Below are 71,934 nucleotides of genomic sequence, written 5' to 3' on the forward strand. Positions count from 1 at the left end.
ACTTTAAATCAGTCACATAAAAAGTTAGATGGGTCTAATTTGAATCCAAATAGTTATAGTGATTATCTCTAATTGGGACAGTTGTGGCCTAATGGTTAGAGACACAGGTTCGAGTCTCAGTACCGGCAGGAAATGTAGGGAGTGAATGAACTGTGCTCTCTTCCATTCTCATTACCCCTGAGCAAGGCACCTTACCCGCCGCAGCGAAATGGCTGCCCACAGCTCTGGAAGTGTGTTCACGGTGTGTGTGTGTGTGTGTGTGTGTGTGTTCAATACTCACTGCTGTGTGTGGATGGGTGAAATTCATAGCACAAATTCTGAGTATGGGACACCATACTACACGTCACTAAGTCAGACTAGTCCTTAAGACACAGTCTTTAGTTAGCGGCTGTGTTTATGCAACTGGCCCCAGATCGAAAAGTGAATTTAGCAAATCATTTGATTCAATTGTATTCAAATATACAATGTATTATTTTTATTATTATTATAAGCTATTATTTTTACCATTGGCCGATTGTTTAAAAACAGACGATGATCAGGGCCAATTTCATACTGTCAATCAAAAGGGTGCAGAAAAACGTGTGAGACTGCAACTCACACTGTGAAGAAAATCTCTCTTCTGTTGAATTTAGGGCAAGTTAACAAGACAATAACACAGTAACAGTTAGAAAATAACAGGTATCGGCAGCGGCAGATATCGTTCTGAATATTCGTCTATTGGCTGAGAAATGATGTATCGAGAGAGAGAGATGTACACTACCATTAAAATGTGATAAATGGACAGTACCATTAAAATGTTCTTTTATAATTTAATAATTTTATTCAGCTAGGATACATAAAATGTGTAATTATTGCAAACTTTTATTTCAAATAATTCAAAGTTATTTTAAAATGTGCAAATTTTTCACAATATTACTGTTTTTTTTTTTTACTGTATTGTTTTTCTAAAAGAGTTTGCACAGCAATACAATAGAAGAACCTTTCTAGTGAACAGGTCTTAGTTCTTGGTGTGAAGAACCTTTTTTTATATCAGAACCTTTTTTTATATCAGAACCTTTTTCCAGTATAAAGAACCTTTTGTGGAATGAAACCATAAATGCCAATAAAGAACCTTTATTTTTGAAAGAGTGTAATAGACTTAATAGAACAAATCTTACCGACTCCAAACTTTTGACTGGTAATGTATATAGTTTGGAAGCAACTTTTGCCTGGAAAACTTACTAGAACAGTTTTTTGACAGTGAAAAGAGTGGATGAGCAATGAAGTGTGTGTCTATGCATGGCATCTGCAGTGTCGCCTATGCTAGTGTCTAATCACCACTGACATCAGCTGGAGTTTATTTTTACCCAATCCCATTGGCAGATTGTATTTTGACTTGATAATTTGAGGATTTTTACAAGCAAATCTTTGGTTTACCTACAAGAACTTTGGCTGGCTCTACCGATGTCAAATAAATATCCTAAAGGAGTGTTCAGTGAAATTCCTAGATTTTCCTGTAGTGTGGTGACCCTGATTAGATCTTTATTTAGGGCAAACTCTGACTATAGCGTACCCCAAAGCCTTGATAAACGTTTTATGGGCAAACTGTTTGAAATGACTTTCTCTCAAATGCTTTGGGGCACTAAAGGAGTTGATATTAATCAGCATTAACTGATTAATTCTGTGCAACAGTGGTTTGATGTCTTAGGGCATTAAAGGTACGGTATCTTTGCTGAAGAACTGAGGTCAAAGGATCAATAATGTGACGCTGAGTGATGCTTTATGGGAAACTGATTAATGGGCAGCAATTGTGCTGATCTCACCTTGGATTAAAGCAGACATGCACTCTGGGAGACAGGGACACAAGTGCAAAAAATACTATGAAGCTAAATCATATACAATGCAGGACATATTTTAGGGTTAAATATATATATATATTTTTGTATGATGATTTCAATATGCATGTTGCTCTTTTCATAGCTAATACCTTCATGGACTAAATTTATATGTCCTAGTTAAAGGCTGTCTTTTATTTTTGAAATGGGCAATCTTGTAGATTTTAACATTCTGATTATTTCTTTTTACCTAAAAATAACTTGCTGAAGATTGAAGGAAGTGTTGAATGACGTCTGCATGTTATTCTCTCGTTTAAAGATGGAGACTAAAGGAAAGTGGCTGTTTTAATGTGGAGCGTACACTCTTAAAAATAAACGCTCCAAAAGGGAGTTATCGCATCGATGCAATAGACCTTATGCAGAGCGGCGCCGTGACAGGAATGAAAGTGAGGCTGTGAGGGACAGTATTACCATGTTTTCTATGGCATCCACTGTAAAAAGCAGTATAAAGCTCCTATCATCTATATTTTTCCACAGCTCATGCTGTCTGGAGTTTTTTGTCTACTGAAATTTCTCGGAAAGATATTTTTGCAGTGTTTCGTCAGCAGAACAATCCAAAACACATTAAATAACAGTTCAACCCACAGAAGAGATGTAAGTCTATCCCTCACAGCCTCTCTTTCATTCCCGTTAAAAATCAAAGATGGTGCTGCTGTAAATGTCTATAAAATAACCATTTTTTGGTTCCCCTAAGAGCCTTTCAGTGAACAGTTCTTATGTACATATATACATTTTAATAATCCAAAGAACCTTTTTCCACTATAAAGAACCTTTAGTGCAATAGAAAGGTTCCATGGATGTTAAAGGTTCTTCATGAAACCATTGATACCAATAAAGAACCTTTATTTTGAGTGTGTTTTGTGTATTGAGTGTATTTTGTCTGTTGGAGTGTAAAGAAATGCATCATGTACATCTGTGGTGCTGCTTTCCAGAGGGGAAGGAGCCCTTCAGGCACACAACAAAGGAGATCTTCGGGCTGGGTGATAAAATAGACATGCTGAAAGAGATTGATGCGTATGGGGGTGTAGTCTTTGACTCACAGGGACGACTCTCTTCTCTCCTATTGTTTTTCTTTCTTCTGGTCTCCCCCTCCCACTCACCCCTTTTTTGTTCTTCCTCTTATTTCACACCAACATAGATATAACTGTTTTACTGGTCAGTTTCTTAAATCCAACAACTTTATTCATGTTGTGCATCTGTACCATCACACACTTCATCACCAAGAGACTGACTTTTTCAAGCAGTACATGAACAAAGTGGTGTGAAGAGTCAGTTAAAGCAACCAAAGATGGACACGACCAATATGCATTAATACATAAACAAATTAGGGAAATGTGCATATACAATATAAAGACTATTGCATTTTTTAATCATTTGACATGTTCTTTGAAAAAAGTCATCTCTTATTCTGATTTTATTGACAGGATTTAAAGAGGGTGCTGTCCTTTCCTCCATATCCAGGGGATTATCTGCACCCAGTGGTGTACGCCTGCACTGCAGTGATGTTGCTCTGCCTGCTGATTTCTATCATGACATACATTGTTCACCACAGGTATGTACTATAATTAAGCTGCACCAGTGACATAAATGATTAAATAAAGCATGGATCTGAAAAAAATAACGGTTAGTTCATTAGAGTTGAGCATGCACTGATAAAGAAATTGTGACTGATATTATATCTTATACACGACAGTTCAAAAGTATGGGGTCAGTAAGATTTTTTTAATGGTTTTTGAAAGAAGTCTCTTATGCTCACCAAATACAAACTGTAAGTTACCGTACTGTGACCCTGGATCACCAAACCAGTCACAAGTAGCACGGGTATATTTGTGGCAACAGCCAACAATACATTGTACGGGTCAAAATTATCAACCCCAAATTATTATTTTTTTGCTTTTATGCCAAAAATCATTAGGCTATTAGGTAAAGATCATGTTCCATTAAGATATTTAGTAAATTTCCTACCTTAAATATATAAAACATTTATTTTTGTGAGTGAATGCAGCGCAATCGCAACACAAGTGGACAACTTTAAAGGCGATTTTCTCAATGTTTAGATTTTTTTTGCACCCTCAGATTCCAGATTTTAAAATAGTTGTATCTCGGACATTTTGTCCTATCCTAACAAACCATACATCAATGGAAAGCTTATTTGTTCGGCTTTCTGGTGATGTATAAATCTCAATTTCAGAAAATTGACCCATGTGACTGGTTTTGTGTTCCAGGGTCACAGGTGAAAACTGTAAAAGGTTTAATTGATTATTCTTATTTTTGTTATCAGTAATATACATTAGTGTGTTTTGTTACATTTTATGTCATTTAGTTAATGTTCATTGCATTATTTTAGTAAAAGTAGAGACAGTGAGACTAGAAATAATATAAAAAGAAAATGAGTCAAAACTGAGAATTGACTGAGAAGAATTGACTGTTTTATTGCTCAGAGGTTGCTCTTTCTTTCTTTCTTTCTTTCTTTCTTTCTTTCTTTCTTTCTTTCTTTCTTTCTTTCTTTCTTTCTTTCTTTCTTTCTTTCTTTCTTCTCTTTTTTTGATTACATTGGGGTTTTTCACTTTTAATGGACAGGACAGTAGCCAGGAAAGAATGGGAGAGGCAAGAAGGCAACAGCAGCAGGAAAGTACCTTTAGCTGGAAGGCAAATATTAGCACAGTGTGTGATGTTGTTGAGCTCTCTTCTGAGACATTGGAGGAGACAAATGTGAGAGATCCAGAGTCTCTAGCTTAACAGAAAAATCGAGCACAATGTGTGATGTTTTTTTTAGATCTCTTCTAAAACTTTAAAGGAGACCATTGTGAGAGTGTTAGAGTTTTTGTGAGAAGCAGGAGACCTCAAAAGTAACCTCATTTCTGTTTAGGAGAAACATTTGAGATGTTAAACAAATCTCATTTTTGATTAATAAATTATATGATTGATTTTGATTTGATAAATTAGTTTGAAATGAATCCACATTTAAATAAACGCTGGCCAATAAATATCTAAAGGACTACTGATACTGATAAATAAAGATGACTAATATTAGCCAAATGACAATACATTAATAATATATTTTTTGGTCTAGTGTCTTTCTGCAGCCAGAATTCAGTGATGTTTACTAGTGAAATGTTACATTTTACATGGTGCCATTTTGTATTGTCTTTCCTCCACTGAAAACATACAGCAGCTATTTGGAGCAACAGTACTAACACTGGAAGGTCACAGTAGGGATTGTTTTTGGGACAGACTGCCACGATAGTGCTGTGATCCTGAGTCAGACCGCCAATATTTATAGTATCATCACCCCTGACTGTCACAGTTATTTCCAGTGAGTAATGCTTGCTCTGTGGAGAGGGGGCCACTTCTAACCTTAGAGGGTCGGTGCCAAATTTAGTGAGCCACTCTACTTTGAGACACTTTGCAGACGGGGTCAAAAAGATTCTTTAGTCATAGCATTGTGCTTCAAAGGCAGTTACTTGTTCCCTTCAGTGGTAAGCTGTTGATGTATTACTCATGGCACAACTGTCTCTTCATCTGACATGTGAGTGTGTGTGTCTCTGCAGCATAATCCGAATCAGCAGGAAAGGATGGCACATGCTCCTCAACTTCCTCTTCCACACTGCCGTGACGTTTGGGGTGTTTGCAGGAGGCATCAACCAGATCAAGTACCCTGTGATTTGTCAAGTGGTAAGTCTCCCAGTTCTCTACCCTGTTATTTTGGCCTGAGCGAACCACATTATTCATGCCCTGTGTCTGTGGCTCTCAGCTCAGAGTCACTGTAGCATATGGCCTCTTTGACTCCTGAATTAGCATGGTCGCCATTTACTAAGGCACAGAGGGCTTTGTTTGGCAGGGCTGCTCAGTGGTGAGAGGCTAATGCACTGGGGCTCTCTACGATTGCCATAGCCTTTCAAAGTGTAGCACTTATTCCTTCATCAGAGACATTTTCCAGCCTGGATCAGTGAGTTAGATTAATTTGATTATGTTTATAGCTGTATGCTTATTAAACATATTTTACTTAATGACAGCAGTTGATTCACTGTCAGTAAAGCTCTAGGTTTAAAAGCATCAGATTTATAACTGGACGCATAATGAACATGCATTAGACATGCGGCCCCGTACACAGTATATCTACAGCAGGGCAGTGATGTCTGTCAAATTCTTCCTCTTTCACATTAATCAAGAATTAAAAGAAACATGTTATTTGTAAAATATATCAAATAAAAACATGACAATATCAGGGTTGTGAATTGAATTTGAATTGGAATGACAGGATGATAAATTTATTGAATTGCAGGGAAGTGTTTTGCTGCTTACCCGTTACCCGCTATTTCAAGCTGTAAGATGAAAAAAACATCCGTTTAAGAGTTTTGGAAGAATTGTTCTTCGTATTGAGTACACTTGTCTGGTTTCTTGAAGCATTCATGCTAGATCATCCCATTCACATTGCTTATGAATCAGTTGCATAATCTAAATATTTAGTTTAATATTACATAATATTTCATGTAATTATGTGACTAACATTTGTTCTAACATTTATTTACATTTTCCTAGATGTAAACAAAAAAGTGAATATCACATTTATTTTTTATACATTTACACAATTTATTGAAAAAACACGACTGATACTCACAGCACATACTAATTTACATCCAGTAACCCATATAAACGTCGTGTGTATCATATATGAACGGATGGGTAGGAAGATTTCTTTTATGCAGAAAGTGCAGTGGACCAAAGCGGACAACAGCATGACCTCACTGTCTGAGGAGGATTACCTCAAACTCCCCCTCAGTGCATCCTTCCTCACACACCAAGGCGGCTACACACACACTTCTGCTTCAGTTTTCTGTGCCAGTCTGCACTCTATGAGTGAGCTTTCAATGTTTAATGTTTCATCTTGTTCGTTGACAGGTTGGCATTATCTTGCACTACTCCTCCCTCTCTAGCATGCTATGGCTGCTCTTCACTGCCAGAAATATCTGCAAGGAGGTGTCCAAGGCTCCGCCCATACCTCAGGACAGGGACAATCCCACAAAAGCACGCCCTAAAGCCACCATTTTCAGGTACACGGCATGAATGTCCATGAATTCACTAAAGATTGAGAATTCTAATTCAGAACTGGGTTTATTTTTCAAAAAAAATTCAGGAGTACTGATCTCTCATGTTTTCCTCATGTCACTTTTGATTTTATTCCTTTCTGCATAAAAGTATTAATTTCGTAAAAAAAATCTTGCGACCCCAATATTCTGAACAGTAGTGTTCTTTAGTAGTAGTTCTTATAATAATTGAATGCAATTTTTCTGTGATTTGATAATGTTCAGTCAAAATAAAAATAAAAATAATTTCATAATTAATAATGATCTTAAACTAGATGAGTAATTTTGTGAACAAAACTTTGATGTTGGCTTGAGGAAGCCTGAATAAAAAGTTAGTAGTAGAGATTTCTAGAGTCTATAGATCTATAGAGTATAGATATAGTATAGAGTATAGATTTAGAATATATTATATACAATAGATAGATAGATAGATAGATAGATAGATAGATAGATAGATAGATATATAGATATATAGATAGATAGATACTTTACAACTGCCATCCCTAGACAAGTATCATTTTGATCAGATAATGAAAATCTGTTTTCTGTCTTTTTTAACCACATTTTCTCCTCTTTGACCTCTTTGTAAGGTTTTATATGGTCAGTGGTGGGGTACCCCTAATCATAGTGGGCGTTACGGCTGCTGTTAGCTTGGATAACTACGGTAGCAGAGATGGCGCCCCTTAGTAAGTATCACATTTACTGGCAGTGCCTAATTAGCTGTCAATTGTAATATGTTTACTCCATTTTTACCAAGCCAGTAAGAAATCACCAAATGCCACTGATTCCGGGAGATGTGTCTTAATTAATGCTATAAATTAGCATGAGGTCTGTAATTAGATGTAGAGTGGTACCAACACTGTCAGTTGAATTGTTGTCTCTATCTGTGCTGCAGCTGTTGGATGGCCTGGAAGCCCAGTCTGGGCGGCTTCTACGGACCCACTGCCTTCTTGGTCTTGGTAATGTGCATCTACTTTCTGATCACATTCGTGCAGCTAAAGCGGCACCCGGAGCGCAAGTACGAGCTCAAGGCCATGACCGAAGAACAGCAGCGTCTAGCCGTGGCTGAAATCGGACACTGCCACGCCGTCAGTGGAGAGCCAGGTGAGCACGGTGAGCACACAGGCTGCACAGCCATCACAGCGTCTATGTTGGCCAACGAGCACTCTTTCAAAGCTCAGCTGAGGGCCACCGCCTTTACGCTCTTCCTCTTCCTGGCCACCTGGGCTTTTGGCGCCCTGGCTGTATCACAGGGTCATTTTCTAGACATGATCTTTAGCTGCCTGTACGGAGCATTTTCAGTCACATTGGGGCTTTTTCTGCTGATACAACACTGTGCCAAACGTGACGACGTGTGGCACCGGTGGTGGGCCTGTTGCCCCAACAAACCAAAGGTGGAGGTCAATGGGGAAGCGGCAGGGAACGCCGTCCCCGCCTCCCAAAGTCACAGCCATACCCCGTCCCACGGGCAGAATCAAATCCACTGCCAGGTCGACTCGTCCTGCCTGGGTAAACCTCTACTCTCCCCTCACCTCCACTCCCCATCACCACACTGTAAGTTGGGTACTCTGCCTTCAACCCAGAACCATATGAGCACCTGCTGTGCCACGCTTCACAGTCCCTCTTCGATCGGGAATGCGACCCGTCCACAGTCCCTCACTGATGAACTGCCCCGGCCAACCCTTCCCCTGCAAAGCTGCCTAAAGGACAGGTCTAAGACTCGATCCTTCAACCGACCTCGGCCCTGCCTCAGGGACTATTCTTACCACATGACCTCCACCAGCATGGATAGCAGCGTGCACAGCTCCCATTTGGACAGCCCCCACAGTGTGCACCTGGACAACCCTCTAACCTGCCACACGTCACACTTGGACACTCAACTCTCTTGTCACAGCCCCCATCCGGACAACCAGCTTCGCTGCCCCAGTCCTAGTCCTCACCTCGAGAGTCTGGCTTCACACAGCCTTCACGATAGCCTCTCCTGCCATAGCGGGCACTTGGACAGTCAGCTCTCCTGCCACAGACACATGTGCTGTGCCAAAGCAGACCCGTTTTCGAACATATGCTGCCCTAAAGCTGAACTGTTTGTCAGCTCTTGCCAGGCAGAGGATCCTGACATGGGACCGCTGATGTACAGTTGCGCAAAAATGGCAGATAAACAGGACGACGCCATGCTGCACTTGGATATAACACCTCCGCGGGCATCTCTGTCATGCTCCCAGGCCACGCTTGGCAGGAAAGGCACCCTCAGCCGGCGAGGGACGCTGAGCCGGAACAGTAGTCAGCAGGAGGATTACCTACTTGCCTCGGATTCCACGGGTAACATTAGGACTGGACCTTGGAAAAACGAGACAACTGTGTAGGCTTGTGAATTACGTGCTAACCTGTTTCTCTCGCCTGAGCTAAACTACTGTGTAGTCCCAGGGCTGTTACCCAAAGGCCCTCTCTTCTCTGAGCTAAGCTACTGTGTAGTCCCTCTGCTGTGACTTCCCTCTCTCACCCGCCCCATATACCTTCTCTTCCCCTTTAAAGAGGTTTGAACCTCTGCTTACCTCTTCTCAGACTTCATTTCATGTCTCATCCCAGCTCCATTTGGTTTGTTCTCTTGACATTTTGATATGGCAGCAAAGATCACATGCCATATGTTTTAATTTGGATGGTCTTTTATAATCAAACTGATTTTTGTACATGTGTTTTTGGGTATGGTATCATAATGTGCAATTATGTTGTTGTGGATGTGTGTGTGTTTAGTAGGTAAGAAAGAAGTGAATGCATGTGTATATGTATATTTGCATGTGACAACATGCTTGTGTGTGTATATACCAGATAGCAAGATGAGCCCTCTCTTTTAGTGCCAAAATCTCCCACATTTCCGTTTTGCATTTTAGTTAAAAAAAAAAAAACTCTAAATGATCGGCAAGTGTGAAAACACCAGCATTTAATTCGATTTTCACTTTTAAAGAAACCTGTGAATTATCACTGCGGAAATTAAGATGAATCAATGAACAGTTATATGTGCCAAATAGTACAATAATGAAAATGAAAACTTTTTAAAACTGAGATCTAGCCCAAAGTACCAAGTAGTCTGTGATATGTTGATAATGGTGTGTGGTTGTCAAAACGAAGCTGTCATTTTTTTTCTTTTACAGACATAAAAACAGCAAACAAATAGTCTCCCTGTGTTTCCATGGTGACAAATCATGAAGAGAGGTGCCCAGTCAGAATGCATTTTGAACTGCACATGCGATGTATGCACATACAGTGTTTAGTTACTGGCAATGAGGTGCAGATCAGTTCAAGTCAATGGCCTTACATAACCCATCAGTTTTGCGTTGATCAAAAGTCTTATCTTGCACTAAAGCATGTTCACTGTAATCTAGGAAGCAATCATTTACATGTCTAATGGGCTACATGCATTCATGTGTTTGACAGTAAAGCATCTAAGCTTACTGGAAACACTCATGGTATTTATTCTGAGGCAAAAAATGGAGGGCTTCACTTTCTACATTAGAAGAAAGGAGACTTATTAACAGTTTATATCACTGTGCCAACTCACCTTGCTCATAAAAATTGTCTGATTTTATCCATTTACCCACTGATCGTTTGACAAATGAGCTTCCAAAAAAATATATATATATCTGCATCAACTCATATTGTAAGTAATAATTGGTAAATCATATAGTAAGTTCATTGAAACATCACACATGCAATATTTAATTTTTTTTACTGAATTTTGATTCAAGAAATAAATCAAATTTACATAATGCCACTAAAAAGTAAATCACTAAAGAGTGTCAAATTAGATAATTAGTAAATTAGATAATTTTTTTCAGTAAAACTTGATATTACTTTTGGCCTTGGTTTCATTGAACTTGATATGTGATTTGGTTATTGAATGTTACAGTATTTATTCTTGATTTACTTCTTTTTATATTTTGAATCAACACACCTGATTTATAAAATATAAGTTGGCGCAGATGCAACTCTGTCTTTTCAGTAAACTTAATATGTGATTTTGTGAGCATATTCTATTTTTTCTTGATTTAAATTAAGACAAACATGATCACAGAAATCTGCGAATAGCTACTTGATTCTGTGCACATTTAAGGAGTATTATATATATCATTTTTCAATGCCATGTGATCGTATTTGTCTCATTTGGTTTTTAATACTATGTGCCATTATTTAATCATAATAAAAATAATAATATTTAATGCCAACACAAGGGTCACGTGGAACATCTGGAAAATTCTTTATGTTGTGTTTCTTTGTGAGCTCAGGGATCATGTTGCATTTTTCACAAGTACAACCACACAAGATATAAATTTGCATGGAATTAATATTGGCTATTGGCCCCCAGAGTGTCACTAAAACTCATTTAAAAAAATTAAATAAAAATGTTTTACTCGAAATGCCCCTCACCTAACCCATTCTTTCTGCAGATTTGTAACACATGGATACTATTAAGCCCTCCCTTGAATCCCTGGAGGAAATGAAATTTGTCTAGCTGCCTGATTTGCCATGTGTTGTGCTTTATCCTCACCTACATAACCCACCTGTCATTGATAGCAAATGAAAGAACTAAAGGTTTTTTTGTTTTTTGGTGAGTACATGTGATTTGTGCTCTGACCTGACCCAAAGCCAGTTGGTTTGTTTTTTACATTTGCCACAATTTCCAATAAATGTATTTTATCACCCGATGCTGTGGTCCTGTTCTCTCTCTCTCTTTCTAGAGGCTTCAAAGTATTGTGCGAAAATCCCATGCATAATGCTCAAAGTTGCCTGAATGCTTCCCTAACTAGATCTATTTCTCATTCCGCCCATTCGCAGTGTTGTGTGAAGGCCAGTGCGCTTTGTCAAAATCATCCCTTCGCCTTGAGTCGGGCGTGTGCTTATCATGGCTGGGTCTCAGCTCTTGCTGACAGTCTTCAGAGCTGCAGGGCCTGGACCATTGTTTATTCATCAGTCCTCCCCGTTCTGCAGCTGATCCCTGCTCACACATTCTGTCAAGGACTCTGACATCGGCTCGGAACTGAAGGAACCAAGAGATGATGAACAACTGCCAGCTTGTCCTTACTGAACCTCTATAGGAGTTTTTAGCCTCCCAACTCAACAGCTGTGAGAGGTTACCGATGGTACATGCTTGGGAACTTTTCAATGTTTTATACTGAACATTTGCCCACACTTAGTTGCCCAGAAGGCTTCTTGAGGTCCTGACAAGTAGACTTCTTGACACACACAAAAAAAACCTTTATGTTTAAATGAAGAGGCCTTATATGTAAGAATCTAAATCAAGAAGAAAAGCAGAAGAATGCAGGGGTGAACAGGTCATTTGTTGAAGTGGAAGACAAACAGCAAAATGCATTCAAGCCACACAACTAATTCACACGGCTAAATGAGAATAAGCAATGTGGAGTTCACTGAGTAACCCATTGGGTGTTGTCGTTAAAATGCTCTGTGGAGACGAGCGCCTTCGCTTCTAATCGCGTCAGAACTGCAGGGGAGATGCTGCTCACTTCCATCTGCTGGTGGACTTTAACACTGTCCAGCAGAATGCACACTTGACAGACTCAGGTCAGGGAGGTTTTTTTTGGGCTTGTGTCATAGGACCAAATACAGACTCATCAAACTCATCTCGGACAAATCATCCTAAAACTGTGGCACTGTTAATCTCTTCAACAAAATGACTAACAAATTGTTCGTTATTAAAAAATGTTTTGATTTTGTAAACGATAGCGAGGGCGAAAAATTTGCTCCGTGACAATAATTAAACAAATTGAATTAAAACATTCTGTTGACAAACATCCTAAGCTAGTTGGCTGGTCTTAAGATGGTCTTCTATGGTTATGTCTGGTTTAGCAGGCGGGTTTTAGAAGGGTTTTGACTTATTTAGTTGGTCCGGCTGGCCTTAGCTGTTCAGGCTTTGAAAGCAGATGAACACCAGGCTGGGAGGCCAGTTTGACCAGTTTAAACCAGCTAAGACCAGCCAACCAGCAGAGGCTGGTTTTAGCTATTTTTTGTTTTTTTGTTATTTTTTCAGCAGGGACGATGAGAACAAATAACCCCGCAAACTGAACCACTTTGTTAACGGGTTAATTAACTCACCCAAATGCACCACAATATTAATCACATGTAATACACTCGTTCCATAACAACAGACTAAAATGTGGAAAACAGCAAAATCACACTAATGTTAGTGTACTGAGGGGATAGTGACTAGCGACCATTAATTGGGGGTGGGCATGTACCCTCACTTTTAGAAATTACTTAACCCCACTTTTTGATAAAAAAACACCAAAGGCTGCTCGCTTTGGCACACAAATGCTAATCCCACAGGATTGTGCTCACCATTCACAGTTTCAAAGTATTAGTGCAACACACACTGAGCAGGTGACTATAATGCAATCTGTGAGCAAGTAGTCTTTGACTATTACCAGTCAATGTTGTTAAATAGATAAAAACATTTAACATTTAAGTAACTTTAAGTGTATTCCTTATCCCGGACCTTAGTCTTTTTTCACAGAAACACTGAATGACCAATTAAGCTCCTCCACCAGCCCATATTTCTGTAAGTTCTTTTTAATGTCCAAAATATGCATTTTAATGTAAGACATAGTTGCAACAATGTTTTGGTTCATATTTTTTAAAGTTTTGTTATTTAAAAAATGCTTGATTTGTTGTGCTTTCAAATCTGTTCAGGAAGCAGTTTAAAACTGCTCAATGGGATGTCGTGCCATTTCACAATTTCCAACTCATGCTGACTTAAACACTGCTTAGTGGTTCCATGACAGTCCACAGCCCTCAGAATCAGATAGTATTTGATTAGGCTACCACTAAAAAATGACAATTACTTCACCCTTTGACATTACTTATTTAGAGTTTCATGGGACTGTGTGACCTATTTATTTTGTGCCTTATATAGATGCAAGCATGTGGTTACTCTCTGATGTTCTGGTTTTGGTTTGAATGGTAATGGACAGAACGCAGTTCTGACAAGCTATCAGAGAGAGAGAGAGAAAGAGAGAGTGGAAGGAGGAGGGAGCAGTGAAAATGATGTACTGAAGAGGAAGGAGGATAAATAGATACATAGGCGGAGGATGGCACAGGATAGGAATACAACAAGTGTGGTGAGCTGGAGAAGTGGACAGGTATCTTATAAATAGCCTCCTTTGTTTAAACTGTAAGGATGGTTCTTTTTTTTAAAAACGTTTTGGAATTATTGATTATATAATGTCAAATGTAGGGTAAGATCGAGATCGGCCAAGGTGTCCCCACCATCACTAGTAATTATTTTCTGTTAACAATAGATCTGAACATTTATTGAGTAATTGGGTTCTCTTATTAATCTTGACTTCAGCTTCAATATTTGTTGGATTTTTTTCCATCTGAATAGCTTTGAGGTTAAATGATCAATTTGTTTTGTTATTGGATTACATCTGTGAATTTATTTATAGTATGTACATGGTATGGTGTATGTATACACACTTATATAAATATATGTAAATGTATTAAACAAATTTTTTTGTTTTTGATAATTACATTTCAAACATTCTTTATTTATCATATTGTAGCATATCATCAATGTATATATTGAAAACAATGAAAAATGAAAAATTAGGTATTACTTCTGCAGTTACTAAAGATCTTAGTTCATTTAGTTTAAAAACAGCAGAGTTTGTCTTTGTATCTGCTTATTGAAGTGTGCAACAAAATGGTGACTGTATAACAATAGTTTAATCAGTGAAGTCTATTCTCTTTTCTAATCTTTGTGTGTTAATGCTTCATTTCTCACGGAATGGGCTGCCATCCTTCCTTCCCGCAGGCCACTCCATGGCCCGAACCACTTCAATGGCAGGAAGTCAGAGGTAGTCTGAGACAGCTCTGGTACAAGCCTGACCTATTTAAATCCTGTCAAAGCAGGCGGACGTCTCTCACTTTCCTGCTCAGCGAGGGTCCACAGGTTTCCTGAAGCCCAGCACTGAATACCAGCACACACAATCAATCAGTCGATCCCAGATTAAACAGTCAAATCTCAGATCTGTGATCTGCTCATGAGGCCTTAAGTCTCCCCTGATACAACGCCCCATTTATGCATTTCAAATATCCTCATCGTGACATAATGACTCACGGCAAATCGTAGCTTGGGTAGAGATTTTGCCCTCATTATCATGACAGAGCCTTCATGAAAATGAAGGGCGAACCAGGGCCTAGTAAATTAGAGCGTGTATTGGACAGCAACTTAAATAGTATAATAAATACATTCATTTGGAGTGTCGTACTGTTGAACTATTAGCCTATATAGATTCTCTTGTTTAATTTTATATATAACATCCACTAGCATGACTCTTTTTATACAGGATTCACAAAGATTGCACAAAATAGGCAAGTCTTTAGGAGAGACTGGGGCTAGTTGGTAAAAAGCCCAATGATGAAAATGCAAGTTTTCTCTAGCTGAGGTTTGGTGTTGGTTTCAGAACAATCTTAGCACTAATTTTAATTTCTTTTTTGTTCAAGAGAATAGAAAACTACACTTGCATACATTCAAGCAAGTGACAACTATATATTGAAGGCAAAATTTGAGACTCATTTTTAGTTTAGGGATAATATTGACAAGAGAATATCAAAATGATGAGTGAATTTATAACACCAAATGACACAAAAGTTAACTGTGAATTGACCGAATTGTATTATCGTAGCTTGCAGGTCAGCATAAAGTTATCTGAAATGGTTTCATTTTCAAATATTTAACAAAGTTGTAAATGCATGACAATTTATAAAATTGGATTAATACTATTAGACCTCACAGCAAATACCGGTAATGCATTGGTAAACATACGTTTTTCTGTAATGTGAAGACAAAAGAATACATGTAGTTGACTCCACATACAAATGTGGAGAATGTTTTTACCAGAATAAAGATATCCCTAAAGAAACCCATGTGTTGACATCATACTGTTGAATACCAATGAAGTCAAAATATTGTGCAAATGTGCTAGTAAAACATCCTCTTAATGACATCATAAAGACAGTACTAAAGTACTAACCTAATACAATACTGCCACCTAGAGGTGATTGCTTCCTCGCAACATCTCCATCTTCAAGATTAAGTCACATAAATACCAAAATATAAATAGGCAACCCCAGAGGCAATAAAAATGTCAAACATTTTTAGTCATAAAAAAAAACATTCTTCAAAGGTATTTACATTTATTAAAGAAGGAACTGCAAGGAGGTAAATACAGTACAATATAGTGTCAACCTGGTGCATCACATTTTAGGCACTTAGCATAAAAAAATAAACTCGTCTCTCAGATCCTAATAAAAACCTGTGTGACATTACAACAAGGAAGGACATTTTTTACCTCAGGACAAACATTATTTGGTTGACAGATGTCTGAGTGAGGACTATATTTTTGCTCATTCATGGCGTGACATTACTTGTTTCAAGCTGGGCGATTTGAGCTGAATATTAGTTGACTGTTAAGGTTTGCATAAACAATTCCACTACTTCACATGTATAACAGTGATTGTCATGTCACAAAGAGGGTGACATACATACTGAGTGAATATTGAAAATAAAACTTTATATGCCAACGACATAGTTCTCATGTGTTAGAAACAGTTAACGGACCAAACACAGGGAAAGTAAAGCATCAGAGAAATCACTGATTTATGACACCTATAATACACTGAACACTCGCTACTTAAATCATGGATGGATTATGACCTCTCTGCCATCAAAGCTTCATTCAAGCACAATGGACAAAGAATGATTAATGGACACAGACAAATCAAAACATCTGTCCTAACAATTACAGAGATCTTACAGTGAGACTTCAGCGTGGCAGATCCCAGCACTTGTGAGGCGTTTATCTACATTTAAAGAGAAATTATATAAGAGAAACTCAAAAATAAGCAGATTGACAGATCAATTTAAAAGCACCATTGAGTCCACTGTATCACATCTGGACATGTTAACTGGGTTGACATATAAAACAGTTTCATCAAATGTCTAGTAAAGCATGCTTTAAATGCAAAGGATATACTGAATGTTATAAGAAAAACAACTGTTCATATGGGACAGAAACCCATATTTAAAAAAGGCTCGATATTGGAGCTATAAATGAGAAAAAAATGTCTCAAAAACAGTTTAAAGGAAGTCTTAACCTCTGCTTTTATAGTTGTTAAATCAGTTGAAAGCAAAAAATCAATGTAGTCTAGCACAAATGAATGGTCAATCTTAATCTTTGAACTCTGCTAAGCACACAAAAATCTTACAAATGTGGACTTTACCATGAAATGAAACAGACCTTGTTAAAACTTTGAGGCAGAATGAGGCACTCAAGTATCACAGAAAATGAAAATACAGTTAGTGTTTAGTTGGCTATTTGAGGTTTGTTGGCTTGCATCTCAATACATCAAGTTTTATCTTTTTTTTTTTTTTTTTTAGTAAAGCATAATAGTACATTTACAGGTGCATTTCTTCATTTCAAATAAGTGAAAGGACAACCAAAAGCACCAAAGCCATAACTAACAGATGTAGGTTCAGAATATATTTTCAGAAAAAAAAACATTCATACTATTATAAAGTCCATTATTGCTACTGAAGGGACACCGGGTCTGATTTGTTGTAATGAAGGTAGATACAAAACTGACCCTAAGAAACAACATGAGAACAAATACAGCGTATTAATGGCAAACCACCTCACAGGACACATAATTTCAAAAGGATGGCTTCCATAGGAACCAGTTGGGCTTGTTTTTAGGCAATATTCTAAAATAATACTTAATGGAAGAGTTCATACTCATCCCCATGTCATTCCAAAGCTGTATGACTTTTTCTTCTGTGGAACACAAACAAAACTTTCTGAAGAATGTTTTTCCAGGTTTTGCCCGTGCAATGAAAATCAATGGGGTCCAAAACAACATTAAACTACACTGACTTCATTGTATGAACAAAAAAAAAAACAGACAAATAAAAAAACAAACAAAGAACAAGAACAAAGAACAAAACAAAGAACAAAGTCATAAAGGTTTGGAACAAAATGAGGGTGAACTAAACGACAAATTTTCATTTACTGGGGAACTATCCCTTAAAATTTGCAGATGCATTTTGAACTTTTCACAATATCTAAGCCCCAAAAGACATAAATGGGAAAACAATATGGTTTAATGATGTAGGAAGTATGTAGCCAACTTAAACTGTACTTAAAATGGTACATAACGTTTAAATCTACAATTGTACACAGCTTCAGAATGAAAGATAATTACTTCTTTATAAACTGGACCATTCACTTATTCAAAGACTATGGAATTACCTGAGAAATTGGTTCAATTGTCTGAATTAAAAAAGGTATATAAGAGACAGCACCATCTTATACCAGTGATCTTCCTGCTTGCACCATAAACATACAGTGTGTCCAGTTTTCACAGTTCCATTCTATACATACTCAAGGGTTTCGATTTAAATATACAAGGGTGAAAATTATTTACATTCTAACTTGTTTCAGGTACCAAACGCTTCTCTATTACACTATACCCTTTAAAAGCTTCTGGAGAAAAATCTATGGAAAAATAATAGACAGGTTAAATGTATCTTACTATACTATTAAAAAAAAAGAAAATATTACAAAAAAAAATCTGTTTTCTACAACGTAGGATGGCATTTGGCCCAATCCAGGGGCATTAGAACAGCTTATTCCAGTCTCTTGTTGCCTCCATTAGATGCCGTTGACCATGGCCAATCCAGTCCTCTTGGTTGTTGAAAACTCGGCCACAAAACCAGCAACAAAATGTTGACTGCTGCTCTGAACCAGCAGATGAGGACCTCACCACCTCATACTTATTTCTACTAGTCTTTTTTAACTTTAGTTTTAGTATGAATCTCTCTTGAACAGTGCCTCCTACTGGCCTTGATCTTTCGCTCCCATTGCCATTGGAAGCATTCTGCTTTGAAAGTGTATTTGGAGACTCAGAGAGGGCTTTAACTGTACTTTGGGACAGTGCCACCTTGAGAACTTCACCTTTGTATTTGTTCACTGACCTCATGATGCTAGAAACTTCAGGAATATCTGCATCTGGGTGGTTCAGAACAACCACAGGCTGGTTTCGACGGGGATATTTGATTTCTTGAAGTGGACTAAAGGGACAGAGCCTTAGCAGTCTCATGACATCTTTCGCAACAGGCTCCCAAATTGAGGTAGCATCTTTCTCAGACGACTTGCTTGAGATTCTCCTTATTTTGGAGGAGCCCTCCAGCATTTCCTCAAACAAAGCCCTTCGCCTCCGTTTCCTTTGGCTTCGTGGACGGATGGGACAGGGAACAAGTGGCAACTTCTGTAATGCTACATCATGATCAGCCCTGCTTTTGTTTTGAACATTGGATTGGGGTAAAATATGTTTAAGCTGGGATGCTGGGATGAGTTTATGAGTGAGACCTTGGGAATTAGTAGAGGTTTTCAGACCTGCCGACACATTGGTTAAAGATTTATTTGAGGACATTAACAAGCAAGGGGACTGTATGGTGTATGGAGCAGTGGAGAGAAATCTGGTGCCGTTGGGACCTCTAACTATCTTAAGGAATACCCTGTTTTTGCCCGCCTCATTTACTTGGTTGCCCTGGTTCAAAGCTTTCCCATCTGAATTGTTCAAAAGTATACCCGACTTAGCTGGAGAAATGTATCTAACTAAGTAAGCTTGCCTCCCAGACTGCAAGGGACCGGTTTTATCTGCTGAATTCACAGGCATGGCTAATACAGGACGAGTTGCAAGCACAGTCTTAGAACTTGGACCATTTGACTCACTACTAACTGGGGTAACAGGGAGTGATCTCTGAACTAAATAACAAGTCTGTGGCACATTGGTCGCCTGTTCTCCAGATGAGGACTTGACAGCACCTGAAAAAAGAAGAGATGCTTTAAGAGCTGCAGCATTGACGAAATAGCGGTTTCCACTGCCGCTCGGTGCCATTTGGATAGACGCTTGACCTTTAGTTTCCAGACTTGAACTTTGTGCAGACATGCCAATTCTGCCTCCATTTAAAGTCAAAGCTATTCCCTTAGTCTTGTTGGCTGTCTCAATCCCAGGTTTCACATAGGACACATTAATATTGGGAGAACTGGACTTAGTAATCAGCTTGAACCCAGCCCCACTTTTCAGCTGAACTGGCACAGCATATGGAGTGTCTGTAGTTTGAAGGAACATCTGCTGTTTTCCTTCAGGTGTTTGCAAAATCCGAAGTGTTGTTTTGGTCGGCCTAACGGTTTCTTGTCCTGTACCTGAAGACCTCATTCTTTCTTTCTCAAGTTGCTGGCTGATAATGGCGTCCGAGTGCTTTTCAAGTATCTTTCCCAAAACAGCTGCGCTAGTCAAACTTGCCGCTGTGTTCTCGTTTGCAAATGTGATGCCTTCCGGTTTCTTCTCTGATGAGGATGAACAAGCCGTTTCTACTTCTTTTTCTGGAAGCACAGGAATGAGCGAATCATCAACAGTAGCTATGCACTCATCGACCTCAATATCACTATCTGACACTCGCTCTAATGCTTTCTCTCCACTTTCAGAGAGCGGATCACTCTCATTAGCCACTCCCTTGCTATCTTCTTCCACTTGAAGAGGAGGCGATGCTGGCAGAGTTAAGCTCCAGTCACCAAAATCCTCCTCGCACTCTTCTTCCTCTAGCCCCAGCGGTAAGTCTTCCTCAGGCTGCAATGAATCGGGAGAGCTCCCGAAGGAATCTTTAGAATAATTGTGGAAACTAAAGACCTCTTGACTTGGGGAATTGAGTAAGTTCCTTTCAACCTCTGTGTTACAATCTTTGGCATCAGGTGATGCACCTTTACTAGTTTCATTTTGTGAGTTTGCCTCAGTGGTTTTGTTTTTAGTGACTTCAGATAACTTTCCAACTACACTGTCTGAAGCTTTGTTCTCACTTGAGTCAGAAGGAGCATTTGGGTAAAACTGAGAGGTCTCGCCAACTTTTGCGTCAAAAGTCTTAATGTCAGTCATCTCACAAAATGTGGTCACAACTTTGAGAGAATTAGAATCCTGCCCTTCTGCAGCCACTGAATCAATTATGTTTTTTTCCACAGAAAGTTTAATAGGGCAGCTCCGTTCAATGTTATTCTTACATGGTTTACCACCTTTTGAACTGAATCGAGGTTCCTGGATAAGAGATTCTTCCGACAGCACAGAAAATGTTGCATCTGTTGTTTTTATTTTTGGAAGTTTAGATTCCAGGATATCAATGTGTGTGAACTTGTCATCTACAGACATTTCAGGATCAGATTTTGAATTGGAAGAGTCACAGGAAGGATCTGTGGTTTCATCAGCAGGTGACTGTGATCCTGAGGGTTGATCCATAGCTGAAGCTAATGCTGTAGTGTCATATTCAGATGGGTTTACTTGAGCAATTTGCAAATCAGAAAGTGTAGTCCCAGAACCAGCAGAGGAAAGCTCTGATTTTGAAACAGGAGGTGTGGCGGCTGGATTTGCTGTCTGGATATCATCAATGTAGCTTTTTTCACTTGAACAGAGGAAAGATACCTCATGAAGATGCGGGGATGAACTCCCACTTGATTGGCGGCATTGACACAGAGAAAGTGCAACATCTTTTGATGCTGTAGACAGTACTTTAACACCACGTGAGACTTCAGTATCTTCATTATTAACCTGCCATGCCTTATTTGCAATCTTAAAGCTAACTTTGTGCTCCTCTGTCAGAGGGAGATGGTTGCCAGTGTGATTTTCAACTTCTGGTGACTCTTCTTTTATTGAAGACGGCTCATTTGATTCTCCAGACTCTAAACTGAGGAGAGATCCTATGCTTGGTGAGGATGAAGAGCAGGGGCTGCTGGTTGTTTTATTTTCATTATCACCGATGTGTGAATCAGAAACCTCAATTTCAGTGGAGTCCTCTGGTTTTGTCGGTATGACTTTTAGAACTAAATGCTTTTTACCATCTACTATCTTAAAGCCCATGACTTTAGTGGTACAGTTTGGTGGAATAGATATTTTATTTTTCACCATAAGAACAGTCAGTCCATTGTTGTTGGTTGAATTCAGGAGTCCTGGACTAATCTCATGCTCTTGTAACTTTGGTTGTGGCATTGTTGATGGAATAAGGTGCAAAGTTTGTGGCTCACTTTGTACGGGAGACTTTGTCCATTTATTATTCTCTTTTTTAACCCCAACAGCTCTTTCAAGAAACTGCTGAGTTTCCTCCAAGGTTTTTTCAGGATTAAACAACCTGCCATTATGATCGAGCAGACCTACACCAGGGAGTGAGTTAAGTTTTGACATCCACTGCGATTCTCTGGATCCTCCACCTGGAGGAGACTTCTTAAGCAACAGTTTTAGTCCAGTTGAAGTAACTCCAGAATTGTCCTCATTTGCTCTCCTCTTGTTCACCTCCTCACCGTGTGCCACTGTAAGATGTTTGTTCAGGTACTCTCTGCGAGCTGCACTATAGCCACACATCTGACAAGAGAAAGGAAAAGTCCCTGAATGCACTAAGTTATGCTTCTGAATCTCTCCTTGTGTGGGGCTACCATGCGGACATTTCACACATTTGTGATTACGTTCGTTGTGACGATGGATGTGCTGAACAAAGGTTCCTGCATCTCTGGTGGAGAACTCGCACTTTTTACAGCGAAACTGTCCGTTACGGCTGTGGCAGTTGGTAAAGTGCCTGGTGAGCAAAAGAAGTGAATACTGCACCCCATCGTTGCAAATCTCGCACGTGACCAAAGTGTTTCGATGTCCAATGCGATGTCGCTGAAGAGATGAGAATTCATTGGTGACAAACGAGCACAGATCACAAGGATAAGTTGGAAGGGTTCCTTTGTGTGATCCTTGAAAATGCTTCAGCAAGTCATTAGGGCTGTAAGTGGTGTCGTCTTTGCATTCAGAGCAACAAAAACTCAGTATTTTTCCAGAGAATATTGCGCCCTGCTGCATCTTACATGGAGTCTTTCCAGAAGCTTTGCTGTCTATGTGAAGATTTTCAGTGGATGACTCCTCAGGGTGCGTTTCATCTTGGTCACACTGCTCGTTACAAGAGGCTGTCTCTGGAAGCTGATGTGCCAACTGGAGTGGCAAAGTGTGGTCCAGTAAGGGGTCATCATCCTGGCTCTGGCCATGGCTTTCAGGGGGATCATCTGATGCGGTCAGGTCAACCTCCATGCTTTATAATATAGGCTCCTGCAATATTTGGAAAAGAAAAAAACAAAACAAAAACATTACTATATTGTAATAAGTGAATAATACTACTGTACAGTTAATGTTTTACAGCGTTTAAGAAAAAATACCTCTATTAAATACATCTTGTAAGAGATACTATGATTTAATTTACACTTTAATCAAACATATATGCAATGTTGAGTATAAAAGTATTACAGAAATACAGTAGTCAACATTTAAAGTGGATCAAAAAAGTTAATCAAAGTTGTCCTAAGACAAAAACAGGTATTGTTCAAAATTCATGTATAACTTTGATGAAAGGTTTTGATCCACTTCAAATGTTGACCACTGTAATTTAACTTCCACTTTTTTTTTACCACAAAACGACTAGACTACATGTTCTCTCTAATGCAGTCTACAATACTAGTTTTTGTTCAAAAATGACAGACAACATCATATTGCCTTTCATGCTTGTCTTAGTTTGTGTCAAGAAACTTAGTTTGTGTCGCGATTCCTTGCATCTGGAAAAACTGGTTGTCACATTATAGCCTTTAACAGCCAAATTATATACTGCAGAGTAAGTATGAAAAACTTTTATTCATGAATGTTGCAAAAATGTAATAATTAGGAGCCCAGATGGAGTTAGTTTTCATTTTCTGTGCCAATTTTGCTGAATATTATCCAGAAAAAATTTATATACACCACTTAGAAGTTTATAAATCAACAAAATATCATCAAATATGCCAAACAATATCTGATAAATAAACAGATATGGGGCATGGGATGCGAAACATTTTTAGAATATTGGTTGGTCAAAGTCTGTGAAAATCTGCAGAGCATTTTGCAAATTTCCATATGGACCTACCCATCACAACTTTTATCTGTGTTTAAGAGATGATCACAACAGCATACTACACAAATTACAGCAACAGTTTCTAGCATGTCTACTCTGTACGGTATGCAAATTTTCTGCAAGCATAAAATACATGGATGATCCAGTAGCCTACATTTTCCAAAATGAGCAGTACTCTGTTTACTGTGCAGAATATAGCACTTCCCATTAATTTGTGGTTCATCTGTGAAGAATGAACTGGCATAAGAAATTCAAACTGCAGAATTTTAAGATTTGTCTTGACTCATGATTGAGCTGGCAAATGTTAAGATATTTGACACAAAATTACATTATATTTTCAAAATATCCATTTTTATTTCCAAGATAGTAAATGGATACCACTTGCTAAATGAAATGTGCAATGACGTCATGCGATGTAGTGTAGGTCATGTAACAACAACTGCTGTAATACTGTTTAATACATACAACTATTTTAAATGTTTACTGTGGATAATAACTAGAGTCTAACCCTGAGAAATACTAACTCTGTCTGTATGGTAACCTGTTGAAATGTAATAATTTAGAAATATGTCAATATCAAATCAAATCTATAATATTTTTTTAAGGTTAAATGTTGTGATTCAAAAATTATACAGCAATCAAACTTTGCCATTAACCAATTTAATCCCACTGGTAACATCGTGTCAAAATGTACTTTTGACTCAATTGTCTAAAAAGAGTTAATATTAAAATATTTGACAACTATGTGTAAAATACATCAACAACTCTTTTTAGAATGCAGACTGTCTTGATTTCATGTGATTACTTTTTACATGGCTGGTGTAAATTGTCTTATGACAACAGTTTAATTCTAGTTGGCACCTCTGAAAAAACGAGAGTCTGTGTCAGTTACATAAAACCAAGCATGTAAAACACGTCATGATACATGTGAGACATATTTAAACTATCTATTATTAAATGAATTTTTAAGATTGTTCTGGCACATATAAAAAAGGATCACAATAGGCCCTACATGTAAACATGCCAGTGGTCACATTTGTAAACAGTGGGAAAAACCTCACTAATTTTTAAAACAATTCAATAACATTCAATATTTTAAAACAACTGATTGATATACACGTTATAGAATTTTAGATTTCAAGATTGTTACATCAAATGAGAAGTACAAATTAATTTATTCTTTGATTAGTTTTCCCCTTTTCCATGCAATTACTTGATAGTAAAAAACAAACAAAAAAATCTATTGGGTTAGTAACCAACTGAGCAATCAGACTCCCAATGGCTATAATTGTGAACAGCATTTCTAAAGTTTTGTACAAGTTAGTAAATGCAAGAAATGCAGGAACATTTCATTTCACTTTCATCTGACGAGCTGGGAGAACACTGGAATTAAATGGATTAATGTTTGTATGATAACCTCCAAACTAATTTACAACCAAGATGTGAAGTGATGCATGGAACAACATGTAAACTCTCTTGGTAAGTGTAAACTTCATCAGCATTATCGTATCTCATACCCATATCCGTGCACATCTTTGTAACAGACAGCGTTGTTTTATCTTTTCTCATTTTTCACAATTGCTATTAGCCAAACTTTTCATCAGAATTTCATTACTTCACAACCTTTCTACAGATGCGCAAACAAACTTTTTAAAAACATGATACAAAACCAGCAACACCTAACAACAAAGTCCTGCATCTGCGAAGAAATAAAGTTATTTAAATTAAGTTGACATTCACCAACTTTGTGCAACGCGGACACACACAATGCACAGCCAACTAAAGGAAGTGCCATGTCAATCGACTCAACACGACAATTATGGCCGTGCATTTCTGGATGCACACCGACTATCCCGCTACTCCCTTAGCGAACAAACCTACAAATGTCAAAGTCATTTACTCATAAGCCATGTTATTTATCCACATCAACAAAAATAAAGCAACTCGCCCCCACCCACGCTGGATGTAATCATACGATTAAAAACACAAAGAAGTCAACGTAAGAGCGCACTACTAAAAAAAAAGTCACAGTTATATTGGAATTGAATGTCATTGTGTCTTAATTAAAACCGCTGTTTCAAATAGGCGCAGTTTAGAGAATTTTACCTCTCTTTTCTCTTTAGACTGGCAGGTCGGTGACGGCAGCCATGACAGTTCCATCCGGGTTCCGCTGCCTTCAATGCGCGTGAGGCAGGAACTCAGAGCGGATGAATATGGATTACCTGAAACACTCATTAGGTCGTCTTTACAAACATATATTTCTTTTTAAACCTCAAAACAAATTCTCTAAATGGAATACAAATTTCCTTTGGTTAATTGATGAATAGAATGTGTTGTTTGAATTAAAATCCACGTAGTTTTCGGTCTGTTTCAGACACAGTTTTGTCCATCTATGAAAGTGGCCGTGCATACTGCTGTTTTGTAGACAGTAGGGACGCCATGACTCACTCTAAATCATGAAGCGCCATCTTGACCTACAATAACATTAGTCTGATAGATAGTTAAATAGTGTTTACTAGGTTATAAATACTGGCGCACTGAAATGCGCAAATAGATGTAAGAATCATATTGTGCTACTGCGATGGTAATAATGACAATGATGCTTTTCCTGGGTAGTTATCTAACATTTATGTAACAGGCTACATCAGGCTAATATAATTTCAAATATAGCTTAAATAAAAGAATAAACGACACATTACTGCAATGTATTTAAATTCAATTCAATTAAATTGATAAGGCTTTATAATGTTTACTATAAACATGAATTTTCAAGCTGTTGTTTTATTGCAAGTTGTTGGGCCGAAAGGCCACCTAAAGGGACAAAAATGACCTAAATATTTGCAATGTTAGTCTGACTTATTTCAGATATATTTCATAATATTCTGCTCTAGGCATATTAGAAATGCATCAAATTAAATGTATACTTATAATATTTTAAATTCAATAAAGGGATCATAAACTATTTGGAAGCTGTAACAGTGTTTCATTTACTAAAAAAGAACATTAAAATGTATGTAATACTGAAATAATATGGTAATGTACCTGCAAATATTGTCACTTTAAAGTAGCAGTATACATGTTGTAATATTTCTATAGCCTTACAAATTGTCTTGACATGTTTACAAATTGATCAAGTGTTACGTAAAACAAAAGATGATGGATGAATGAAGTGTAAATTAAGGTGTGGCATATGAAGGTGTGACTTGCCCATTAGAGATCAGAGCCCACTTACTTCAAAATTCAGATTTGTGAAATTACTGTATGTAATTGTTTGTCATTGTGGGCCATAAGCTATAAGATCCAGAAGGAGAAATGATGATGACCAGGTCAGAAATTTACCATGCCTTGGGGCAATATTTATTAGCTCTTCGATGGAAAAAGAAGAAAAAGAAGAGCTTTGTCCTGAAATCAAGGTTTTGAAACACTTTGAAACGAACACTTTATGGGCTCATAAGTTTTGTTTTTGTATTCGTTATTTCAATAAGAACATCCCAGTGCTTTTTAAAGTAATTTCTATAGCACCAAGTAGCTTGGGATATATAGTGTAATTAATCACACTTTTATTGTTGTCAGAAAAAAATCATATAGACCTATAGGCATCTATGACTGGGGTCTTTTCATATCAATAAAGGCATATTCACAGCTGTTAAAGGGTATGAATTAGCTCTATAGGAGCCATTGTATAGATTGATTGGGACATATCAATCAAAGAGGCGTAAACACATTCATCAAACCTATTCACACCTATGACAGAGGTCATAATCTTTTCAAATCTGATTATCACAAAATGTTGAAATTTGATAAATTAAAATCTATTTCTTGATCCACTATGTTATGATCCACTATTTATGTTTGTTTGTTAATCAAAAATAAATACAGTATATATGTAACTTCTTTATGATTGAGAGAATGTTTCAACACAGAACGTTTAATGTTTTAGTTCTATAGACTTTACGTATTTTAATTAATAGTAAAATACCATCAAATTGAAATAAATAATCCTTACATATTATTCATATTATTATTTTAGAATTTTAAATCAGTGAAAAAAACTATTGCTTAATAACACTTTTTTGTATAAATCATAAACTTAAATTGAAACATATTTAAAAAAAATTATGAATAAGAATCAAATATAATAAATGGTCATACCATTACATATATCAATTGTGGTAATTGATAAATTAATGTAACAATGTAATGTAATCTTTTGGAATATTACATTTTCAAAATATTTTAGTAAACACAACTGTGTTTATTACTTACAAATTAATGATCATATACTGCATTTTGAATGTAAAATCTTATATGCTAATACTTATAAAAAATAAGAAACACATAGGAGCATTTACTTGTATTATTTTAATGTATAATAGTACATGTTATACAAATAATAAATGGATACATAAAGTAAAATGTCTGCTATTAAAAAAATCTTAATACATTTTAATGGAACAAGGGAATGGACCATTTAGTTTATGTGATTCGTATTCATAAACTTAAACATATTTTCTTTTTCTTTTTTTTTATTTATGAATACGAAACTGAAACGGTTCATTCCCTTGTTCGATTAAGATTTATACAAAATGTTTTTTTTTTATTTAATTAAATTTGAGGGAATTTTACTATACAATTGATATTCGTAAATCTAAAAAAAAAGGCTCAATTTTTTGAGTGTACTTACATATTTTTTGTTGTTTAAATGTAAATTAGCATATACATATTTTTATCATTTTAAAGTCAAATGTAAATGCAAGCTGGATGTATAATTGCATTGTTTATATACAAAAAAATAAAATTTAAATGTATGTAATATCAAAAAAAATATGGTAATGTACCTGCAAATATAATTATTTTTTAAGTACTAAAAATAGGTAGTAAGCAGTAATACTTCAATACTTCAACAGTCTTACAAAATGTCTTGAGATACTTGCAAATTCATCGAGTATTTGTGATGAACAACAAAAGATGATGGATGAATGAAGTGTAAATTAAGGTGTGGCATGTATGAAGGTGTGACCTGCCCATTAGAGATCATAGAGCCCACTTAACCTTTAAAGTGTACAAGTGTTAGGACTGCCCCCTCTGGACCATGGTGGGCAGGTATAAATAGTGGTTACTCTCAGTTCTTGTTCAGGAGCAGTAAAACAACATCCAGCTTGACCTACTCAGTCCTAACAGAATTACATTCTACAAGTGATCAAAAGATCCTTGAAAGACATGTGGATGGACTGCATTGGTAAGTATTATTGTTTTTATCATTTATTTTTTAGATTTTAATTTCCTGGAATAATTATTTGTGTGAAATAAATAAATACATATATTTTTACTCTTACAGCTCAAGATGGAAACTCACAGGCCAGTAAGATTGCAGGTCGCAGGAAGAGAACAAGTTTCACCAAAGAGCACTTGGAGCTACTTAAAATGGCTTTCAGAGTGGACCCCTACCCTGGTATTAGTGTCAGGGAAAGTCTATCTCAAGCCACTGGCCTACCAGAGTCACGGATTCAGGTATGTAAATAACAATACAGATAACAAACAGTTTATAAATGTTTATATCATATTCATATATCAACATTCTAACGTAATTTTTTTTTCCAGGTGTGGTTCCAGAACAAGAGAGCCAGAACCCAAAAGAACAGAGCCACTTGGACCTCACCACAGCTAGACAGTACCTCTCCTCTGCCCAGCCCTTTCCTACCCCCTCACATGAATAGTGTTGGGGTCAGTGGCCAACAGAGAGGCAATCAAGAGTCGTCCTTCAACATTCAGATGTCTCAAACATCTCCTCAGCACTTTACTTTTCCTCCAAGTGACTACAGCACACCTGCCATTAAGCCTCGACAGAACAGGTTGATGGGAACCAGCTCTTGTTCTCCCTCTGATCTGCAAGCTATGGCAGACAGCTGGAGCTCTGGAGGATGCACACAGAGCTCTCCTGAGTCTACATGGAGTCTCCCAGTACAGAGTTTTGGGAATTCCTACGAGGATGAGAGTCATTTCTTCCTCTACCCACCACCTCCTTATCCTCATGGAAGTACCAGAGTTGGGTGTGTTAGTGGCCTGGAGTCACTTCCAACTTCTCCGGCCTCTTCTGATTCTGCATTTTGGGACATGGGACTGGAAAATTGCTCTCCATCTGTGCCAGGCACCGACTGTGGAAGCCCATGGAACAGCGTCGCTGAGGAGCAGCCTGTGGCCCCACTTCCAGTTCTGTCCTCACAGTATCTGGAGGATGTCCTTGGGGAAATGGAGCCAGCCTGGTGGAACTTCAATGGCCAGATGGATCTAAAGTAATCTAGCAAACATCCATAAACTAAAGGAGACTAACACTGTTTTAACATGGGGTTTAACTTGAGGGATAGGATTCTTTCTTTTTGAACTGTATTATATGGAAAGCATGGTATTGTCAAGTGCCGGTTACAGAGCAATATCAGATATCCACATTGGACATTTAATTACATTGGTTATTTAATGGACTTTATTTATTTAAATTTTCTACCAAGGAGTAGATTTTAAACAGTAGCCAACGGTTGCACCAAAAAGTAACTTATTGTAAACAGTAGCCTACGGTTGCACCAAAAAGTAACTTATTTATTTTTTATGCTCTTTTTAAGGTATTACAGTGCAGTTGGGATATTTATTTACATTTAATGAAGCTCACACAACCTATACTGTCACTTTGTAAAACAACCGATATTTATTTGAAATAAAATGTTAAAATGTATGATTTTTGTTGTTGTTGAATTCTTTGATTCCAAGGCGTTAGGAATCGAAAGTCAACTTTAAAAGTTTAAAGTTGATTCCCATGAGTGGAATGGTCTTTCGGACATGTCTGGACATATTACATCGATAACATACAGGGTGACGTTCTTCCCTACTATAGAGTACAAAAGAAGTACGTCCGAATTCAAGGTAGGCTACTCATAAAATAGTAGGCAAAAGTACCCGAATGGCCATATTTTTTCAGGCGAGATTCTGAAGTGTGCGATGGAAACTTTATCCCATGAGGCCACGGGAGAGGATTTGTGAATGGCAGTGAAGCAACATAACAGATGCTGGTAGGTCACATGATAAGACAGCATGGCAAGTACGTCCAGATTGCTTTCGTACCACACACACTCAACATACTTTTTTTTAGCGGCCGTGAATTACTTTAAAATAAGTAGGCTACCTCAAGAGAGGAAGTGATTTCAGACACAGCCTCAGTAGAGGGGATTTGGATTCAGTTCAGTGGTTTTTGATTCTTTTCATCAAAAAGAGTCGTTTTATGCGTTTCAAATTTGTTCACTGATATTTGTTCACTTATTTTCGCTCAAAATATCTATTAATTTAAAAAAATCAGATTCACTTAAAAGATTAATTGAGAAACCAATAATAATATCTCCACTCCATTTGTCATTTCCCAACACTATATGACATTTCCATTTTACCTCAAAGACCGCATGGTTATTTAACGAGTTTATGGTTTTCTGTTGCTAAACAACCTGTTATAACATTCGTTTTTACAAGTACCATAAAATCAACATCTAGGCATAATAATAAAGAAAAAGTATTTTGTGCGCGGAACGTGTGACACGGAACGTTCTTTCCAGGATCCTTTTTGACAAGACAGACTCTGTCGAACGTAACCCCTTCCGCCTCTCACCGGAAGCGCATAGCGCTACACACGTGTAAACAGTGGAGAGAGAATCACGTTGTGCGCTTGATATGAGACCATGATTTAACATCTTGAATTCTGCGATTATACGTGCAGCAGATTGAAATAAATAGTAACTGGACAAAGGTGAGCATTTATTTTCCTTACCTAAAAGTGGCTGCATTGATGATGATTTAAAGAAAAACGCGTTTATTCCTCAATTGTTCCAGCGTAAAATACCTGAAATTAAATTACAATAGGAAACCAGTGTCCAAATCGACCAATTCTATACGTGGTTCATGCATGTTTTGTTTTTATTGCTAGTTGTTTGGAGGTTACCAGTGGGTTTGACTAGATACACGATTCAATATGTTTATTTTATAGGGGTGCAACAATATATCGTTTCAAAATATATCGCAATACAAATATACAACAAAATGTGTTGTGGATAGTGACACTGTATTGTGTATAGTTTACCCAAAATAAAAAGTACTGTGTGAGAATAAAAATCAAGTTTAGTGTCAGCAATACGTTAAACTATTATTTATAATGTTGAATATAATGTATAATAATGCAATGGGAGAATATTTGTGGGTCATGATAATACCAAATGTCTTATGTTACCAGTAAAAAGTGGCCTACATTATTATATAAATAATATATCTTCTAGACAGTGACATAGTGCAAGCATATTCGTCAAAAATAATTGTATATGTTCAGCTTCAGAATCATCAATATTTTTATCCTCGTCACCATTGTCACTGTTTTAACATGGGGTTTAACTTGAGGGACATGATTCTTTCTTTTTGAACTGTATTATATGGAAAACATGGTATTGTGCAAGTGTTAACCAGCACCAAGTCCAAGCCTATTCATTTACACCCACAATGCAATATAAAATTTACCATTTTAATAAACAGTACATTTTTTGTTAAATTTTTGCCATTTGTCAATAATATTGTATCGTGAGTTCAGTATCTTGATGTGTATCGAATCGTGACATGAGGGTATCATTACACCCCTAGTAGTTTGTTCTGTCTCTAAAGCCAGTGTATTATTCACAATCATTGTGTTATAGATATGCGTAGGAAGTAAAGTCTTACTGATTCTGGATGTTCAGTAGGTAATGGTTTGACTTTAAATTGCTGGAGAATATCAATATGCACTGTAAAAACTGCAGCTGTCCCGGCAGCTCTTGCCTGGCTTTCCACTGAGGTTAAGCAGGGTTTAGGTAGTCAATACCTGGATGGGAGACATCTACATCATTCTGTGAAGTCAAATAAAGATCATTGCTGAATGCTGATAATCTGTCTTATCTCGTGAAGAGCAAAGATGGAGAAGAAAGAACAGAAGCGGCACCAGAATAAGCACAGTGGGCCCAAAGCACAGAAGAAGAACAGAAAGAAGGAGCATGGCACCGAACCAGAGCAGGATGAGCGCAAGAGGAACCCACGAGCGTTTAGTGTTAAGTCAGCTGTGCGCATGGCAAAAACCTTCCATAGGTCAGTGCTCAGAAAACTTCATTCATTTATCCTATTAATGAGTGAAACATTTTCATATTAATCCTTTGCCATTCCCTTTGCTCTGATAACTTTCATATTTATATTTTAAGTAAAATTATGTGTCCATTCTTTGCTTTTAATCTCTTTTAACATTATTTTGTAGGGCTCAGGATATTAAAACAAAGAAACATCACATTCCCCTGGTAGACCGGACCCCTCTGGAACCCCCGCCTATTGTTATAGTGGTGATGGGACCTCCAAAAGTGGGCAAAAGCACCCTTATTCGATGCTTGATCAAAAACTTCACACGGCAGAAGCTTTCTGACATCTGTGGACCCGTGACTATAGTATCTGGTCAGTTTTGTAATGCATATTAAAAAACGTATGTAAAATAGTTTCCATTTACACCTGATATTAACATCCACCTTGGGTGTCGCATGTCAAAAATCAAATGTCACATTTGCGGTAAGATTAAAACTGATGTATACTTCAGAGCAACAGCGTACTGACTTTTTCAGACAGAATCAATAAGCTGTGAGGTGACTTTTTTTCTTGTAAATGTTTATAGGAAAGAAACGCCGCCTGACCTTCATTGAGTGCAACAATGACATCAACACCATGATTGATTTGGCAAAGGTTGCTGACTTGGTGAGTGCAAGCCTGCATCATTTCTATTTCAATGTTTTAAAATATAATTTATTCATGTTATGGTAAAGCTGAATTTTCAGCAGTCATTACTCTAGTCTTCAGTGTCACATGATCCTTCAGAAATCATTCTAATATGGTGATTTGGTGCTCAGGAAACATTTTTCATTGTTGAAAACTAGGGATCGACCGATATGGATTTTTTAGTGCCGATACCGATACCGATTTTTTTTCCCATCAGCCTTAGCCGATGACCGATACGGGCTGCCGATTTTCTTGAGCCGATATTTGGAGCCGATACATTTTGCTCCCTCAATTTACATCATAAAAATGACATGATGTTAACTAGTGATCGACCGATATATCGGCCGGCCGATATATCGGGCCGATATTTGCGTTTTTTACGTGTATCGGAATCGGCCGATATGCGGCTGCTGCGTTCGCCGATAGTTTTTTCCCGGCATTATTTATAGACAGGCGTCCACAGGCAGCTCTGTGCTGCTGGAGACGCTGCAGTTCACGTGCAGACCCTGCACTGTCCCTCCCCCACTAGCAGAGTGCAACCTGCGCTTCAAGATAACGGTAACTTTTAAACTTTCAAAGCATCTTTTAACTGTTTGACTGCTGAAATATTGTCAAACACTTTGAAAATGGAAACACGTTGCTTTATAACTGTTATGTGGTTGCAACTATATAGCTAAGCAAGTTTGTGGGTCCAAATGGAAAACGCGAATGACTCGTCTATAAAACTGCTTGCTTGCCATTGTATTTAGGGAGCTGCAAATAGCTGTAGGCTATCCGTTCAGTATGCATTAGGGCTGTCAATGAATATTCCAAATACGAATATATATTCGAATAGTTTAAAAAAAACTGAATTTTGAAGGTGAAAATTAATATTCGAATGTGGAAAAACACGCCCGCGGTAGCAGACTAACGTTACCACAGCACAGCTCGCTCGGAGCGCTCAGTGTCGGTTCTATGTTCTGTGAAACTTCAATTAATGTATTTGTTTCAATCACTGAATGAAGCCTGCTATATACCTTAAATTGCTTGCACAAAACTCTTGATCAGCACTCAACATTTGTTTGTTGTTGTTCATTTAAACCGGTATGCGCGGAGAGCGTGAGGGTGAGTGCGAGAGAGAGAGAGAGAGAGACACTGCCTGCGAGTCCGGGCGAGCCAGAGTGAGCTCTGCGGTCTTGGCCATTAGTTGATTTACTCGTTTTTTTTGTAGTAATACGTTGTCAAATATGTTTAAACTCAAATAAGCTACTTAATACTATTAGTTATGTCTCTTTGTATTAATTTGTCCTGTTATTGACGTAATGCGCGTCATTGACCAAATGCACGACGATATGCTCAAGTATGTTTTTTAGAGGGAATATACAAACGCCATTTGAACAATTTTGACAGCCCTAGTATGCGTACGGTAGCTGTTACGAACACTGGTCATAGGATTAAGTAATACCAACGTTGTTCCGTGCTTTTTGCGACCACCTGGCTGAGGTTTGGACGCGTGTGGTGTGTGTCTCCCTTGCCATCGCAGTGATATTAGAGACTAGACATGCTCATTTTATTTTATGTAGACAAATTTAAACCATGGCAGTAAATAGTTAGTTACTTTTAAAATGAAGTACAGTGTGCACTGTGCACTTTATTATGCTGGTTGCTACTGTGTGCAATAGTGTAATTATTTTATTTATGCTTAAATATTTATTTTCAGCAGTGAACTTTTTTTTGTTCTACCTCATGTTTTTAATATTTGTTAAATATTGTTTATCTACTTGTTCTTGTTCTACCTCACATGTTTTTACTATTTGTTAAATATAGATTTTTTTACGTTAAATAAATCTTACTTTTATTAAATTGAGACCTGTAACATTTGTTAACATCATGTCATTTTTATGATGTAAATTGAGGGAGCAAAATGTATCGGCTCCAAATATCGGCTCAAGAAAATCGGCAGCCCGTATCGGTCATCGGCTAAGGCTGATGGGGAAAAAATCGGTATCGGTATCGGCACTAAAAAATCCATATCGGTCGATCCCTAATGTTAACAAATGTTACAGGTCTCAATTTAATAAAAGTAACATTTATTTAACGTAAAAAAAATCAATATTTAACAAATAGTAAAAACATGTGAGGTAGAACAAGAACAAGTAGATAAACAATATTTAACAAATATTAAAAACATGAGGTAGAACAAAAAAAAGTTCACTGCTGAAAATAAATATTTAAGCATAAATAAAATAATTACACTATTGCACACAGTAGCAACCAGCATAATAAAGTGCACAGTGCACACTGTACTTCATTTTAAAAGTAACGAACTATTTACTGCCATGGTTTCAATTTTTCTACATAAAATAAAATGAGCATGTCTAGTCTCTAATATCACTGCGATGGCGAGGGAGACACACACCACACGCGTCCAAACCTCAGCCAGGTGGTCGCTGAATAAATCTCCCACAAAAAGCACGGAACAACGTTGGTATTACTTAATCCTATGACCAATGTTCGTAACAGCTACCGTACGCATACTAGGGCTGTCAAAATTGCTCAAATGGCGTTTGTATATTCCCTCTAAAAAACATACTTGAGCATATCGTCGTGCATTTGGTCAATGACGCGCATTACGTCAATAACAGGACAAATTAATACAAAGAGACATAACTACTAGTGTTAAGTAGCTTATTTGAGTTTAAACATATTTGACAACGTATTACTACAAAAAAAACCGAGTAAATCAACTAATGGCCAAGACCGCAGAGCTCACTCTGGCTCGCCCCGACTCGCAGGCGCACTCTCTCTCTCGCACTCACCCTCTCATGCGCATGCCGGTTTAAATGAACAACAACAAACAAATGTTGAGTGCTGATCAAGAGTTTTGTGCAAGCAATTTAAGGTATATAGCAGGCTTCATTCAGTGATTGAAACAAATACATTAATTGAAGTTTCACAGTACATAGAACCGACACTGAGCGCTCTGAGCGAGCTGTGCTGTGGTAACGTTAGTCTGCTACCGCGGGCGTGTTTTTCCACATTCGAATATTAATTTTCACCTTCAAAATTCAGTTTTTCTAAACTATTCGAATATATATTCGTATTTAGAATATTCATTGACAGCCTTAATGCATACTGAACGGATAGTCAACAGCTATTTGCAGCTCCCTAAATACAATGGCAAGCAAGCAGTTTTATAGACGAGTCATTCGCATTTTCCATTAGGACCCACAAACTTGCTTAGCTATATAGTTGCAACCACATAACAGTTATAGAGCAACGTGTTTCCATTTTCAAAGTGTTTGACAATATTTCAGCAGTCAAACAGTTAAAAGATGCTTTGAAAGTTTAAAAGTTACCGTTATCTTGAAGCGCAGGTTGCACTCTGCTAGTGGGGGAGGGACAGTGCAGGGTCTGCACGTGAACTGCAGCGTCTCCAGCAGCACAGAGTTGCCTGTGGACGCCTGTCTATAAATAATGCCGGGAAAAAACTATCGGCGAACGCAGCAGCCGCGTATCGGCCGATTCCGATACACGTAAAAACCGCAAATATCGGCCCGATATATCGGCTGGCCGATATATCGGTCGATCACTATTGAAAACAGGTGTAATGCTTAATATTTTTGTGGATACCATGATCACTTTTTTCAGGATTCTTTGGTGAATGGAACGTTTGAAAGAACAACATTTAATTTGTAACATAAATGCTTTTTTTGTTACTTTTGACCAATTTAATGCATCTTCTTTGAAATATTAATAGTAGCCTCAAAAGTCTGGTTTTATTTGAATATTAGACTGTATTATTACTTAATTATGTTTTCCAGTAATGCAGCACTGATATTTTGACTTTATTAGGTTCTGATGCTGATTGATGCAAGTTTTGGCTTTGAAATGGAGACCTTTGAGTTCCTGAATATTTGCCAAGTTCATGGCTTCCCCCGGATCATGGGGGTCCTTACACATTTGGACACCTTCAAGGACAACAAGAGACTTCGAAAAACAAAAAAACGCCTCAAACACAGATTCTGGACTGAAGTTTTCCAGGTACCTCATCAACCCAGCATATAACTGACATATCTTTTAAAGAGAACTGTTTTGTGTCTGAACATAAAAGTCTTGCAGGGTGCCAAGCTCTTTTACCTGTCTGGAATGGTGTATGGAGAATACCAGATACAGGAAGTTAAGAACCTTGGGCGGTTCATCTCCGTCATGAAGTTCAGGCCTCTTGTCTGGCAGACTTCTCACCCCTATGTGTTGGCTGACCGGTGAGTGACCTGAAGAAGATGTTTCTTTTATTCGTTATCTTTCTAAGCATATGCTGCATTTAACAGCCAATGATTTGTTTGTTTGTTTTTCCGAATAGTATGGAGGATCTTACTGATCCTGAGGCTATAAGGTTAAATCCCAAATGTGACAGAACCGTCTCTCTGTACGGCTACCTGCGTGGGACATTTTTGAAGAATAAATGTCAGGTCCACATTCCTGGTGAGCTGTCATTAATGTTTGCAAAATTCTTTACAGATATTCAGGTTTTTTTTTGTTTTTTTGTAAACAAGTTTTGCTTCTGTAACCAGATTTTACATTGTACATGTGGTAACCCAATATTTTTTTTTTTTTTACAAAATTTAATTTGGACTATTTCTTGCTCTTGTCAGCCAATAATTTGTTGCACAAACCACACTGTGGTCAGTGAAACAGTTTAATGTAAGCAAACCTGCATTTAATGTAAATTGAGCTTCTTCTTTTTTTTACTACTTCACATAGTTTTGTTCATGGTTTTTAAGGAAGAGAGCAAGTTCACAACCTGTCCATTTGGCATCTGGTTCCTTTGACTAACTTTAAGATAACTTTGACAGATACATTTGCACTAAATGTTTGATTCAGCCTTTGATGTCAGCAGCAAAATATAGATCCTGAAAAGCATTTTTATCTACTCTCTTTGAAAAGTTAATATACTTACCCTACCGTTTGGGGTAATTAATACTTTATTTATTTGAAATAAATAAATACCTTTATTCAGCAAAGACACATTAAATTGAGTGACAGTGACATTAGACCTTTACATTGTTACAAAAGATTTTATATTTTAAATGTTCTTCAAAACAATCCTGAAAATATAAAGGAATTCTTATTATACAAAGATATTTCCACAAAGATATTTAGCAGCACTATAGTTTTCAATACTGATGATGATAATAAATGTTTCTTGAGCACCAAATCAGCATATTAGGATGATTTCTGAAGTATCATTAGACACTGAAGACTGGAGTAATAGCTGCTGAAAATTACATATGAAATATATACAAAATAGTTGTTTTAAGTTTGTAATAATATTTTACAATATTTCTGTTTTTACTGTATTTTTTTATCAAATAAATGCAGGATTTCTGCTGAGCATAAGAAACGTATTTTATAAACATTAAATAATCTCACCGAACCCAAACATTAGTGTATTCATTTTGTTATGCTAACTATGCATTATTATGGTTGAAAACTACTGATAAATGTTGCAGGTGTCGGGGACTTCTCTGTGGCTGATGTTAGCTTCCTGCCGGACCCTTGCCCTCTTCCGGAAGCGATGAAGAAGAGAGCACTGAATGTAAAGGAACGTTTATTGTATGCCCCCATGGCTGGCGTAGGGGGATTGGTGTATGATAAGGATGCCGTCTACATCGATATGCCTTGTGGACATGCCAACAAGCAGCAGGTCAGATTTCAGTCTCATCACGTCCCCTGTGACAGCATTACCTACAGGTGATTTAATACCAGATGCAATAATGTCTGCAGTTTACAGGGCAGTCACAGCTTATTACACCAAGTAATAACACTTTTTACACTCAATTTTGTTCCATCAGCGAATGTGACCTTGACGTTTAAAGACGATTTGTGATCTGATGGATATTAAGTGTTTTAATGGTGTGAGAAATGTCTGTCCCAGGAGGAGGTGCGGCCCACCACTGAACTCGTTCAGTCTCTTATTGGAACACAAGCCACTTTGGATGTAAAAATGGCTGCCAGCAAAGTGTCACTTTTCACAGGAACTGCTGCACTAACACCAGAGGAGGTGCAGGAAAATGGGTAAGATTTGCTAATTAAAATTATTGTATTGCAAACAGGGATTGTAATGTACCCGGAATTGACAGCAAAGTTCAATAATAAAAAAAAAACCTTTTTTTTGTATGCATGCATTGAACTAATCAACAGGAAGCAGAACCCTATGGAAAGCCTTGAATGGGATGAAAAAGCACAGAGAGAGAGGAGGAGAGCTGTCTTTGCTGATCAAGATGAGGAAGATGATGAAGATGACGATGAAGGCGATGAAGATGACGATGAAGGCGATGAGGAGGAAATGGGTGATGAAGAGGAGGATGAAGAAGAAGAAGAGGGTGAGGAAAATGAAGAGGGTGTGGCAACACTGAAAAAGCACGATAAGACTGCAATGGCGGCGGCAGCTCCTCCTGTGAAGAAACAGAAAGTTGAGGAGCGTGCAGAGATGCCTGTGTTTGCTGATAGTGACGATGAACTGGAAAAGAGTGAAGGAGAAGAAACTGAAGATGATGAAAGTGATGAAAGTGATGATGAGGAGATGGAAGAAGGGGAGCTTGCAAAAAAAAGCTCAGGTCCAGACTCTGGTCTCTGCTCAGAGGAAGATGATGATGAGGAAGATGACGAGGATGAGGAAGATGAGATTGTAAAATCAAAGATGTCCTCCAAGCATCCAGAGGAAGAAGAGAAAGACACGGAGGATGCAGAGATGGGTTATGAAACTGCAGGTACTTTGTTACTAAATTAAATGTCCCAAATAATCCAAACATTAGATTTTATTATTTGTTTTCAACTGATCTTTAATTTATTCAGATTTAGGAATTCTAAATTAAATCATTCTGTGTTCACTTTGTCATACCCTAAGCTGCCTTTACTAATTTCCCCTTTTTGCCTGTTTTATTATTATTATTATTATTATTGAATTTTACTGCTCTGAAATCCCCTTTTGAACATGTTTATGCTGAAGGAGCACTACGATGGAAGGAAGGTTTGGCCGAGAAAGCAACAGAGGCATATTTAAGACAACAGCGTGCAGCTCCAAACCTGCGCAAGCTAGTGTACGGCACAGGTGAGGACAACGAATATCTAGACTCCAACATTAAAAACCTGACATTATTTAACCCCCCTACCCCCGTCCCCCCATTCAAACCTGTAGGCTGTTTTTTCTTTAGTGAAACACAATATTTGAAAGACTCCTCAATCAGCTTTTTTCCTTATAATGAATATTCATAATGATGTCTGGCAAGCTGCAAAAAATTATAAACGCACTGTAAAATTAGTCCATATGACCTGTGTGCTGCTGAATACCAAGTCTTCTGAATCTGAAGCCATAGTTTATTTATTACTTATTTCAAATTTACATCGGGAGGGAATGATTATGTTTTATGAGTACTGACATTTAATTCACTCACTGAAAAAAGGCACAACATGAGGATCAGCATTAATTTTCATAAAGTACATGAACCGCTAGTGCCAACTTATCTGGATCTGATAATTGTATGTTTCTCAGTGGCGGAGGAGGGAGAGGAGGATTCTAATGATGAAGAAGAGCTGGGCGGTTTATTTAAAGTGAGCCGTCCAGAGAATAGTAAGAAAGTACGAGCGGATGCGATGGACTGCTCTCGCTTTCACCCAGACAGCAGCCATGACTGGGATCAGGAGGAGGTGAGAGGCAGTGTAAAAACACATGTGCATATGCATTTATATGTATTTGCATAATGAATTTAAATATGACGTTTGTTGTCCATGTCTTGTTTTCTTAAGATTTGTGTCTTTTCAGATGCTTGCATCTATCAGGGACTGTTTTGTGACTGGAAAATGGGAGGAGGATAAAGATGCTGCAACGCTGCTTAAGGAAGATGGTAAGAAAACTTAATGTACCAGATGTATCAGCAGCAGCAGCTTATGATTCTGGGCAGTTCTCTGCTATAAGGGTGTTATAAGTACCGGTACTTTGGCACTTGGTCAATACTAATGCAAAAAAATTTAACTATACAGAATTTACTACAGTATGTATTCATTTATGTCTTAGGTGAACCAGGACAAAATATCAGATTTATGTAAAAAAAAAAGAAAAAAGATCTAATAGGCCTTGCAGTGCAAATGCAGATTGTTTGACCTGCCACTGTTTAGTATGTAATTACTATTAATTAAAATAGTATTGATAAGAAAAAATGAAACTCAATTATTGATTTTAAATGTAGTATCTAGTATTATTTATATTAATGCAAAATTAAGTAATATAGGCCTGGTTTCACAAACAGGGCTTAGATTAAGTAGTTCAATTTAAGGACATTTAAAGACCCCCTGTGGTGAAAATAAATTTTTAATGTTGTCAATATGCTTTAAGACAAACCCTGTGCAAAGTTATGTCAACACCATTGCTGAGTATTTTCTCCTTAAAACTGCAGTGGACCAAAGACAGTCTCAAAAAAGCTGGTGTTTCTGACGTCACAAACTGCCTTGTAACCAATCACATCAATGTGCGGGCGGGCTATAGCATATCATTAACAGCGAATTAGCAGGGGAGTCTCGAGAAAAGCCAGGTTATCCCGGTATATTTTTCTGTTGATACAATTAGCATTATTTTTCGTGTACAATTAGCAATATAGCGGGTGAATTATGTATATGATGTATATTACGATGTTATAATGAACTGAATGCCTTTCTCCATTGACATTCTAAGTTGTTCAAAGCACTCTTTTACTAATTTTGGTGATCAAAATGAGTTTTAAGGGATACAATTATTGAGTAGCAGTAGCGTTTATAAATGTGCCTTTAAAAAAACATTACTGGTGTGCATCTTGAGACAAAACAATGGCACTGATATATTTTATAATATGCTATAGCCTGCCCGCACATTGATGTGATTGGTTACAAGGTAGTTTGTGACGTCAGAAACACCAGCTTTTTTGAGACTGTCTTTGGTTCACTGCAGTTTTAAGGAGAAAATACTCAGCAATATTTTAAGATATGTCAGTGCAAGTTGCTTTCAGTTAAAACAGCCCAAACATGCATTTTAGTCCGGGACCATCTTAAGCCTAGTCTGTGAAACCGGGGGTGAGTGTATTCGGAAGTTGAAATTTTTACTGGTTTTGATATTGACTACTGACATTTTGGTACTGTGACATCCATATTATATAATTTATTTCATCCCTCTTGTCTTTCTAGATGATCTCTATGGAGATTTTGAAGATTTGGAAACGGGAGAAGTTCACAAATCAAAGGCTGGGAATAAAGACCAAGCTGAGGTATTAAAATCAAACTAGTTTTAAAGCATTATCTTCTGATTGCATCTGACATGTTTTTGTGGTGCCTATTTATTTATTGCATTTTTAATTTAAAAACAGGGAGGAAATGATGATGAAAAGAATGATGATGACGATGATGAAGAGGAGGCTCCCCAAGTGAAACTTGATGATGCTGAAGTTCAAAAGAACAAGCGTTTGGAGAAGAAGAGGCGGTTGAAGGAGAGGTTCAATACACAATATGATGATGGCGATGCCACATACTTTGATGACCTGAAGGAGGAGATGCAGAAACAGGCTGAGGTCAGAGGTCAAAGTTGAGTCAGACACAGTCAGACACAGTCAGCCTCCTTGAAGAGGAGAGCAAGAATAAGTGTAACATTAAATGTTTTGTTCCAGTGATACAAACCTGTATGCATTTCTTTGTTTCTGTGAAACAAAAGAAGATATTTTGTAAAATGCCCCAGTGTTTTTTTTTTTTTTTGTCATTTACAATGAAAGTCAGTAGGGTCCAGTGATGTTTTTTATCTGGTTGACTTTCACTATATGAACAAAAACATTCTTCAAAATATATTTTGTGCTCCACAGAGGATACAGATTATGTAAGGAAGTCATATAGATTATGTATGTATGTAAAAGTGAATGATTAATTTTTGGGTGAACTATTTTAATTGAGAATTTCTTTCAAACTGACTCTCCCCTTCGTGTTGTAGCTGAACAAGCAAGAGTTCGAAGACATGGATGATGAAGTTCGAGTTCAGTACGAGGGCTTCAGGCCAGGCATGTACGTTCGTGTGGAGATCCCTGCTTTACCTTGTGAATTCGTCACCAACTTTGACCCCCACTATCCCATCATCCTTGGCGGTTTGGCAGCGAGTGAGGGCAATGTAGGCTACTTGCAGGTAAGCCTGTAAGGACTTATTTGTAGCAGACAATTGGATATTTTACAACTTCTAGTGTAGTCGATAACCTTGTGAATAAAGTGAAGGACACCTGATGCAACTCCAAGCCAGATGTCATTACAAGGCAGTACTTGGTAAAAAAAATTCCAGTCCTTTCTTTATCTCCTCCACACAGATGCGACTGAAGAAACACCGCTGGCACCATCGTATCTTGAAAACCCGTGACCCTCTTATCCTATCTTTGGGCTGGAGGCGCTTTCAGACCATCCCCCTCTACTATATCGAGGACCACAACGGACGTCACCGCCTGCTCAAATACACACCTGAACACATGCACTGCGGTGCCACCATCTGGGGTGAGAGACAAACCATTACACACACCTCTCCGATATTGGAAATGTAACATGCTCATTCTCCCTATTTTTACTCGTGCTGCTTCAGCTCTGCTTGAGCGGCCAGTGTAATACACTTGTATATACTGGACATGGTATATAATGTTTTTATTGTCTATTATTGATTATTAACCATAAAATTGTTGGTTGATGTGAATTTTAATAATGCTCCCTGCATCTGTAATATTTTATTTAAAATAAATAAATATATTTAATATAATCATTTTATACATTTAAAAACAAATAATTTATAAATACATATTTTTTTTTTTTTTTTTTTGCCTAGGGCCAACTCCATGCCCATACATTTTCAGTTTGATTATAAATTGTAGAGAGTTTTAATATTGTCAATTTTATGAATTATTGGCCATGAAGATTATTATCAGCATATAAGAATTCTAATATTGGTGCATCCATAATTATAAAATAATACTTTTTTTGTGTCTATTGCAACTCCATGCCATGTTCTTTATCTAGGCCTCACATCTAAAACAAAATGTAAATCATTTAGCAGCATCAAAAACTCAGAAACAAGCAATGCTGCGACTGCTTGAGCAGTTCTGCACAAGCTTGCTGACTGTTCGTTTATTCGATTAGTTGTGAAGCTCTATTCTGTCTCTCACTTCTCTTTCTTGTCATCTCATGCACATTCCACTCTTTCTTTCCACTCTTCTCTAGGACCTATAACACCCCAGGGTACAGGCTTCCTGGCCGTGCAGACGGTCGGAGGTATTAAGGTAAGACACCAGCATATGATGAGAGCACAGGAGCAGCCTGGGTCACAGCTTCAGTCCAACAAAGGCTTCCCTTTTCTCTTGGACTCATCCCATCTTATTTCCCCTCAGGCCAGTTTCCGCATTGCTGCCACAGGAGTGGTTCTGGACTTGGACAAATCTGTTTCTATTGTGAAGAAGCTCAAACTGATTGGATACCCTTATAAAATCTTTAAGAACACCTGCTTTATCCAGGTAGGGAGTCCTGCAGAGTCAGGAGTTTCTCCGCAGTGTAGCGGCACAGCACACCAGGGAACTATAATAATATACTCCTCATCCTCTCTCAGAATAATTGGACCCTCTTATTTTTGGTCTTTTCTCCGACTCTAAGGGAATGTTTAACACCGTCCTGGAGGTTGCGAAGTTTGAGGGTGCGTCCGTCCGCACAGTCAGTGGCATTAAAGGGCAGATAAAGAAAGCCTTGCGCACCCCACCAGGCGCATTAAGAGCCACGTTTGAGGACAGACTACTGATGAGTGGTGAGCCAGACTTATTTCTCTGTTTATAAATATTTTTGTTGCCTCAGTCAGTTTTTTACCAGTTTTTATTTATTTGAATTTGTATATAATGAGCTGTGCTTTGGGAGTTTTACCAATGTGCTTTATTTATCAGAAAAGTCTATGATTGTAATGACTCCCAAGAAGCTCTGTTGTACATAAACAACCACCTTGTTAAAATGGAGGGTATTATTGCTGATTATTATGCTCCTCTCTGGAGAGACGGGCATGTGGAAAATCTTGCAGTGAGGCGGATTCGAGGCTTATTAGGTCTACTGCATCTTTTATTAGATGATGATTTGTTTTATATTAGGGCTGCGAAATTAATCAGAATAAAAAATCTGAATCCCTTTATGGCCGCGTGATTATTAAACCGCAAAAGGCTGTGATTTAATTAAATTATGAAAAAACACGGTGTTTCAAAGTAAAGGTGCATTATTCTGCACTGTCTGTATTCTGCTACACACAGTTTACTCCAAGCAAAGGCAAAACACTCAACAACATTTTGGCTGCTACTAGTATTATACAAATCCACACCAGGCCATAGAAAAGGAGCACAATAGAAAATCTTCAGCTATACGTAGAAATGTCTTTCTACACTATTGTAAATGTTTATTTGATCAAAAATACAGTAAAACAGTAAATTATGAAATATTATTACATTTAAAAAATAAAATAAAGAAAAATAAAGAGAAATTTATTTTTTCTAAAATGTAATTCCTGTGATGACAAAGCTGAATTTTCAGCATCATTAGTCCAGTCTTCAGGGTCACATGATCCTTCAGAAATCATTCTGATATGCTGATTTGGTGCTCAAGAAACATTTCTAATTATTATTAATGTGGTGCTGCTTAATACTTTTGTAGAAACTGTAATACATTTTTATCTCAGGATTCTTGGATAAATGTCAAGTAAAAAAAAAAAAACAGCATTTATTCGAAATAGGAATCTTTTGTAACATTTTAAATGTTTTTACTGTCACCTTTGAACAAATGATTGCATGCTTGCTGAATAAAAGCATTAATTTCCTTACTAATTTCCTTGCTTCCTCACTATTAAAATCTCACTGACCCACATCGTTAGAATGACAGTGTATATAATATAAAAACTTAGGTTGAAAAAAAAGAATAAGGGAAAATGGAAATAAGAGAAAGTGGAACAGAATACCACTTTGGTGGTTAGATAATGCACTGCTTCAATGACTTGTTGACACGTTTATCATATTTGCAATTCAAAACATATATTTTGTAAAATTAAATTACTATTAGTACAATACATATTACAATTACAATAATATTCAAAACATAATTGTTTTCATCAAATAGTGCAGTCCTATAATTTATATGAATGTGTGTCTTTAGATATTGTGTTTCTGCGCTCCTGGTATCCGGTCTCGGTTCCTCAGCTGTATAATCCAGTGACATCTCTACTAATGCCGGTTGGACAAAAGGACACATGGGGAGGTATGAGGACCCTCGGACAGCTTAAATACGACCTGGGCATCCGCAATAAACCCAACCAGGACTCGCTGTACAAGGTAAGTCCTCTTAGAGAAATGTTAAGTCACCAGTTAGTAGTTGTTATTATTGTTTGCTGTTGTCCTCTTCATCTTCAACCCTGTCCTTGAATCCCCACAGCCGGTTGTGAGGCAAGTTCGACACTTCAACCCCCTCCACATTCCCAAAGAGCTGCAGAAGGCCCTCCCCTTCAAAAGCAAATCCAAACAGATGCAGGCCAAAGGCAAAACGCCACGGGACCTGCAGAGACCGGCTGTCATACGAGAGCCCCATGAGAAAAAGGTGAGAGGCGTCTGACTCGTCCATCTCTGTTTTACATATGTCATGCCTTTGTGAGCTTTTTTTACTGTCATTATACTAAGACGGTTTTAATACCCACTATTAGTCTAAAGTTAATCCACCAAAGAAACCTCCAGAGTGTTGGCTGCGAAATATCATATTTCTTTAATCCGTGTCCCTGGCAAATACCAAGACAGCTTGCTGGCCAATTTCTTTACCAATCCCCTTTGAAATCCTCTTGTCTGAAAGATGACACAGGGGGTTACATTTTTAATCAATTTCTTCTACTCCTGGTTCCAAGATATGGAAGGCATTGATGTGAGAAAGTAATAAAGAGTTTTTAATCATTGTCATCATTTAATCTGCTAGACTTTTTTTAATCATTCCATTAGAGGTTGGTGTATTAATTCTTACAACTAAAAGGTTTTATTCAGTTACAAAACAGTAATTACTAGGACAAGACGCTCGAAGGAATACAAGGTTAAGAGCCCATAACTTTCCAATTCTTTGATCACTCTCAATGTAACCTGCTGTCTTTTTGTGAGGTTTCTGGTCCATTAACCATTCAATGAATACAAATAAATAATACTAATAAAGAAAGAAAGGAAAACAAGTGTTGATATTATAGGAAATCAACTTGAAGGCACTAAAGCACACTTATTTTTAATTGTTTTATTTTTTTTATTGCGTTATTGAGTATCAATTATTTAGGTTTTTTTGTGAGGTTCAGGGCTTCTGTAATAGTGATCACGTCAGTAAATACTTAAAAATTATGGTTCATTGTTAATTAATATTTGCAATTGCATTCACTAATGTTAATAAATTTAATAATTTTTTTTAAATGCCACCAAAAAGATCCATAATGCATCAAAAAAGTAAATGGCAAGTTGTGACATTGTAGGAAATCAACTTGAAGGCATTAAAGCGCACTCATTTTTAATTGTTTTATTATTTTTGCTTGTTTTTTTTATTGTGCGATTCAGGGCTTCTGTAATAGTGATCACGTCTGTGATTAAAAGAGTGAAGGTAGTTGAGATAAAAGGTCTAACATCATGTTTACTTGGTTTGATATTTTGTTTTCTAATGCAGTGAAGGTCATGTTTTGTTACTTATTTTTAAGTGCCCATGTTCTTTTGGGGACCATGGTATGTTGTCATGTTTTACCCTTTAGGGCTCATGTCTCAGTTTATTAATAAAACCTCTAAACCTTTTCCACCAGGTGGCAGCATTGATTCAGGCTCTGAGCTCAGTCTACGCATACAAGAATAAGAAGGCGAAAGCAGAACAAAACACCAAGCACAAAGAATTCCTGAAACAGAAAGAGAAAGAGGATGCAGAGAGGCAGAAAAGGCTGAAAGAGGAGAGAAAGAAGACCTTCCGTGCAATGGGACAAAAAGAGAAGAAGAAACTCAAATCTAGCCTGAAGGGAGCATCCAAGGACAATTGAGTCTACCTCAACTCGCACCTGATTCTGTTAGACTGTGACTCCAGGCCCATCGGATCACGCTCTTATTTAGACAGTTTGGAGTGCGACATAATTCGATTCTCACACCAGCTGCTGTTTCTGAGCTGGCTCAAGAGTTGAGATGATGACACCGCGTGAGACCGGAATATGGGTATTGTTGAAGTCTAAAAGATACAATCTCACCATAAACAAGAACAATAGAACTGCCTGGTGAATCTGAAAGGATTTTTTATTAAAAAAAATATATATATATGGTAACTCTTTACAACAAGGTTCAATTAACATAAGTTAATGCATTAGGTATAATAAACTAACAGTGAACATTTTTACAGCATTCATTAATCTAGGTTAATGTTAATTCATGAATACAATTTTTGTATTATTGTTAATTCATGTTTGTTCGTAATACATTAACAGAAGATGATTTGTACAACTTGTTAATGTATTAGCGTATTTATAAATTAACCTACATCAGTAAATACTTTAAAATTATGGTTCATTGTTAATTCTGATTTGCAATTGCATTCACTAATGTTAATAAATGAATAAAAAATTAAATGCTACCAAAAAGATCCATAATGCATCAAAAAAGGTAAATTGCAATTTCTTCCTGATATCTACCACAGTCGCATGGAACTGCTTATACTTGTGTTATTATATTTTTTTCAATAAAAATCCATTGGAAAAAGGGTAAGGACATTTGTTTCATATAAAAGGGTGGGATGCTTGTCAGCATTCAGTGAAATCAGCTTGTAATGAATTCTTTAGCAGGGGATGGAGGTGCCTACTCATTGGCCCTTAAATTTTATCCTTTGAGGTCTGGTTTTAAGCGACAGCCTTGTTTTTTTAGCCATTAGTGAGTTGGTGTGATTTTGTGCGTTTTTGTTGTCAGACATAATCATCTGTCTGCTGCTGAGCAGTTTCCAGATTCCATGTTGTTTTTTTTCACAAAGCAAAACGGCAGGTTGATGAAAAGCCTATGAATAGCAACTGTACTGCAATTTGTCAGCATCAGGGATTGTATAGACAGATGTTCAATAGTGCGGGGAGTGTCTCCATATGTGCGATTGAGATTTATTGACGGTGGTAATTAAGCATGTGAGGTGTTTCGGTGTCTTTAGAGGAAGAGAACATCAATGAGATGATCCTGCAAAACTGAGTCTCTCGGAACTAATACATGTCTGTCCTGAACCTGTCTCCAGTCGGTAGCAATTAACGGCACGGTTTTGTTCTTCAAATGTTTTATGCTTGAATTAGCTGGTGAGTACTAGTCGCACGCACCAGCCAGACCTTTGACACATTGAGTTGTATGCTGTTTAGGGCGGGTTTATCTAAAATAGATTATACAGTAATAATAGACTATCATGGAGGAATTAATTGAAATAATGGCGGTTTCTGTGAACAGCTGCACAGAAAACACTGGGAAAAATACTGGAAAATATGTCTCTAATCAGAATCTCATTCTAATTATAAGAACACGCTATTTCACAGACATAGCTCAGCAAATGAAGCGTCCTATACATATAATAGTATATTAATAATACTAAAATAACACTAGACCGTGGAAAATCCAATCATTAGTTCCTCTTCATATAAACCTAATACCTTAAACATGATTGTTTTCACACAAACTGGTCTATTTGAGCAAACTAAATGGTATCTTTCTGTTACTAGACAAGTACCAAAAATGTATAGGTCTTACTGTGTTTTGTTTGTTTTTGTTGGTTTCTTGTGGTTGCTTTTCAGTTGTTTTTGGCTGAGATTGTGTGGTAGCCCATTCTGTTGAAGGAAAGCTGATTGGAGAGGGTCTGAAAACACTTCAGGCTAATCAAACTGTAACAGCCTAAGATATGTTTGTGAAATTAAGTCTTTTTTTTATTGTTTGTCTCATGTCAAGTCTAGATATTCTACATTTTCCCAAGGTCGCCCATTTTATCTCACGATTATTTTAAATTATAATGCTCAAAACTGGTGTGTTTTTACAGTGTATCTATCGATATCAAGCTTTTGACATGTTCTGAAGTTACCGGAGTAGTTTGGGGACACACCAAGTTGATTTTCAAATCATGGCAGAAAATAAAGGTGTAATTTTTTTTTCTTTTGTCTCCAAAACAATATGGCTGTAGTAGCAACATATTTTTTGTGTTCTCTTTAGCATGTCAAGTTGCAGTGTGGTTTGGTAGCTACAGATCTATGCTAGTGAGCAAAATATTGTTTCAAACCCTCATGAAATATCCCAGTTTTGCAATGCACCTTTTATATTTTTAGTTTTTTTTTTGGCCACAAGCTCTACAATGTTGTAATTGCAGAAGTTTTTCTTTAGATAAAGCAAGTGCTGTAAAGATCATTGGGTCAGTTTAATGCATGTCAGCATCATGTTACATTGGCTGGTGCTTGACAGGAGACCTTTGTGTCCAGTGTAATTGGTTTGTTACCATTTTCTGACTGTCATCTGCTCCCTGGTATATCAATAAGTATATCATTTTCCATTCCCCCCCCCATTCCCATGATTTGAAAAAAAAATCATGGGAAAGGCAGTTTCAGTTTACCCATATATTTCCAATGTCTTTCATCGTAGTTTGTCACCCAGCACCTCTACTCAACTGTTCAATGTGTTTGTCAGGTCTTTGTCGGTACTGCTAGCTGAAATAGCTCCTTCCCCTTGAACAATGTGCAGATTAGCAAGGCCAGCCATGCAGTTCTCAGAAACCTGATCCCCTTTATGCCTCTGTGTGATTGTGCGGGAAGTCAGACTGTAGTCAGTAACTGTTGGTGCTCAGGGACATGCCAGATCAACGAGGGACACTTCACACTTGTGTTGGCTGGAAATTTGGTGGAAAGACTAGCACTTGAAACATTACGGGGTGAGATGGTCACCCTACACTTTGCATATGGATAGACTGTTCATTTTTTGTTGTGGACCAATATTGGTCACAAATATAAGTTAACCTATATGGTTAACTTATATTTGTGACCAATATTTAACCATTAGAAGACCTTTGTTATATTTAAATTTTTTTTTTAAAGCTTAAGAAGGTTTAAAATGGTCTCCCAGTCTGACCATCTAAATAAATGCCCAAAACCTCTCTACCAGCCTGAACAGGCTGGGAGACTAGCTAGGACCAGTAAACCAGCTTAGGATGGGTTTTACATAACACATTGACCAATTTAAGCTTGTATCTGGGGTTTGAACTTGGTTACTAACTGATCGAAGTTAGTCATATGGTGGTCCAAGCTGATCATTGGCTGGTCACTATTTAACCAAGAAAATGTGTCAACATTGAGTATATATGGGACATGAATTTACATTAAAAAAAACATTAAAGGTGACCTATAATTCAAAATTGAATTTACCTTGGTATAGTCAAATAACAAGAGTTCAGTGCATGGACATGACATAGAGTGAATCTCAAACTGGACTGTTTTCGCGTTCTCATTTAATTCACGTTTATGAAAAACACCCCTGAAAAACGGTCGGTTCTCCACACAATACCGACTGTGACGCAATAGTCGGGATCATTAATATGTACGCCTCCAAATATTTGCATAATGCCATTGCCAGCCCTCAATGCCAGGCGGAACTGCGCAGCCGAAGCATGGCAGTTGCTCAGTGTGGATGTACACATGAACACAAAAGTATTTTTTAGTTCCTTCATCTGAGCCTCTGAAGAAACAATGGGTTAATTTTATTTTCTCTGGAAATTTCACTGACGACTGTTTCCTCAACTTGGGCCAATACAGAGCTGGCCTCGGATCGAGCTACCAAGCAACACTTTCTGATGTGTAATTGTTCAAGTTCAGACAGGTAATCTTTCTCTCAAAATCGTTCAATACTGTTTATGCATCAGTAAGTCAAGCCAGTGACTAAAATCACAGCTTCACATCGTTTCTTTTAGTAGGATGAAAATAATCGTATTTAAATTGTGAACAAATTATATACCGAAAGCGATCAAAGAACAATCTTTCCACACAGCGCGAGTTTATCTGGACACTTGCCAAACTCGTTATTAAATCAATGACGCACGTTACTGCACAACGAAGCTCTTACTGTATTTACGTCATCGTGTTTGCATTGGTGAAAGCAGAGAGAGTGCAGAAACTGCTTTGCAATGATAAGATCTTCATTCTCGCGATCAACACTGTCATCTGCTCAATGCTCATCACGGCAACATTTTATGTGATGGGAATAGATCTAAACACTTTAAAAACATCTCACGATTCGTTAATCTCGATAGCTGTTATTGTAAAAACGTATAATAGCAGTAGTAAAAGTATTCGGGAGAGAGTTTCACATGTAATGCGTAGCTATTTCATATGCAAGCATGTCAGCCAATCACAGTGGCCGCGGTTACACTTAATCCCACAGCAGACATGCCCCTTCAAACAGAGTGTTCAAATCAGAGGCTAAAAGCAGGCTAGGAAAAATGCCATTTATTTCTAAATTATGATTATTTTTATCTAAAAAACATACTAACATTATAAGGGTAACCCAGGAAACATTATAAAAAAAAAAAAAAAAAACATTCTAGGGCACCTTTAAAAAGCTGAGGACTTTGCCTCCTCATTTAAGAGCACCACTGCATGCCACTGACTCACACATACATACGTTATAATACATTTATAATACATTCTGAATTTTCTGTAATTTACTCACCCTTATGTTGTTCCAAACCTGTATGAATTTCTTTCTTCTGCTGAACACAAAAGAAGATATTTTGAAGAATGCCTGTAATCAAACAGTTGATGGTAGCCATTGACTTCCACAATATTTTTTCCCTTATATGGAAGTCAATGGCTACTGTCAACTGTCTGGTTACCAACATTCTTCAAAATATCTTTAGTTCAACAGAAGAAAGAAACTCATATAGGTTTGGAACAACATATGGGTGAGTAAATGATGACAGAATTGTCATTTTTGGGTGAACTATTCCTTTAATCGAACACACCGGAACCAGCTGATCAAGGTCTTTAGGATTACTGGAAGGCTACAGGCAGGTGAGTCAGTGTTGAAGCTAAACTGCCAGACAGTGGCTGCATCTGAAATCGCTTCTACTATATAGGTAAAAAACTGTAGGGTATGTGACAAAAGAAGTATGTCCGAATTCACTGTACTCATAAAAGAGTAGGCAAAAAGCACCCGGATGACCTACTACTTCTGGCGAGATTCTGAAGTGTGCTTATGATAGGCACTTTACCATCCCATGAGGCCATGGGAGAGGATTGCCCATCCATGACCTAGAGTGTGACATCATATCCTGTTGCCCATATTTGTGGGGGCAAAAATTATTTTGCATGCTTGAAGGCTGATGTGACTGCACCTTTACTATCACCCACATTGAAACCGAATAAGCAAATGAACGCAAGTAAAACGTGTTTATTTACATTTGACAGAAGAAGCTTGGCAGACAACAAAAAGAAGCTGTGCAGTGTATGTTATATATATTACATGCAAAAAATATGGTATAGTCAAATTGAGTTTCACATAAAAAGCCCTCCGTAGTCAGCTGTGGAGCTTTTCGGCCTGCAGGGGTCCTGGAGTAGTTCTCCTCCAGACGTGGTGATCGCTTCCTCCTGGAGGAAAAGCAGACCATCAGCCAACGAAATCAACATCAGTCCTGGGACAGCTAAGCATTAGCAACACTATCAATTCTCTGCATCAAACGCACAGATGGAAGGACAGGTGTGCTTGCCACGTTTGTTCCTCATGGGTTCTGCGATCGCCCTGTGAGCTTGTTTGTCAGCTGTGCTACGACAGTTGTAGGGTAGACTAGTGTACAGTTGAGACACCTTAAATAACTTGAGTGTGCAGCAAGCACAAGTTGTGATGTTTTTGCTGTGCACATGCATATTAGTGTCCTCTTTGATCGTGGGAAATTTGAAAAATGGACGCATCTCCGATCCGTAGATATGGGCAAAAGTTTTTTATTTTTAAGATAAGACTTTCATTTCACCATATACACTCCACAATGAATAGCTTATTATCCTAATGTGACTGTTAAACGTAACTGGTATCATCACAAACGTTATTCTGTGCCCTAAAAACTGGCATATTTTATGATATTGTGTCATGCAAGGTCATTGCAAAATCTAGAGAAATGTGCGAGGTTGCCAGCGGGGTATGGTTGAGACACACGTGTATCAACTGTACCCCCGATAGAGTTCTATTAGGAAACACACTGTTTAGTTGTTCAGTGTTATAACAGGTTAAACGTCGTAATTAGCCAGCATAAGACGCAAATGAAAATAAAATTTGATATTTGTGATATTTAAACTGTATTATTAATGAAAATACATTGTTTCTGTTTTATAAATTTTAACCAGTGCTAATTTAAATAAAATTAATGAATTTAAATGGATAAATAAACAAACATGTTGTCCAATTGTTATTTTCTTTATTCGTCTTTATTATATTTGCAATGAACGGTTAGTTACCTTTACATCATTAAAAATGGGTGTCTCAACTGTACCATGGTACTGTCTCAACTGTACCACATATGGGTACAGTTGAGACAAAAAGCACCTTATTTTTATGAGCTAATTGTGGAAAATATAAACTACTTATGGGTATTATTGATTGAAAATATCTACAAGCTAATGAAATGTCATGTGGCATGTCATGTGGAAATTCACTTATTTTCAGTATCTATTTTTGTGTGAAAAATCTAAACGCAAAAAGTGTCTCAACTGTACTCAGTCTAGTATTCAGTATACAGAAAAAGTTCAGAAACAGCATCAATACTCCAGTCTTCAGTGTCACATGATCCTTCAGAAATCACTCTAATATGCTGATTTGATGCTCACAAAACATTTCTTTTTATTATCAATGCTGAAAACAGTTGTGCTGCTTAATATTTTTGTGGAAACTGTCATTTTCTTTGATAAATAGAAAGTTTTGAAATAAGTCAAATCCCCCAAAATGAGAATTACTGTGTTCAAGAGTAAAAAAAAAGAGTTCTAGTGTTAGTACTACATTAAACTACTATTTATAATGTTGAATATAATGTATAATAATGCAATGGGGGAGTATTTGTGGATCATGATAATGCCAAATGTCTTATGTTGCCAGTAAAAAGTGGCCTACATTATTTTAAATATATCTAGTCAGTGACATATTCGTCAAAAATAATTCTGTATTTTTAGCTTCAGAATCATGAATATATTTTTTAACCAGGTGTCACCATTGTCTGGTGCTTTAGTCCAAGCCTATTCATTTACACCCACAATGTAATATCAAATGTACCATTTTAATCAACCGTAAATTTTACCATAGCCTATGTCTTGAAGTATCACAATATCGTATCGTTGTGTCGAATCGTGACATGAGGGTTCGTTACACCCCTAGTCCTTTACTGAATAAAAGTATTATAATTTCTCACTCAAACATTTTTTTTACTGAGCCCAAAGTTCTAAATGACCGTATACAGTGTACATTTTATATATTTATTTATTATTTTTATCCAATGTTGTTATCGTGTTTTAGTTGGGTTTTTTTTCTTTGTTTGACAAAATATGTCTCATCACGTTTAAAACAACAATTTACTTAGGAGAATGTCAAACAGTAACATTTTGGGAACCTACATATTATGAGTCCTTTACTTTAGTAGACATATCGTGTTTGATTTCTTGCTAGCTAGCAATCTCTTAAATCACCTTCCAAGACTTTATCTACTCCAGGAAAGAGGGCTTACCTTATGGAAGTCAATGAGGTCAGCTAAGGTGGCGTGACGGTCCTGGTCAACGCCTAGGAAGCTGTAATAATCACCCGAGGCGTCAATGAGGAAGTGCTTAAAGCCAAAGGTAGTGCGGCAGGACAGCGTGTATCCCCAGATCCGCTCACTCACTCTGACCAAGAAACAGCCTTCTGCGGCATTGGTCAGCAAATCCTCTGACTCCTGCCGTGATATTATTCCTGCAGGGGTTGGAGATGGGTGACAGTGAGAAAGACAGATGGAGAGCCAGAGACAGGACGAGGCAGAGTGACAGACAGGTAGAGGCAGATATGGATAGATATTGAGTGAGAGTGCAGCTGGAAGTGCAGGTGTTGTGCTCTGATCTTGGAGTGACGCTGGCAGCGTTCTCGTGTATCCTGGTCGAATAGCGTCACTCAGATGGTCGTTAATCTTATCATTGTCCAATCAGAGGCCACACTGTGGCTCCACTCATCCTGACACAAGCTTTGTATTATTGAGTCTTTCTGTCTGCCTCTTTCCTCCTCTCTCTGTCTCTTTCATTATTATTTTCTCGATTTAATCGATGTTTACTTCAGTGCAATCACTGAACTACTGCTCGTTCCCACTAAACTGTGACTAAACTGTGAGTCCATTTCTAAAAGACTCCTGTCAACGTTGCCCCAATGCATTTGAACACTGTGGAGTGCAGCGTCAGCGTTACCCTAGCGCCGGTCAAGCGATGTAATGTGCCTTAAAGTTCAAACAATTTCAACTCTAACTTCAAATGACCCCATTTGCCACTGAACTTTTGAAGTGCAGTCAATGGTCAACAGACAGTTCTCACAATGTATCTATTTTCGCAAGCTTTTGCTAGCTTTGCACGTTCGCTTGTGATTTCTTATAGGCCTACATGATTTTGTGTCTTGTGCTTTTTCATCTATCTATCCATTACTGGTCAAAAGTTTGGGGTCGGTAAGGTTTTTTAATATTTTTGAAAGAGGTCTCTTATGCTCACCAAGGCTCCATTTATTTGATAAAAAAAATACAGTAGGCTAATATTGTGAAATATTACAATTGAACGTAACTGTTTATATTTTTTATATATTATATGTCTTTAAATGTAATTTATTCCTGTGATGGCAAACCAGTGTCACACGATCATTCAGAAATCATTGTAATATGCAGATTTTCTACTCAAGAAAAAAAAATTCCAAGGGAAAAATGTTTATCATGGTCACAAATTACTAATATGCCAGCACGTTTTACTAATTCGTCCCCTCGATTTAAGTAAATTGTGCATATACTCTATTATAATTTCTTCCCTCCTTTTACTAAATCACAGCCACGTTGTAATAATTCGTTCCCTTTGTTTAAGTTCAATCAAAATGAGGGAACTAATTAGTTCAACGTTTACTAAAACGAGGGAGAACGAATTTTAGTTTACTATCTTGTGAAATCGCCCTTCCTTTACATGTTGTGTGGAGGTCAAAGTGTTGGATGATTCTTGTGCTGAAGCCCTGACGTGAGATGTGAAAGGTCCTTAAGAGCGTTTTAGCTGTCTTTACCGTGGAACCAGGGGGCGATGGTGTTGCTGCTTCGCTCATAACCCGCTCGTCTCGGTCTCTGCTCCTCTTTAAACCAGCGAATGATGGATTCTCGAGAGTTTGGCCTAGGTGGACGAATCCAAACTGGGCTGAAAGGCATTGGAAAACAGTTTTGTGGTGTGTGGTTAGCCTTCAAATGTTTCATAGTCTGTATGGCACAATTAAGTGAAAACAGAGTACGAGAGTGGTGTGTTTTGTCTATAAACAATAAAAACAATATCACACTCAACACAAATGCATAAGGTATGGTTGGGATCAATTATCATTGATTTGATTATTGATTTTACCATTCAGTGAGTGACTGTGTGACTGGATTGCTGTAACGACGGTGTTGTCTGCGCCTGTAATGGCCTGAAGTGAGTTGGCCAGCACTTGTTGCGGGTGAATGGCCGGCCTCAGCTGGAGGGGTCTGATGTTCAATGACCGTGCCATGCCGTCGGTGGTGACCCGATCCGTTCGGGTGCGTCTTATGGAACAGGCCGCTGAGTCCAGCCACCAGGCCCTTCTCGATAGCCCGCAAAGACTGGCGCTTGTAATCATCTCTAGCCCGTCGTGCCTTGCACTTCATCTCCTCATCCGCCGCCTTAGAGCGTTGCACTGTGGGAAGTGGAGAGAAATTTGAATAGAAATAAGCTACTTTATATTAGAGCAGCCAAAGTTCCCTTTTTCTTTCCCATTCCGTTTGTTCTCTCACATTGTTCCTGCCATTCTTTGTCATCTCTCTCACTCCTCTTTTCCTCCTGCTTCAGAGAGATGTACAGCTCCTTTGCTCTTCTCTCCTCAGTTTGGCGGATTTCTTCCTCGCCTCTCTGTCTCTCTTCCTCCTCATATTTCTGTGAGAAAAGGAGAAAGAATCAGCCCTTGCTAACACAAAGGCACAGAAGTTTCGCCGCAGTTTGCTTTTAGTTTTTTCATTTTCGGTGCCATTAAGCTGGGAATATAAATGATTAATTCGGTGGACAATGTCATTAACCCAAACATCAGTGCTTTCAACTCTATTATAGATCAGGAGAACAAATGTTGGCCTTGTGTCTCAGAGATCACTATCTACATTCTGAGAGGTTGCCAACTTTTAAATAATTCATTCTCAGAACATGGAACACACAGCAATTAAGCCTAATTAACCTCAGTCTCTATTGTAAGATCATAATTAAAGGCCTGGTTGAAGAATAAATGCAAGGACCCTTAACTATTGGATCTTTTGTCACAACTGAGCCGTCGAGATCAAGATTGTTATGCTATTTTGGGAGGGGTTATATGTATTATAAAGTTTGTATGTGTGAGTCAGTGGCGTGCGGTGTTCTTAAATGCGGGTGCAAAAATGAAAAAAAAAATGTTTAAATGTAAATTCATGCCTTAGGCCCCGTTTACATGTACATGGTTATTTTGAAAAACGGAGACATTTCCCTTCGTTTGCCCTCCGTTTACAGGCAAACGGAGAATTCGCCACTGAAAACGATTCATTCTAAAAACTCTGGCCAGAGTGGAGATTTTGGAAAACTTTGTTTGCTCATTTATGTTGGTGCAAATCCTTTTCATCTGTTTGCATTTGCAAATACAGCTGCTCTATGGGCTCTATGCACGGTGATATTTCCGGTGAAGGTCTAAGGATGCTGGATTACTTCCGCCGATCGTAGAGTCCAATGCTATACCGAGAATTTATATTGGTTTTTATACTCTATTGCTATACTAAAGAAACGTTAGTCACAAAAACAGACAAAACAGACACTCCTCATTTTGTTTATGCTTCTGTGTTTATTATATTAAATAAACATAACTATATATAAAATTACATCTAAACGTATTAAAGTTTCGTTTCAAAGACGAGAGGACAGTAAATTTTGAAGACTCTGCCATAATACCGTTTTCCTCGGTTTTCCTCCGCTTTAAATCTCCCCAACCGGAAACGCACGAGCATCCTTGCGTCAAACGCGGAAGTTATGCGTGCATATAGCCCATTATGTCGAGGAGCTGTTGGTGCTATGTGGAGTATGTCCAGAAACAATGGTACACCTGTTCTGGCAATGTCCCTACACCATCAGTTTCTGGAAAGATCTGTCCCGATACATTACTGTTAAACTTATCGCTGATTTTTCTTTGTTATGGAGGGATGTGCTGTTTGGTCTCCATGTTGACAAAGGTAAAAAACAGAAAGAAATATACCTAATTAATCTATTGATCATTTTAGGGAAATATCATATTCACAAAGCCAAATTTAGTAATTCTAAACCTTCCTTTATTGCTTTTGATAAGGAGGCGGAACAGTACATCAAATCCATTTATGATTCACAAAATAAGAAGGCTGCTAAAACCATTCAGTTATGCTCTATCTTTAATGTATTTATTTGAAACTTCCCCTGGCTCTGTTCTTGTCTAATATTGTGTTTTCTGTATCAATGACTTTATTTGTGTGTCTTGCTGTTTGTATTGTTAAGATAAAAAAAACAAAACAAAAAAAAAACTACACCGTCAAAAAAAAAAAAAAAAAAAAAGAAGCTGTTGGTGCTATTTTCGGGATTCCGATTGGCTAACGTGGGCTTGAGCTTCTTGTTACACTGCCACCTACAGGTTTGGAATGCTCGTGATGGCATAATATACATGGTATACAACATACATGCTCGTGTAATGAACACTTTTCTGAAAACTGACAATTGTGCACGATGTTAATTTTTAAAACGGAGAGGGTGAAATGTCCGTTTTTGAAAATAGCCGGCCACGTGTAAAGGTAGCCTTATACTCCCTGTTGATATTTTCCTGGTTAAATAAACATTATTTACACTATAAAAAAATTTCAATGATATTTTGTATTTTTACATTGACAATGTTATATGTTCTGTTTATTAAAACCATAAATCTCATTAAATTAGTGTTTTAAGCATTTTCACATTTATTCCAAACTAAGAACGCAATGCAGTAACGAATTTAGTTTATTTGTGATGTTTAGCTGTTATTTTCATTCAGGATAGGCAAGAGAGAAGTGGGTTTCGCTGTGGGACATTCAGTGTTGTGCCTGAACGCGTTCATATTTTGGGCGAACGTGAACTGAACTTAGCCTACTGTATTACTGCCTGATGAACGTTACCGTGAACTCGTTCATTCTGGTGTCTGTGAACGCACGCTCTCTCAGTTTAACTTCGTTCAATAGGATTTCTATAGAGCCTTCCAGGCGAAAACCCGGCTAAAACACACCAGCTGCGTCCCAATGTGCATACTATGCCCTAAATAGTATTGAAAATTACTAATGTCACATACTATTTAGGATGGATAGTATGCACATTGGGACGCAGCAACCGTAAACAGGCCTTAATAAGTAGCGAAAAATAAAATAAAATCTGGCAACACAAGACGCAGTGTCGCACGCACCGTCGCATGCGTCATCAAAACAAAAAGCAGCATGTAGTCGACAAAGCATCGAGGCGTCGCATGATCATTTAAACGAGTTTTATGACAAGGTCGGTGAGGATGGGAAAAATCTTACATTTCTGTGCAAACTTTGTCCGCCGATAAAATAATTGCTGTCTGTGGTTGTATATGGGCTGTGGCGATAGAACAAAAAAAAAAGAAAAACAAAAAAAGCTGGCAGCAACATAATGGAAAAAAAGAACTATGAACTAGTTCATCTTTGGAACTTGTGAACTTATTTCAAAATTGTGAAGTATGAACTATTTTATATGAATCATTTTAAAATTTGTGAACTGAACTTTGAACTAGTTCATGTAGATAGTGAACTTTCCCAACACTGGGGACAGTGTTACCTTAGCTTAGATGATTCATTGTCATATTTTCTAATGTTTGTGTTGTTTTATTTTTGTATTGTGGATTGTTTTTTCATCTAGTTGTTTTGAGGCACTGCCTCCCGTGTTTCCTCGGAGGAGACGCCTCTGGTGTGAGTGTATGTTTGTTTTTTTGTCTTTAAAATCTAAGAGGACACGAGGCATGAAGCTTTATTCAATGGTTTGTTTAGAACTGTGTCTCCCTTTCAAAAGCTGCATAAAATATTCTGTGGTTTTGTCATATCTATCCGAAGGAACATATTCCAGCCAAACCCACCTTCAGTTCCTCTCTAATGCGATCTTCCTCTTCTTCCTGCTTGGCTGCCTTTCTGTCATCTGTCTCCTCCTTCCATTTTTCTGCCACGAAGCGAGCCTTCTCCTTCGCCATGGCATCTCGAAACTTCTTTTCAATCTCTGCCTCCTTCACACGCCTCAGGAAATTCAGCAGAGCTTGAGTGATGCACTTTCTTATCCCCCTGTACTTCTATCATTATCACCCCCCTTCTCAGTTTTTTAGCTGAATCACATCCGTCAATCTTCACCCACCCTCAGTGTCCCACTGCACCCATCCCTTGACCCTGTCCCATGGTTTTCTCACCGGAGTTCCTGTGCCTCTCGCTGGGCCTGCTTCCTGGCTCTCTCCTCCATCAGCTGTTCCACAATGTCTTCAAAGGGCTTGTCCCCCCGGGCCTCCCCCATAACCCATACCCATACCTCTCCATCTGATCCCAGAAGCCACTGAATGCCTCTGCGGTCGCCTGGGAAAAGACACCACACGGCAAACAGTGAAATGATAGCTTGAGGAAACACACTTTCCAGACCCATCAGACCGAATTCAGATGAGATAAAGAAAAAATAACATGGATGGCGCGACAAAGCTGCAAGAGATTATCCTACTGGGATCCTTTGTATGCTGCGGGAACATGACAACTGAACAAGATAATGGAGGAACTTTTGAAAAAAGTCACAGACACAATCTTTGATGTCCTTTGATGCAATGCACTTGCTACATGATGTAAACCTAATCCAGCTCATTTGCACCACTTCCTTAAAGTTGATTTTTTTTAAGATATACTTTCTAAAGTACTTTCTCCTATCCCCTTTAATGTGTAGAGATATAAGTAAGCCATTTGTAGACTGATTTTACCAAAAGGTGTTTACACTATATGGCCCTGTTGTGCTTTCAACACAGTGCTGTCTGTCAGCATCCCAACCAACAGCAATATTAGAATAGTTCTTGCGGAGTTTGAGGCAGGACTGTCTGTGTGTCAGAACAGGGGAAGATGGATAAGTGTTAAAACCTTTGTTTTAAAACAATCATTATTTTTGCAATTTCATTTGGTGATGGTAATAGAGCAAAAACGTACACATTTTAACAATCTACAAAGAAATAGTTTTCTATTTCTATTTCACTATATGCAATAGCTATATAAATACTGTATAATAAAATAGAAAAAAAATATATTTCACAATATTACTGTATTTTTTATAGAATAAATGTAGCCTTGGCGAGCATAAATATTAACCCTATGTGAAAGCAATTAAAGTAACTGACAAAACATTGCGGGGGAAATTTTTTATGTGGTCATGTCTGAATCTAGCATTGAATGATATTTTAAATGGAATTATTTTCCGAATTTTGCATTACAATGATCAAAATACCAAATAGTTCAAGCTTTTTTCAGAACTAATTTTCTTTTCTAATATTTGGTTTGAAAAGTATACTTGTTATCTTTGCCTAATTAATGCCACTTTGTTTGATAATTTATGTAATCATTAGATGCAAAGACAGATACATTTTTAGATGTGGCTTGAATGTCAAAATACTTAAAACTACTGTTTATTAAAAAACATGTAGACATGATCAAATAAAGGTACAAAATGAACCCTGGACTCACTCTTCTTGTTTAGAGCTTGGCTGGTGTCTCTTCCCTCCCTCTCGTTCCAGCGCAGCACCTGCTCCTCCCGAATCTTATAGAAGAGGATCTGCTTCTGCTCTTCGTTGAGTTCAGCCAACAGGTCGGGCTCTATATACATATCCTGAAGAATCTGCTGCATTATCCTGACGGATTGCCAAGTATATGTCCTTCTCAAAATCGTTTGACCTAGACTAGTCACTGCAGACTGTAAGTCCAAGTTTCTGTTTGTCTCTCAGGATCAGTCTTCAATGGCTGAGGAAGGCCCAGGGTTTGTCCAGTGTAATGCACAGCTGATCTAAATCTCTTTTGGAGTGTGGCATTTCTACTGTAAGACTTTCTTTCCTTTCACCCTCCTTTTTATATACCTCTCTATTCGACAACTGTTGATCACAAATGCATCCCTTCCTTTAATCCATACCCGAGTATGGTCTCTGTCTCTCCACTACTCGCATCCTGCAATGGTGTTTCGTTCTTGCGTTTAAAACCTTTATGGGGTTTAATTTCACCCTCTCCGCCCTCTATCTGTCTCCTGCTGTGACCCTGCAGGCCAGGTGTGTCTGACACTACTACCTGTGTGTGACAGCTCTACATGTTTTTTTTTTTACAGTTAATTTTCAGGTTAAGATATATCTGCGGATGTGATTTTAGATTAATGACCTCATTCAAAAATAGTCTTCTCTTAGGCTACACCTCTGTCACATTAATTACTTCAAATGTCAGATTGATATCAGCTATTTGCAAGCAATTACTCAGCGAGGTTAGATTCTGAAACAGACATTATTTTACGAGAGAAACATTTGTAAGAAATTATGATTGCAACATGAAAATTTGAGATTAATTGGTATACATACACAGTAGTATTTATGTGCTTGTGTGGCATGTTATCTGACCTCTCCCTTTCTCCCTACCTTTTCATGGTGTAATCTTACATCTGCGACTCATATTGCAATAGGCCTGCACTAGCAGATGGCGTTAACCCACCCACGCCCCCTCTTTTAATCCTGGAAATATGTAAGTCCTTGAGAAGACAATAATGTTCTGACTTGCCTTAAAGGGACGTTGGTTCGACAAGTACAATTCACGTGGCCTCGTTTTCAGTTTTATTGGTTACATTTATTTGTTCACATGCTGTTTAATGCCATCAGTCTAATTGGCACCCTTATTACTTTTGTGCCAATAAATACTGCTCTGATTGCATCTGAATATTATGTCAATTATTATATGTTTAAAGAGATATCGCCCACGTCGATAACATAAATTCAAGTAGGTGGATCTTGGATCCTTGTGGAATAGGGTGGACCTTTGTTCTGTACCTCTATCAAATTATTATTTTTAATTACATGAATGGGTTTTTAAACAACCTCTAAGGGGCTGTTTACGACACCGGTTTCAAGTTTCAACTAAAAGTGGAATACTTTTTATGTTTTTTGTGGCCGTTCATTTACATGACAACGGAGTTTTGGGTGCCTGAAAACACAAACTATATCACCTGATCATCTTTGTTTCTGTCTTTCTTTGTAACAAATTACGTGTTTTGTTAAAAACTGTTACAAAACCACAAACTCGCAAAAAAAGCCAAGGGTCAAACTGTCCAACTAAAGGAAACACTGATCACCATAATGGTGATCAAACATCTAAACCTCTGTTAATTCTCAATAAGACCTTCTGTAGACGTATAACACAAATAAAGTCAATCTGGTTAGTAATAAGTGAAGCTGGTAATGCTGTTTGTGAAGTTGTTTAATCCCCCTCTGCTAAGATCTTGAGAGATGTAATGTCTTTTGTCTTCATTTGATTTCATCTAAGGCTGTGGCTGGAAGTCAGTATTAGTTCTTGTGTTTCTCTTTTCTGTTCTTGTTGTTTATCTTTCCTTCAGTGATTCTGCTTGTTGACAGCAGGTGTTCATCATTAATGCACAATAATCACTTAATTAATCACTTAAGTATCTCATTAACTTTAACTCTGATTCAGAGTTATTTTAACTCTCTGTAGAGAGGGACCAAATGTTATCTGAGTAGAGTTAATTTAACTCTGGGGATTTTTGCTGTGTAGGTAACCAATACCCCCCGTTATCCGCTCTAACAACTTGATGGAAACTCAACTAGCGTTTTTTTGCGAACATTGAAAAGATTCGCTTCACGTTTGGATGGAAACCCAACTAGTGGTGTTGTTTAGGCCATTGGTCTTCAATCCTGCTCCTGGGGACCCACTGCAGATTTGAGCTTCAACCCTAATCAAACACACCTGAAGCAGCTAATCAAGATCTTCAGGAAGGTTTGAAAAATCACAGGCTTGCTGGGTAAAATATTGCATAGGCCTACTCTTTTGAGTGGGTAAGCCTATTTTGAATAAGTACTTATTTTGTGACCGTAGCCTACTCTTTTATGAGTACTGTGAATTCGAACATACTAATCTTATCACATAAGTTACAGTTTCTCACCTACTATATAGTAGGGAAGTATGCGATTTCGGATGCAGCCAGGGTCCACAGGAGCAGGGTTGAAGACCTAGGGTTTAGGCTACCTCAGCAGTAAATAATACAAACCTGACTTTAAAATAAGTCTCAAGAGCCAAGCGCAGTCGCAAAATAAAATTATATATATTTGTAAAAACCCTCATTACATATTATATATAGAAAACAGATGTTGTTATTTTGCAGGTTCATTTTATTTCTATAACATTAGTAGGCCACCAACCTAATCTCACTAAGGAAAAGGTAACAATGTTACGAGGTGGCAATTTTGTATGAATTCGTATGTTAATTGCACAAAAATAGTAGTTTCACCTGAAGTTTATTTGCTTGAACAGATAAGAGCAGCTTTCCCAACACTGGTTCTGTGTAATTGTCTTTCTGACGTCAGTATTTTCATCTCCCAGCCTCTCTTCACCTCTCATCCCCTGCCGCCCTTTGGACCTGATTTCTACAAGGGGCTTTTCATGTTCTGCATAAAACCCCCATGACCTCATAATTACTCTTCTCTCTCCTGACTATTATTCTAGTGTCACTTATTCATCCTGGTCACTATTAGCCAAAGGGAACAGGGAACGAGAGCAAGAGAAACAGAATAAAGAATGAGAGGAATAGAGAAAGTAAGAGAATGAACATAAATGTGAGAGTAGAAGTAAATGAATGCATTTGGCAGTTATTAAACTGAAACGTTTAACATTCAAAAGTATTGAAGCGATAATATTTTCACATCTACTGAAACCTGTCAAAGAGGCTCCTGCGTTCATAGCAGAACTCTAACACAAATGCTAATTGCGCCATTGATGTAATAATCATGTCTAACAGTGAGACTCGTTATCAAATGCTATTAATCAAAAACAAAACCCTGTCATGCCTGTCCAAAGCTCAGTGTTTACACTAACGCAGCTAATTCGTGGTGGGCGAATTTGGGCAAAAGATCGAGACTAATTATGTAATTTAGCCTTTCGCAATATGCAGCCAGCACTCTGCGTATATTTACTTTCCTTTCAAACCCACCGCGGCTTTCCACTCATCCCCGTAGACTTGCGACCTGAGAAGGCCTCGCTTCCATTATGCGGAAAGCAGTGGCTTTTAAAAATTCTACTGCAGTACATAACATTATCAAAGATGTACTGGATGCACTGGATGTTCATGTGAAAGCTGCTAAATAAAACAGGAGCACTTTTCATCTTCATCTGATGATCTGTCAAGCCCAATTGGCCCTCATAGACCGTAGAGGACTGGGAGGAGCGAGGCCAATAAATAACGATTATTTACTCCATCTGATCACTGTGCATCTCACATCCAGATTGATACTTGGTATGTGTTTATTAATGCGGTGCAGTCACATACGCTGCACTTGTTTGATCTTTGCTGTCATAGAGTGTTTGAATGCAGGCTTGAGCGTAAAAAATAGTCACTTGTTATAAAATGAAAGATGGAGCGGAGGAGATCTGCATTGACAGCTGTCTACCACCGCTAGGAACTATGGGATTGTGGGTTGCTGTGTCCAGCAGTGTCCACTAGAGGCCGCTGTTTTTCAGTGCAACCACAGTGAGGTGCTGTAACACATCCTTAGTAGTAAGTCTGTGCCCTTGCCTTCCTCTCAAAACATAATTACTGCAGCCAGAATTGGTCCAACCGGCCCAAGCCCCATCCGGTAGACTCTTCCTGTGAGTGCTAATGAGAACAGCTCAGACGGCGCAGGAAATGAAAGTGGAGTAAAATGAGAGACAATAGTCACACAGACTGGTTGACATGGCATGTCAATTTGACCTGGGGATGAAACAGACGGAGAGAAGACAGGGAGGTAATCATCTACACATACGCAGCAGTCACACTGTGCTTGGCTTGATGCCTCTAATTCCGTATTCAGATCTCATTTACACTGCAAAGGTCACACATACGTCCTTTTCTACATAATATGATGGAGGCAGTAAGTGTCTGAAACTAAACCTGCTTTTCACAGTGTGTGAATCAGTTTTTTGGCGTCGCAGAAGAACCCTGCTGCTTTTCTCCTCGCTACCTCAAAGGACGCGTCCCCTTTCGCCTCCTGCAGGTCATTCTCCAGAGGAAGCCTCTGTCAGAGTCTGTCATCGGCGCCAGCTGTGCCTTATTGGAACCAGCATATAGATAGGCATTTTTATTTGCGGCTTGTCAAGCTATCTTTGGGGAAAGATGAAAAAGTAGCTATTTAACAAAAGATTTTGTTAGGTATTGTTTAAAAATGTGATAAAAAAAATAATGTAATTGATCTATGTGATCTGTGTAAAAGTATACATTGGACAGAAGTGTTAATTGCTGTAGATGTTCAGTGATATTAAGTAATATATTGACTTTCTAAAGCCTAATTTAGTAATGTCTATTTAATGCTTAAAGGGGACTAAATCGTTCCCTGAGATTTGTTTTCATGATAATCGAATGTAAAGAGTTTTATCTCTAAAAACAGTTTAGCTTATAACGCTAGTATATTGGCATAGAGTAAGCAAAAAGAGATCGCTAGTTAATACCACTAACAAGGCTCAAATTAGCCCCACACTAACACGGCAGCATAATGAGGGTCCTTACATGCAAACCGAAGCATTGAGAACTTTGTAAGTGTATAGACAGTTTAATAAGAAGATACTTTACACAGACAGTACAGTTAGCGCATACAGACAGGAGCCATCTTGGAAAACAGTCTCGATCAGTCAAACCACGAACACGGTGATACGTGAGCTGAACTGTGACTTGGAATCTCATATGGTCCGTTGTTTCCGGAAGAAAGCACTGAGCGCATAAGAGAAGCACTTAACGCAACAGAGAAAATAAAAAAATAAATATAATTTATCTTATCTTCAATATCTACACATACTGTTCGCTCACCCTCGTGGTTCGATTGGTCGAGACTGTTTTCCAAGATGGCTCCTGTCTGTATGCGCTAACTGTACTGTCTGTGTAAAGTATCTTCTTATTAAACTGTCTGTACACTTACAAAGTTCTCAATGCTTCGGTTTGCATGTAAGGACCCTCATTATGCTAACGTGTTAGTGTGGGGCTAATTTGAGCCTTGTTAGTGGTATTAACTAGCGATCTCTTTTTGCTTACTCTATGCCAATATACTAGCGTTATAAGCTAAACTGTTTTTAGAGATAAAACTCTTTACATTCGATTATCATGAAAACAAATCTCAGGGAACGATTTAGTCTGTACCAATGTGTTATTACACCCGAGGTTCATTTTGCACCGGAGTTCTCCTTTAACTCATAGGTTAATGTCTTTGAGTTGCCTTCATTTGGGTAAATTTCTCTGCAATTATTAGGATATGCAATTAACTAATCTCCATTTGATCTCATTAATTCAATTAAAATTTTCAATCGATTGACAGCGCCAGAAAAACATCCCTTGTGCTGTCAACACAAATTTAACAGGAGATGCTGTCATCCTGACCAAAGCAACCAGACAAAGAAGCAGAAAAACAGCCAAAGAGATAGACAAAGACAGCAACTGTGACACTGATAAATGTTTTTATGTGACTGCTGGGAAGGTTGTGAGTCCCCTTCATGTTTATGATGTGAGTTGTATTTTATTATTTATTGATTTGCCCGATTTTGATTGTGACCCATGAGATGGAGGTAGAGAAGGTTTTTCTCAGTAGTCGAGGTCATACACATGCTCACTTATTTCTCGATGGATTTTGCTTGTGGCATTGATTATGATTTTGTTCCTATGTTGTTAACAATAGTAAAATGTTTTTTTTTTTATGTACTGCATATTAGTAGGCCTATTTAGTAGGCCCTAGTATATGTATATGGGTATGTTTTGTAGAGTATAAAACATACGAAAATACTCTTCTGGCAACACGTTTTAGTGGCATCAACCAAACATTTTTTTGCTAATGTGTATTTTCTTACAATGATTTAAGTTTAAGTAACATTATGTTCAAAATGAAAACATTTTTGAGATCCTGATCCATGTCAAAGTAATGATTTTAAGTTCAGTGAGTTAGTAGTCAAATGTTCAGTAACCATCATTATTTTGCTTGCAACTGGTTGGTTGCATGCTTGCGGGGAAAATGCAATAGTTTAGCTGTGTCTGAATTCCCTTACCTTCAGAGTATGATTTGAATTCGATGATGACCAACTTCAAGACCATTGACGGAGTGTGTTCTAGGAATGCAGGTGAGTTAAATAGATTCACAGACATCGGCTACTACATCATCCATGTTCATATTGTAATTTGACTTCTATTTTTAAGATGAACTAACTGTGAAACAACTGTTTTTTTTTCTGAATTATTTAACAATGTTCAAGACCTCTTAAAGGTGCATTGTGTACTATTTAGGAGGATCTGTTGACAGAAATGCAATATCATATACATAACTATGTTTTCAGTGGTGTATAAAGAGCTTACATAATGCACCGTTATGTATTTATTACCTTAGAATGAGGCATTTCTATCTACATACACCGCGGGTCCCCTTACATTGAAATAGCCATTTTGCCCCGACATGTTTCGTCACTATGTTGTTCTTCATGCAAAGAAGCTAGCTAAAGTCAGCGAATAAAACACTGACACAATGATGAACAAGTAACAATAATATTAGCAATAACATCGTTTTACTGAACAATTATACATAATTTATTCATTTATCTTTGTAAAGAAACCTCATTGCTTAATTGGCTACTCTCTGTTGTCTCAGACGACGACATCTTTTCCTGTCGGCCACCGTAACTTCTGTTGGTTGCAATTCGCAACCTCACCACTAGATGCCGCTAAAATTTACACACTGCACCTTTAATAGAACATCATGAAAGGTTCAAGTTCACTTTATTTATATAGCACATTTACAACAGCCACTAGGCTGACCAAAGTGCTTTACAGAACAACCAGATAAATAATGAGAAAATAATACCTGCATAACAACACATACAACACAAATAAAAGCAGCAAAGCTAAGAGCAACCTTAAAACAGGAGTAGCAAAACAGTATCAGACTGAAACAGAAGTTTTGAAACAAATTCGATAGTTGGTGCTTTTTTTTTTAAATGGAGCAAAGCAATTTGCCAGCCTTATACTCAGTCAAGTCTACGCCATTCCTTTTACTCGTTTGTCACAGACCAGCATTGACGGGTGTTCACTGGACGAATACAGAAGCTCCCAGATTGAAACAGCAAAAACTGAGAAGAATCAGTCGAGATGAAACTCTTCTTGAACAAAGGCACTAAGATGTGACAAACTCTTGCTCTTCTTCTGTCATTCACACGGAGTGTTTTCTCAAACCGCTTTTTGATTTATGGTGCTACCATTTGATGGGCTTCTGCCATCTATAACTCCTATGGATGGCCCTGCGTCCTCTGCCAGCATCATCTCGACTGTACTGACTCTTACACGGAATGTGTGTGTGACTGTGTGTATGTCTGTTATTGTGTGGCAATGCCAACATGACCCTAGCAATGACCTCTCCTGGGATGTCTCAGCGGATGCGCGCTTCACCCCACACTGCTGAGAAGGCAAACGGGTCTCATCAGTGTGGACAGGCCAAGAGAGCATCGCACAGCAGCCTTTTACTGCTGTCACTCAAACGCCACTCCTTTCCCCTCTCCCTCACAATCCAGCTCTCAA

The 71,934-nt window shown here is 37.8% G+C and overlaps 5 protein-coding genes across 6 annotated transcripts in view; 3 read left to right on the forward strand and 2 right to left on the reverse strand.

Moving 5' to 3' along the window:
- The window catches only part of adgra1a (adhesion G protein-coupled receptor A1a), a 14,987-nt gene extending 4,852 nt beyond the window's left edge, over positions 1 to 10,135 (forward strand). For both annotated transcript variants that reach the window (XM_056255768.1, XM_056255769.1), the window contains 5 exons: positions 3,299 to 3,426; positions 5,426 to 5,549; positions 6,777 to 6,928; positions 7,552 to 7,647; positions 7,857 to 10,135. In XM_056255768.1, the coding sequence (XP_056111743.1) occupies positions 3,299 to 3,426; positions 5,426 to 5,549; positions 6,777 to 6,928; positions 7,552 to 7,647; positions 7,857 to 9,324 (1,968 nt within the window). In that variant the 3' untranslated portion in view covers positions 9,325 to 10,135. The remainder of the gene's footprint in view (positions 1 to 3,298; positions 3,427 to 5,425; positions 5,550 to 6,776; positions 6,929 to 7,551; positions 7,648 to 7,856) is intronic.
- Positions 10,136 to 18,618: 8,483 nt separating this feature from the next.
- si:ch211-214e3.5 (zinc finger protein 518A) lies at positions 18,619 to 26,569 on the reverse strand. Its single transcript, XM_056255770.1, has 2 exons — positions 26,097 to 26,569; positions 18,619 to 23,158 (listed from the first exon to the last, which is right to left on the reverse strand). The coding sequence occupies exon 2, from the start codon at positions 23,138 to 23,140 to the stop codon at positions 18,647 to 18,649; it is 4,494 nt and encodes a 1,497-aa protein (XP_056111745.1). The 5' UTR covers positions 23,141 to 23,158; positions 26,097 to 26,569; the 3' UTR covers positions 18,619 to 18,646.
- Positions 26,570 to 28,993: 2,424 nt separating this feature from the next.
- Positions 28,994 to 30,338, forward strand: mxtx2 (mix-type homeobox gene 2). The gene is made up of 4 exons (XM_056255377.1): positions 28,994 to 29,003; positions 29,188 to 29,229; positions 29,329 to 29,501; positions 29,592 to 30,338. The coding sequence occupies exons 1-4, from the start codon at positions 28,994 to 28,996 to the stop codon at positions 30,285 to 30,287; spliced, it is 921 nt and encodes a 306-aa protein (XP_056111352.1). The 3' UTR covers positions 30,288 to 30,338.
- A 1,300-nt stretch (positions 30,339 to 31,638) lies between these two features.
- On the forward strand, positions 31,639 to 49,272 carry bms1 (BMS1 ribosome biogenesis factor). Its single transcript, XM_056255771.1, has 23 exons — positions 31,639 to 31,776; positions 32,955 to 33,131; positions 33,295 to 33,485; positions 33,700 to 33,779; positions 37,635 to 37,823; positions 37,902 to 38,044; positions 38,143 to 38,264; positions 39,293 to 39,486; positions 39,718 to 39,857; positions 39,984 to 40,552; positions 40,792 to 40,893; positions 41,335 to 41,489; positions 41,605 to 41,686; positions 42,996 to 43,075; positions 43,175 to 43,375; positions 43,786 to 43,974; positions 44,150 to 44,330; positions 45,045 to 45,103; positions 45,212 to 45,334; positions 45,471 to 45,618; positions 46,998 to 47,173; positions 47,274 to 47,435; positions 48,652 to 49,272. The coding sequence occupies exons 2-23, from the start codon at positions 32,962 to 32,964 to the stop codon at positions 48,877 to 48,879; spliced, it is 3,684 nt and encodes a 1,227-aa protein (XP_056111746.1). The 5' UTR covers positions 31,639 to 31,776; positions 32,955 to 32,961; the 3' UTR covers positions 48,880 to 49,272.
- Positions 49,273 to 54,375: 5,103 nt separating this feature from the next.
- On the reverse strand, positions 54,376 to 62,793 carry sh2d4bb (SH2 domain containing 4Bb). The gene is made up of 7 exons (XM_056255366.1): positions 62,543 to 62,793; positions 62,222 to 62,375; positions 58,866 to 59,004; positions 58,459 to 58,768; positions 58,133 to 58,260; positions 56,586 to 56,806; positions 54,376 to 54,468 (listed from the first exon to the last, which is right to left on the reverse strand). The coding sequence occupies exons 1-7, from the start codon at positions 62,767 to 62,769 to the stop codon at positions 54,376 to 54,378; spliced, it is 1,272 nt and encodes a 423-aa protein (XP_056111341.1). The 5' UTR covers positions 62,770 to 62,793.
- Between the last annotated feature and the right edge of the window lie 9,141 nt (positions 62,794 to 71,934).

Source organism: Rhinichthys klamathensis, unplaced genomic scaffold (genome assembly GCF_029890125.1).
Source record: "Rhinichthys klamathensis goyatoka isolate OS25496 unplaced genomic scaffold, OSU_Roscu_1.1 h1tg000121l_1, whole genome shotgun sequence".
NCBI classification, from domain to species: Eukaryota; Metazoa; Chordata; class Actinopteri; order Cypriniformes; family Leuciscidae; genus Rhinichthys; species Rhinichthys klamathensis.

Excerpts from the sequence above, each read along its gene's own strand:
- bms1 (XM_056255771.1), top strand. The coding sequence starts at position 32,962 with ATGGAGAAGAAAGAACAGAAGCGGCACCAGAATAAGCACAGTGGGCCC. Across the intron at positions 41,490-41,604 it reads ATGACTGGGATCAGGAGGAG|ATGCTTGCATCTATCAGGGA; the intron begins GTGAGAGGCAGT and ends GTGTCTTTTCAG. Across the intron at positions 43,076-43,174 it reads GGAATAAAGACCAAGCTGAG|GGAGGAAATGATGATGAAAA; the intron begins GTATTAAAATCA and ends ATTTAAAAACAG.
- mxtx2 (XM_056255377.1), top strand. Across the intron at positions 29,230-29,328 it reads CATGTGGATGGACTGCATTG|CTCAAGATGGAAACTCACAG; the intron begins GTAAGTATTATT and ends TTACTCTTACAG. Across the intron at positions 29,502-29,591 it reads TACCAGAGTCACGGATTCAG|GTGTGGTTCCAGAACAAGAG; the intron begins GTATGTAAATAA and ends TTTTTTTTCCAG.
- sh2d4bb (XM_056255366.1), bottom strand. The coding sequence starts at position 62,769 with ATGGGTCTGGAAAGTGTGTTTCCTCAAGCTATCATTTCACTGTTTGCC. Across the intron at positions 58,769-58,865 it reads CAAAGAATGGCAGGAACAAT|TGCAACGCTCTAAGGCGGCG; the intron begins GTGAGAGAACAA and ends CACTTCCCACAG. Across the intron at positions 54,469-56,585 it reads ACCTCATTGACTTCCATAAG|GAGGAAGCGATCACCACGTC; the intron begins GTAAGCCCTCTT and ends CTTTTCCTCCAG.
- si:ch211-214e3.5 (XM_056255770.1), bottom strand. The coding sequence starts at position 23,140 with ATGGAGGTTGACCTGACCGCATCAGATGATCCCCCTGAAAGCCATGGC.